Source organism: Hirundo rustica, chromosome 31 (assembly GCF_015227805.2).
Source record: "Hirundo rustica isolate bHirRus1 chromosome 31, bHirRus1.pri.v3, whole genome shotgun sequence".
Lineage (NCBI taxonomy): Eukaryota > Metazoa > Chordata > Aves > Passeriformes > Hirundinidae > Hirundo > Hirundo rustica.
The window spans coordinates 842,294-912,854 of record NC_053480.1 but is presented as its reverse complement, the minus strand read 5'-3'; the positions used below and the strand labels follow the sequence as shown (position 1 = coordinate 912,854).

The 70,561-nt window shown below is 49.2% G+C and overlaps 3 protein-coding genes across 3 annotated transcripts; 2 read left to right on the top strand and 1 right to left on the bottom strand.

The window, feature by feature from the left end:
* Positions 1 to 12,993: 12,993 nt before the first annotated feature.
* Positions 12,994 to 17,058, bottom strand: LOC120764538 (zinc finger protein 572-like). The gene is given in 5 exon segments (XM_040088523.2): positions 12,994 to 13,402; positions 13,405 to 13,526; positions 14,094 to 14,408; positions 16,607 to 16,704; positions 17,044 to 17,058. Coding segments are annotated over 5 exon segments (696 nt in total). The 3' UTR covers positions 12,994 to 13,256.
* Positions 17,059 to 17,853: 795 nt separating this feature from the next.
* LOC120764536 (zinc finger protein interacting with ribonucleoprotein K-like) lies at positions 17,854 to 35,389 on the top strand. The gene is made up of 3 exons (XM_040088522.2): positions 17,854 to 17,861; positions 19,773 to 20,004; positions 33,893 to 35,389. The coding sequence occupies exons 1-3, from the start codon at positions 17,854 to 17,856 to the stop codon at positions 34,442 to 34,444; spliced, it is 792 nt and encodes a 263-aa protein (XP_039944456.1). The 3' UTR covers positions 34,445 to 35,389.
* A 1,664-nt stretch (positions 35,390 to 37,053) lies between these two features.
* Positions 37,054 to 41,570, top strand: LOC120764548 (zinc finger protein 420-like). The gene has a single exon (XM_040088529.2). It carries the CDS (start codon positions 37,073 to 37,075, stop codon positions 38,558 to 38,560), a length of 1,488 nt encoding a protein of 495 aa, XP_039944463.1. The 5' UTR covers positions 37,054 to 37,072; the 3' UTR covers positions 38,561 to 41,570.
* The last annotated feature ends 28,991 nt before the right edge of the window (positions 41,571 to 70,561 follow it).

The following is a 70,561-nucleotide window of genomic DNA, read 5'->3' as shown; positions in this document are numbered from 1 at the left end:
TATGTGGATGATCTTCTACTATCTGGGAAAGACGAAGTTGAAGTTAGAGAAGCTACAATAAAACTTTTACATTTTCTTGGAGAAAAAGGATTAAGGGTATCAAAAGGGAAACTGCAATTTGTAGAACCAGAGGTGAAATATCTTGGACACTTGATAAGTAAGGGTAGTCGAAGGCTCAATCCAGAGAGAATTGCAGGAATTTTATCCCTTCCACCTCCCTCTTCAAAGAGGGAAATCAGAAAACTACTCGGATTGTTGGGATATTGTAGATTATGGATTGAGGTGTACACACAGGCAGTAAATTTTTTGTATGAGAAATTGACAGAGGGAGATAATATAAAATGGACGAAGGAAGATGATGATAAATTAGAAAAATTGAAGTTAAAATTAGCCTCAATACCAGCTTTACGCTTACCTTCACTAGAAAAACCCTTTCATCTGTATGTGAATGTAGAAAAGGGGGTAGCTCATGGAGTTCTAGTCCAGGAGTGGGGAGGAGTAAAGAGACCAGTAGATTATTTATCAAAGATGTTGGACCCAGTGAGCCACGGCTGGCCAGTGTGTATTCAAGCTATAGCCACTACTGCAATCCTGATAGAAGAAAGTCGTAAACTTACTTTTGGAGGTAAACTAATTGTGTGCACACCTCATGCAGTTTGAAATGTGTTAAATCAGAAAGCTGAAAAATGGTTGACAGACTCTAGAATGTTAAAATATGAAGCAATCTTGATAGATAGTGATGATCTGACATTAGAAGTAAACAGGAGTTTAAATCCAGCTCAATTCCTATATGGAGAACCAGCAGATAACCTAATACATAACTGTTTAGAAATTATCCAATACCAAACAAAAGTTCGGGGGGATCTTGAAGAACAAGCCCTTTCAGAAGGGGAAATAATCTATGTGGATGGTTCCTCCAGATGTCTACAAGGAAAAAGAATGTCAGGTTATGCAGTAGTTGATGGAAAAAACATGCAAACTATTGAAAAAGGAAAATTACCTTCAAACTGGTCAGCTCAAACTTGTGGATTATATGCTCTAAAAAAGGCACTAGAATATTCAGCACACAAGAAAGGAACTGTATACACGGATTCGAGGTATGCTTTTGGAGTAGTATACACTTTTGGAAAAATTTAGGAAAAAAAAGACTACTTAACTCAAGAGGAAAAGGATTAGTACATGAAGGACTCATTTTAGAGATTTCAGAGGCATTAAAACTACTTGAAGAAATAGCTATAGTACACATTAAGGGACACCAAAGAGGAGTGACCCCAGAAATAAGAGGAAATAATTTAGCAGATCAGGAAGCTAAGGATGCAGCAGAAAATGGAGCTGAAAGAGTCATGTTAATATTAACTTCAAATGAGGAAAAATTGGAAATCCCGAAGTTTAGTGAAGCAGAGAAAAAAGAATTAAATAAGATAGGAGGAGAACAGGCTGAATCAGGGAAATGGAAACTTCCTGATCGAAGACAATTACTTAATAAAATACTGCCTAGAAAAATATTAGAAGACATGCATCAGAAAACCCACTGGGGTACTCAGGCTTTGTGTGAACATTTTTTAAGGAACTATGGATGCATTGGGATTTTTGGAGTAGCAAAGCAAGTAACTGAAAAATGTATAACTTGCCAAAGGATAAACAAAAAGGTAATGAGAAAAACAACATTAGGAGGTCGTGAGTTAGCTCTTTGACCGTTTCAAAGTATCCAAGTAGATTTTACTGAACTTCCTCAAGTACAAAGATGGAAGTATTTCTTAGTAATAACAGACCATTTAACCCATTGGGTAGAAGCAGTTCCCACTACCAAGGCCTCAGCCAACATGGTAAGTAAGACCCTTTTAAAACAGATTATTCCCCGATATGGAATGGTTAATAGAATAGACTCAGACAGAGGAACACATTTTACATCAAAAGTGTTACAACAGATAATTCAATCTTTAGGGATAAAATGGGAGCTGCATACCCCATGGCATCCACAGAGTTCTGGTCGTGTAGGAAGGATGAACCAGACTTTAAAGAGAACTTTGACCAAATTAATGGTTGAAACCCAAATGTCATGGGTACAATGCCCACCTTTGGCCTTACTGAGGATCCGAACACAACCCCGGTCAGACCTGGGAGTGTCACCCTATGAAATGATGTTTGGGTTACCCTTTTTAACCACCCAACATGAAAATGCTACCTATGAGGTAGGGGAAATGAGCCTTAAAAGATACATTAACACCATTGCAAAAACTCTTGAAAACTTACGGTTGAAAGGAATAATCCCTCAAACCACACCTTTAGACTTTAAAATCCATAATGTTCATCCAGGAGAATAGGTGCTAGTAAAAACCTGGAAAGAACAATCTTTAGCTCCTCAATGGGAAGGTCCTTTTCAGGTATTGCTGACGACTGAGGCTGTGATCCGGACCAAGGAACGAGGGTGGATCCACGCCAGCAGAATCAAAGGACCTGTGGAAGAACCTAAGGCGTGGACGATTGCATCTGAACCAGGTGATACAAAACTGACTCTTAAACGGGGACTGGGTGGTAATGAACTGGGAAGACCCAAATGATCCAAGAAGCATACCCAGGATCACACCTAATTGGGAGATAAAGCCAAGCTTGTATCAGTGGTTTCAAGTACCGCCTGGACAAGCTTTGAGACGCCTCCGATACCCTCCTTGGGGAGGAATACTTCCACTCCAAACAGGAGGATCAGGACTGTTTTGGACAGAGAACTCTTGTATTCACGCCTTAGCCTGTGATTTATACAAGGAGGAAGAGGAGTTGCAACTTCCATCAGTGCCAGACCAAATACCCTGTTTGATCCACCCAAATACCAGACATGCTAGCTGGGTTAAATGTAAATGTTTAAATTGTGGGAAGAATTGGTATTGTAGTTCACACAAGTGACGCTCTCGTTGCAGGAAGTGTCAAGGACCAAATCGATCTCCTATCCAAATAGAATTCCAAGAAACTGAAATAATAACTTTGTTTTGTGGATGGGAATTATTAGTGCCTGTTGAATGGGAGATACCTGAAGAACAGTGGGAAATGACAGTTAAAGAGTGTCAAAAACGATTTGTCTGGAAATTAGCTAAGAGGAAGTGACAAGGAAATAGAGGGCAAGACCAGATTGGCCTCTGTATTCGCCACCAAGAAGATCAAATACACCTGCTGTGGGTTGCCACCCCATAGGCATGGGAGGTGGGAGTATAAGCCATACTGGACCTCTGTTACTCCTTTTTCTGTCACTCAATTTTTGTCTTCTCCCTTTTGGGATATTGACAAGGCCATGTTACAGATGTTACCAAAAGCTGTACATGGAAAGACACTGAGGTTCTTTTTTCATCTCTCACACTCATGTCAACAGCCACTGTTACAACCCATCCAAATTAGGCAATTGCATACATAAAGGGAAGAAGTACTGGATTGCAGAGAACTTAGGAACAAGTGGAAGCAAGATGGGAAGTCAATGCCCAAAAGAGGAGAGATGGATTTGTTTTACCTACATTACTGGGCAAAAAGCACTGGATTTAGTAAAAGAGCAGTTGATAAGCAAAAAGGCGAAGTCAGTACAACCACCTAAGCCTGTGCCAATTTCAATCAATGATTTGTATACCAAACTTGAACAGCAATTAGAAAAAGAAACAGATATCTCAAGGATGGGTAAAAATCTGTTTGTAGAATTAGGAGAAAGAATAAGTAAGGAACTTAACATAACCAATTGTTGGGTCTGTGGAGGGGCTTTGATGTCAGAAAAATAGCCATAGAAAGGCAGCAGCTTAGGCCCAGTTGAGCTTCTAAAATGGAACCAAGCAAGTACAAGTGGAGAAAACAGACCAGAAGGGTGGATTTTAAGCTCAACAGTGATAGGGGAAGAATGTCTCTGGCGCACTGGGAAAAGCTTCCTTTATAAAGTAAGAAAAACACCCTGTAAAAGATATAAGGTTAGTAATGGAACTTCTGTATGGTGGGTCCCAGAAGCACCAACCATGTATTAGACCCAAGAAAAAGCAAAACAAGTGAATTGTAAGTATGATAACAAAACAAAACTTTTTCAATGTAATGATACAAGTAAAAATCCTTACTATGGCATCCCAGAAATTTCCAAATTTTGGGAGAATATAGATCAACAAAAATTTAACTATTGGAAAGCTCCAGTCGGCTTATTTTGGATATGTGGAAAAAGAGCATACCCAAAACTCCCCTCCCAGTGGAAAGGGAGCTGCACTCTGGGAATTATACAGCCAGGATTTTTTCTTTTACCAGGACCTGATGGGGATCAATTAGGGATACCAGTTTATGAGGATCTAAAGAGAAACAAAAGAGAATTGATTGGAGGATTCCAAAAATGGGGAGATGAGGAATGGCCCCCTGAACGCATACTGGAAACATAAGGGCCAGCCACCTGGGCACAAGATGGGAGTTGGGGATATCAACCCCCAATTTATATGCTAAATCGTATTATAAGACTTCAGGCCGCTGTAGAGATAATAACGAACAAAACTGGTCAGGCAATGGAATTAATATCAAGGCAACAAACCCAAACAAGAGCAGCCATGTATCAGAATAGATTGGCTTTAGACTATCTATTAGCTGAAGAAGGGGGTGTTTGTGGAAAGTTCAATACATCAGATTGTTGTTTAAAAATAGATGACAATGGAGATGCCCTCCTGGACATAGTCAATGATATCAGAAAAATCGCCAGAGGCGGCACAAGGAGCGGGACCGGCACGGGGCCACCAGGGAGCTGCAGACGCTGCAGGAGCGGCACAGCCAGAGCGGGGCTCGGCACGGGGAGTCGGGGAGCCCCGTGTCTCCCCCTCAGGACTTTGGGAGTCCCCCCTAGCCTGTCCGTGCCCCTCCCCCGTTTCTGCCCCCTGTGATGGTGAGGGTGGGGGCCGAGTGCCGATGCCTGCAGCAGATCCAACGGTGAGGGGAGTTCAGGGGGTCCCTTGGCAATTGGGGTCCCCTAGGACTTGGGGTGACCCCCCGGCCCCTCAGGGTCTCCCTGAACTCGCTGACGCTGCCCGAGCGCAGTGAGAAGGTTCAGATGCGGCACGGGGTCCCCAGCTCTGTCACCGGCATTGCCCAGGTACCCCCAAAACCTCCCGGGAACCCCCAAACCCCCCCGGGACACCCCAACCTCCCCGGGATGGCAAAAACATCTCTGGGACCCTCCAAAAATTCCCCAAGACTGCAAAACCCCATACAGATTCCCCCAAAACCTGTCAGGACATCAAAGTTCCCACTGGACCTCCTAACAACACCCCAGGCCCCCTTGAGAAGGTTTATACTTGGCACGGGATCCCCATCTCTGTCACCGGCAGGTTCCCCAAAACAGCCTTGGGTTCCCCCTGGGATTGCCTAATACCCCCCTTCAGGCCCCCTGAAAACCCCCCTTGGGAACCCCCAAAATACCTCTGGCATCCACAAAACCTCCCCAGAAACCCCTCATAAATGTTTATACCCAGAACGGGATGCTCATCACCATCATCGGCATCACCCGGGACCCCCAAACCCTCCAGAGGCCCCCAAACCCCTCCTGGAACCCCCAACCTCCGCGGGGCTCCGCTGCCGGAATCAACGGGAGTGGTGTTGCCCTTTTAAGGGGAGTTATAGTGGGACGCCACAAACGAGCGGCTCTTAAAGTGGCAATGGTAGAGAGAACCCCAAAAATCTACCCCGGGGGGGGGGGAGGGGAAACATTCCCTACAGGGGTTTGAAGTGGGGGCCCCCCTAAAAACGTCAACTAAATCCATCATGATGCCACCCTAAAAGGACCTTGTGGAGCTGTGGCCCCACAAACACGCTAAAATAGGGATGAAAAAACACCCTTGTTGAGGTTGCATCCCCCCCCCCAAAAACCTTAAAAAGAGAAAAACTCTTCAAAGGGGCCAGAAGACCCTTAAAGGCCTTCGAAGAGGGACAAGACCCCCTCCTCTGCTGGGGCCTCTCCGAGCCGGGAACTCTCCCGTTCGCTGCACTCGGGGGAGCCCCGAACGACGACGGGTCCTGGGCTGAGCCCTGCACTCAGCCGGGGGTGCGGAGGGAACTGGGGGGGCTGGGACGGGGCTTGGGGGTCCTGGGGTGAACTGGGGGACCCTCACTGGATCCCAGATCTCCCTGTGCCCCCTCTTCCACCTTCGTTCCCACTGTTCCCCCCAAACCTCGGCTCCTCTCCAGCTCGATCTGGGGGTGACTCAGCCCTCTCCCATAGTGTCCCGGCCGGGAGGAGGAGGAGGAACAGAGAAGGAGGAAGAGGAAGAGCAGAAGAGGAGGAGCTGGAGCAGACAGAGGAGGCTCCACGTGCTTTCAGCGCTCTCTCTATCTGCAGCTCCTTCGGCCGAGACCATCGGCCCCCATCCCGCAGGTGCCCGGGGAGGGGGAGCTCGCCCCAAATATCCCGGTGGGGTCTCTGGGTTTGAGGATTTTGGGGGGGATGCTTGGAGCTTGCAGGGCTGCAAAGCCGAGCCACAGATGCCCCTCGGGGGGACATCGGGGCGTCCCCGGGATGTGTTTTTGGGGAGTCCCGGTGGCTGCAGAGCCCGGCTGGGGGCCGGGGGGATGCGGGTCCCCCCGCGGTGGGGGTTGGGCTACCCGGGCCGGGCCCTCCGAGCTCTGCCGGGGCCACATGGGAACTGCACGGGACCGGGGGGACAGGCGGGGGGACGCCGGGTTTGGGGGGCCCCAGGAGAAGACAGCCCCAGAACCCCAAAGCAGGGACCCCGAGAGGGGGACCCCTGGGATTGCTGGGACCTCAGTGGGGGTACTGGAGCTGGAGGGACGGGATGGCCGGGAAAGGGGTTCAGGGGTCCTGGTGCCAGAAGTGGTTGCTCCCAGTTGCCTCTCTGCCCTGTGGTTCCAGTTTCCTTGGCACTCCCAGTATGAGCCCAGTCACTCCCAGTATGATCCTGGTCACTTCCCCTCACTCCCTGTAGGATCCCTGTTGCTCCCAGTATGAACCCAGTCTCTCTCACTCATTCCCTGTAATGAAGCAGTTTGCCCTCAGCACGGTCCCAATTGCTCCCAGTTCCTCCCACTTTCATCCAGTGTTCCCATTTCTCCCAGTTGCCCCTTGCACAGCCCCAGTAACTCCCAGTATGAGTCCAGTATGATGGCAGACTCTCTGTCACGATCCGCTGGTACAAGCGGGGGTTGTGATGGTTTGTTTACTGATCTCAGAGTGCAAAACACAACACAGAGGGGATTTCAGTATTAATCTAAACAAATGCACTTTTTAGTGATCGACCATAGCAAACGCGATAGAGGGATTAAGAGTGAGAGAGAGATAGAGGAAAGGGGGGATATAGCTACCAAATGTGGAGATAAAGTCCCCGTGGTCCAGTCGATGGGTCCGCCTGTCACGTTGGGGAGAGTCTCTCTCAAAATCTCTGGTTAACTCAGGGGTTTTTATTATAGTCCTCAATCGCAGGGGGAACAGGTAGTAAGAATAAGTCTATTGAAGCCACCGAGGGGGAACAGGTAGTCCTGTAGGATGGATAGGGCCAAGGGTTTGGTGAGCAGTTGCTTCAAAAATCAACAATTGCATTACTTCTTCCTGAGAAGCAGTCCATTCCCATTTTACCCCTTTTCTCAGTAAGTTATAAAAAGGTCTGGCAATTATGGAAAAATCTGGGATGTGTTTTCTCCAAAACACGAATAATCCTAAAGCACGTTGAAGATCTTTCCTGGATTCAGGCATTTTAATTTGATCTAAGGAGGTTAGGGTATCAGGGGGGATACATGTCATACCTCCCTTCCACCAAATTCCCCAAAATTTCACTTCATGTGAAGGTTTTTGGATTTTTTCAGAGGGAATTTGCAAATCAAGACTTTCTAAGTGGGAGATTATTTTCTGTTGGACATCTCCCACTTCTTTTATTTCATCTCCCACAAGGATATTATCATTGTATTGATAGACATCTACCTCGTCGGCTATGGGTATTTTTTCTATCTCTTGGTCATCTTGAGCCCCAATACACCTAACAGCTTTTGTGTTTTCTGATTTTTCCTCCAGAGTTTTTACAGGTCCATTCTTTTTACTGTAATTTATGAGATCTATTGCAACCTGACTCCATGTCCAAACTTTATGATCACTGGCAGATGAATTATACTGAGAAGCTGGTGGCTGAGAGGGGGTTGAATATGGCGTGAAACCAGGATCAGTAGATCCAGTTTGGTCGCTTGGGTTTCCGAGGAATCTATCCAGCCTCTCTAAGGCTGCATTGGTTTGTTATAGAGCAATTGCTGTAGGTTTGAGTGATTCTGGAAGCCCCCGAATTAAAAGGCTCATTAGTTCAGTCTGCACAGGTAATTGCATGGGTGTGCTATTTCTTTATGAGACTAGACAACCACCGATGGCAAAAGGAAAAGTGTCTGTTCTCTGTCACTGGGTGGGATATAGCAGCTTTATTCTCGAGTCCTGCCCTGCTTGGCTGGAGCCCTTCCTGGTAGCTCACTGGTGCCAGAGAGACCTAGGCTCCTCCTGTGCTGGGGCTTTTTCCCTAGGGGGCAGGGCCCAGAGGCAGGGACAAGACACCACCCAATCAGGGATAAAGTGGGAGTGGAACAGAGTTAGGTTACATTTCAGTGTGGGGAATGGGCGCTGCTGGGCAAGGACAGATGGCTGTGATACAGAGAAAAGGCATTACAACACATGGGGTATTCATGTCCAGGAATTAATTTCCTTTCATGTATCATTTGCGGGCAGGTGGCTTTGTGGACACTTTCCAAAAGCTGGTCGGAGGTTCTAACTATAGCAAAAGGGTCTACCCTTTCCAAAGGATTAATTCCCCCCGCCCAGAAAGCTGTGTGCTGTGTCAGGGACCATGTGTCACATTTGTCTCCTGTTGTTAAGAAAACTCCCTGTCCCCAATATCCACTGGCCTTCTGTTCAGTCAATTTAATTTGGTCTCCAGTGAGAGACACTCGGAAGACATATTCTGCCTCCGATTGTTGTGGGAGCTGGCCGTATTCTTTATTTAACTTAGCCAATCTGGTAGCACTGTCTGGTATTTGTTTAGTTGTGATATGCGGTTCAAAATCTTCATCATTAATATAATTATATTCTGTTTTGACTAGGGGTCTCAAATGAAGGCAGCAGTTTTCTCCACATTTTTTTCCTAATTCCAATTCCTTCTGGGGGTATATTTGACTCATGTGGGGAATTTCTTTTTCCTCTGTCTCCTCTGGGCAGTTAGCATTCTTTGAATTCTTAGAATATTCATCTCTCAAGGCAGCCTGTGGCAAATGATTTTCATTTATTTTTTCACCTAATTGTTTCTGCAAAATTTTCACTAAGTTTTGAAGAGAATCTATGATTGTTTTCTCTTCATTACATCAGTTAGAGTGGTTTTCTCTAGTGGCAGTAAGGCATGCTCCTAAAACAGAACACATTATGATTTTATCTCAGCCAAATCTGAATTTTGTTTCATGTTGTAAAAACATACTCTATCAATCACACTCTCCAAATTAAACCAATTATTCTGAGCCCGTTCTTCTCCTCCAGGAGAGGGCTTGGCATTATGTTTTGCTAGCACAGCATAAAATGCAGCTTTGTCTTTTGCACTAGGGTTTTCAGTCATTTTGTGAAGGGATCAGAAACCACAACAGGGAGGTAAGACTTAGTTACACACACAGAGCTCTTGCTGTGTCTCCCTTCGCTTCCCTGGGTGGGTGAAGAGACAAAATCTGCTTGAGAGGTATTCTATCAGTTACTTATGGTTGTCTCTTCGCTATACCAAGCAGTCCAGATTCTCACACACACACAAAACAGTTTAAAATGCAGTTTAGTCTTCTGTAATAAGGTTTTCAGTCATTTTGTGAAGGGATCAGAACCACAACAGGGAGCCACAGGGGCACTGGAGGGATGTTTCCCTGCCTGTCACAGCCTCAGCTGGACAAGTACAGTTCGTATTGAAAACAGCCACTGGCAAAGATGATTTCTGAATCTTGTCTTCCTCCCAGGAACTGGTTTGGGAAGAAAAACCTCTTGACTTGCTGAGGCAAAGAAAAAGAAAGGCAGTGTTTAATAAAATAAAAGCAAGGCCTCTTGGAACAGTGGTTGTCTTTAAAAAGTCAGAGCTAACAATGTTCTGTTTGCTGGAGCAGACATTGGAAACAAAAAGCTGCCTTTTGATTTCCCTGTTTTCCATCTCTGTTGTCATCTGGAAAGTTGTGGTAGTTGGGTTTGTGGGTTTTTTTAAGCAGAGTTGCTGAAATACTTCTAGGAAAAGAAAATGAATAGGAAATTTCCTCCTTCCCCCAATCAAATCCTGTAGTTTGTCAACAGAAGGATGGAGACTGTATGTCCAGCAAGCCAGTGCCATTCCAAAGTGCTTTCCTTTGAAAGAACAGCTGTCTGTTCCTTTTTGGATAGGAACAAATCCAAGCTATCCTGGAAACAGAAACCGTCCCTCCTTTCTTCCCTTCTTCCAGGAATACAAACGCATTTCATTCTGATGAACGCTTTCCATGTTGAGGGCAGCCCATCTCCAGCCCAAATTCCTCTCTTGCAGGAAAGTCTCTCCCACAGACACAGAGCTTGAGAGAAATATAGGACCTCACAAGAGAAACAAAGTCTTCTAAAGGGAACAGAATCGTTCAGGCTGGAAAAGACCTCTGAGCTCATCGCGTCCAGCCGTCAACCCAGCTCTGCCAAGGCCACCGCAACCCTGTCCCCAGGTGCCACATCTACAGGTGCTTGAAATGCCTCCATGGATGGCGACTCACCCTTTGCCCTGCCAGCCTGTTCCAATGCTTGACCACCCTTTCAGGGAAGAAATTGTTCCTCTGTCCAATCTAAACGTTCTCTGGCAGGACTTTTGGCCATTTCCTCTCGTCCCATCGCTTGTTCTGTGGGAGAAGAGACCGATTCCCACCTTGTTCCCGGCTCCCTTTCAGGGAGTTGTGCCCTGCTGGCTCCTGCTCAGCTGCTCTCACCCAGCACCCCAGGGCCTTTCCCAATGTTCCCTTTCCAGCCTCTCCGCCTCAGGCATGGAGCTCTGCAGGGGCTGTTGTGAGCCCAGCACAGGATCCAACACTTGGCTCTGGGGAACCTCCTGCACTTGGCCTCGGCCCATCACTCCAGGCTGTTCAGATCCCTCTGCAGAGCCTTCCTGCCCTCCAGCAGAGCAATACCACGCACTGATGCCAAGACTCCAGTTGCACCATACATTGTTTTTTCCCATTGAATTTCTTGATTAGAGCAACAATCACCCACAAATCTCCCTGATTGCTCAGGGCCCAGATGTGCTGCCCTGACCCAACCTTCAGAGAAAGAAAGGATCTGGTTTCAGCCCTGTTTTCAGCACTGTTTTACTCCTGGAGTGGTGACAGCAAGAAGATTTTATTGCCTTTGCCTTGGGAATTGTAGATCTCAGCTGCTGCTACCCCTCTTCTGGCTCCTACCTGAATTTTATCAGTACAACTGCAATTGCCTCTTTCAATCAGTGCTACCCACAGTGCTTTTGTGATGGGGACCTCAGTATTTCTGTCACAGGCATCATGATTAGCAGATATTGAAATGTGCTCACAAGTGCTCACAAGTCCCTGAGCACTAAGTTGAGAGAATTAAAGCCACACAGGCCATAGTCACAGTGCTCAAACAGAGCCCTGGTGCTGGTGCTGTTGAAATAGAATCAGTTTACAGAGGCCACCACAGGAATTGCCTCTGGAGTGTCAAAAAAAAAAAAAAAAAGCACCAGGAGAAAGAAAAGCCAGAACTTCTCCACTCACTTCATTGCTTCTTATGGGCAGAAGAAGGAGATGACACCAAACTGGGTGGGTGTGTGGATCTGCTGGAGGGCAGGAGGGCTCTGCAGAGGGACCTGCACAGGCTGTATCTAAAGGATGAATCCAGTCATGTCGGGTTTAACAAGTCCAGGTGCTGTGTCCTGCACTTTGGCCACGACAACCCCTGCAGTGCCACAGGCTGGGGACAGAGTGGCTGGACAGTGGGCAGGCAGAAAGGGACCTGGGGGTGCTGACTGACAGCAGCTGGTCCTGAGCCAGCAGTGTGCCCAGGTGGCCAAGAAGGCCAAAGGCACCAGGCCTGGATCAGCAGGAGTGTGGCCAGCAGGAGCAGGGCAGTGATTCTTCCCGTGTGCTCGGCACTGGTGAGGCAGCACCTCGAGTGCTGTGTCCAGCTCTGGGCCCCCAATTTAGGAAGGATCTTGAGATGCTTGAGCATGTCCAGAGAAGGGCAGCAAGGCTGGTGAAGAGTCTGGAGCACAACTCCTGTGAGGAGCAGCTGAGGGAGCTGGCGCTGTATCCTGGAGAAGAGGAGGCTCAGAGGAGACCTCATCACTCTCTACAAGTCCCTGACAGGAGGATGCAGCCGGGTGGGGCTGGGCTCTGCTCCCAGGGAAAGAGTGATTGGGAATTGGCATGGGCTGCCCAGGGAGGTGCTGCAGGCACCATCCCTGGAGCTGTTGAAGAGTGCCAGGCTCAGGGTGACAGGGTGCTGTTGGGTCATAGGCTGGACTTGATCATCTCAGAGGTCTTTTCCAACCTGGTTAATTCTGTGATTCTGGCCTGTGTGTTTTGGGGAAAACCCCTCCAATTCCTACGAACATCCCCAAATCCTACCAAGCCCTAAATTTTCCCCCCGAATGACAGCAAAACCAAAGGATTTAGAGGTCTTTGTTCAATTTCTTTATTTTTATGACAATTTCAGATGTTTGTAATGGATGAAAATGCATCAAATAAAATCAAGGTCAAAATAAAAGGAGTCACTTATCAGCATCATGAGAAAATATGTGGGGTTGGGTTCAGTGCATGGAAGAAGAGGGGTTTGTTGGAGGGGTTTCCACCTCAAATATTGGTCTTTGCCCCAATCCATCACCATTTGGCCATGGAATACAGCCATGGGCTGTGGAGAAGCAAAATCATGGAACCACTGAGGTTGGAAAAGACCTCCAAGACCATCCAATGTTGCTTGATGCAAAGGATTGGACAGAAGAGCTGAGACTTTCAGGGCTGAAAGTCAACAAATCTACTCTTCCCAATGAATTCCTGATGTCATTCTGAGTCCTCATGGAGGCTCCTACTCCTGCCTTCATCCAGGTGCCTATGGGGACCAGGAGGACATGGAGATCACCAGACAGGTGTCTTCTCAACACAGATCACCCAGATCAGGGGTCACCAGGTCTCTGCCCAACTGGAGTCACTGGGGATCATCCAATGCAGATCCTCCCATTGGGGATGGAGCTGGAGACACCCACAAAGCTCTTCCTGCACTCAGGACATTTGCAGGACTTCCCTTACAGGTGGGTCCATTTGTGTGAAGTCAAGGCAGAGCTCTGAGGGAATCTCTTCCCACACTCAGGACACTCGTAGGGCCTCTCCCCCGTATGGGTGCGCCGGTGGATGGTGAGGGTGAAGCCCTTCCTGCAGTTGGGGCAGCTGAAGGCCTCTCCTCCATGTGTGTTTTCTGATGCACAAGGAGATTTGAGCTGGTCCGAAACCCCTTCCCACCCTCGGGACACTCATAGGGCCGTTCCTCACTCTGGGCTCTCTGGTGGCAGATCAGGCTGTGTTGGGAAGGATGAAGCCAGAAAGCCCTATAAATATGATTGCTTAGATTCTGAGAATGTGAAACCTGTAACTGAGATAGAATTGAAAGTAAGTTTTGATGTTTGAGATGTCCTAACTGCTGGATGCCTAGGAAAACAACCCCCAATGTATGATTGATCCCACACTTGTAACACCCCCCTGAAGTATCAAGTATCTGTAACCCCATTGGCACAACCCTGTTACAGCCCACCTCGAGACCCCTTATCAGGGGGCTGCGAGAGTGGGCCTCTCTCTTCTTCTTCTGCTGCTCCTTCTGCTTCTTCTGTCTCTTCTGTTTCTTCTCTCCTCTTATCTCTTTGTTTACCTCTTGCATCTTGCTCTTGGAATTTCCTTATCTCTCACTACCCCCACCTTCCAAGGCCATGCTTCAGCTGCGCCTGGCGGCTCTGAGCAAGGCCTCCCATCTTATACAATAAACCCCTTCTTCTAAAACCCAACTTCAGAGATCTCTCGTCTACATTCATCTACACCGTCCTGGAGTCCTCAGCAGCAGCAGCAAGAGGCATATTTCTACAAGGCTGGACCTGTGGCGGAAGCTCTTCCCACACATGAAGCACTTGCAGGGCCGTTCCCCTGTGGGGATCTCCTGGTGCTGGATCAGGGTGCAGCTCAGGCTGAAACTCTTCCCATATTTCCCACACTCGTAGGGCTGTTCCCCCGTGTGTACTTGCAGGTGGATGAAGAGGTGGGAGGTGTGGCTGAAGCTCTTCCCACATTCCCAGCACCTGTAGGGCTTCTCCCCAGTGTGAAGCTGCTCATGGACCACCAGGCTGGGTCTCTGGATGATGCAGAGGGGGGTTCTTTTCTCCTCAGAGCACCCTGGGCTGGGTTTGGAGCCCCTCCCAGTGGAGATTCCTTTGGCTTTTCCCCCCCATTGGATTCTTCCCCTTGGAGCCACTCAAAACGGCCTCTTCCACGAGGTTTTGCTGTGGGGATTTATCCTCCCTGGTCTCTGTCCACAGCTCAGTTCCTGGGGGAGGAAAGACAAGGGGAGGAAGGGAGAAGAAACGAACAAGCAGAGGAAGAAGGAGAGGAAAGGACAAGAAGAAAAAGAAACAAGAAGAAACAAGGAGAGAGAGGAAGGAAGAAGAAGGAAAGAAAGGAACAAGGAAATAGAATTAAAGTAATAAAACAGAACAAGGAGGGAAGGAGGGAGGGGAAGAGGGAGGGAGGGAGGGAGGGAGGGAGGGAGGGAGGGAGGGAGGGAAGGAAGGAAGGAAGGAAGGAAGGAAGGAAGGAAGGAAGGAAGGAAGGAAGGAAGGAAGGAAGGAAGGAAGGAAGGAAGGAAGGAAGGAAGGAAGGAAGGAAGGAAGGAAGGAAGGAAGGAAGGAAGGAAGGAAGGAAGGAAGGAAGGAAGGAAGGAAGGAAGGAAGGAAGGAAGGAAGGAAGGAAGGAAGGAAGGAAGGAAGGAAGGAAGGAAGGAAGGAAGGAAGGAAGGAAGGAAGGAAGGAAGGAAGGAAGGAAGGAAGGAAGGAAGGAAGGAAGGAAGGAAGGAAGGAAGGAGGGAAAGGGAAAAGGGGAAAAGGGGAAAAGGGGAAAAGGGGAAAAGGATAGGAAGGACAAGGAGAGGATGGGATTTGCTTCCATGCCAGAGGGAAGGGGAAGGAGATCCCCCCCAATCCATCTCTGGCAGGAGGGCAACGGCAGCAGGGGTGTCCTGCAGCCAGGGGAAATGCTGGGCTGGGGGATGGGGCAGAAGAGTGGGGGGAAAAGGGGCAGTGACTTCCTCCTCACCTGCCTGGGGCTCCCAGAGCATCTTCCTTACTGCCTCTTCCTCTTCCATTCATCCAAGGCTTGGGAATGAGAAGTCTTGTTCTGCAGGGAAAAACAAGTGGTGAGTGCCTAGGGTTGGGGGTTCCTCCTGCCCAAGTCCATCTCTAGAAGTCACCAGGTATCTTGTGTCCATGAAAACCTCCAAAAAATCAGGACTCAGAGGAAAAAAATCCCTCTCTGGGTTTCCCCCATCACTGGTGTCTCCACTATGGGGTTCTAGATGTTTCCCTTGTCCTGGGTGCTGTGGGTCCTGCAGATATTGGAGGTCCCTCCTCTGCAGGGTCTCTGCCTGCTCCAGGCTTCCAGGGAATCCCAGGGGTCCCCCCTCTTTGGTCTCCTCACTTTGGGATTCTGGGAGTCCCCCTTCTCTGGGCTGCTGAGGGTCCCATGGTCCCTCTGGGTTGCACTAAGGGATGTCGAAGGGTTTGGGGTCCCAGGGGTCCCCACTCTCTGGGGTCCCCACATTGGTGCCCCAGGGATTCCTCCTCTGCAGTCTCATCCCTTGTCTGATCTGCCCCTTCTTGATGTTTCCCTCACTCCCAGCTCTCAGGGTGCCCCCTCTCCAGGTGCCCATTCCAGGGTCCGGGATTCCTGGAGCTCCCATCTTTTCGCTTTCCCTCATCTCAAGGCTGCTACCCTCCCCACTGCAGGTACCAGGCAATCTCCACATGGCTCCGGGGAACCCCACCCACCGCTGGGACTCTGCTGGCAGCTGCCACCGTGACATCCCCAAAAAAACCCACCTCCTGGGGACCCCCAGTATACACCCAAAGGGGATTTCGGGTCAGCTTTGGAGTCCTGCAAGATCCAAACATCACTCCACCTACCTGTCCAGAAAAAAAAACAGGGATCCCCAAAGATACTTTGGGTGAGCTCCAAATATCCCTCCCTCCTCTAAAAAGAATCCTGCCAGGACGGCCCAAGATATTCAGGGCGAGGTCCCCCTTCCCGGTCACCTGCGGGATGCAGTGGGGCCAATGCTGGCGGCGCGAAGGGGCTGCAGATCCAGAGAGTGATGGATGCACGTGGTGCCTCCTCTCACTGCTCCTCCTCCTCTTTCTGCTGCTCCTCTACCCCTCCTCTCCCTCCCGCTCCTCCTCCTCCTTCTCCTCCTGCTGCATCCCTCGGCTGCGGGCGCGGAGCTCTCGGGTGAGCGGAGCAGGGCCGGGAGGTGACATCGCGCTGGCCCAGGGGGGTGACACCATGGAGGTTCAGGGTGCAATGGAGGTGCCAGGTGAATTTCCTCAGGGCTGCACACAGGGACCTTGGGGACACGGCCCGCAGCACGTCCTCGTCTGGCCCGGCCACGGTGGCTACCAGCTCACCCAGGGTGGCCACCACAGCCACCTGCGCCTCCAGCACCTGGGGAAGGGACAGGGGAGGTTGTGGGGAACTCATGGCACTTGTGGCTTCCAGGGATGGCCCCTGTGCCCTCCCAGGGTCCCCTTTGTACCCTCCCTGGAGGGCTCAGCTGTCCCCTCTGTCCGTTTGTCACCCCCTTGTCCCCGCTGTGCCACTGTCCTGGCACCCCCAATGTCCCACCCCTGCAGAGTGCCCTTGGTCCCTTCCATGCCTCTGTCACCTCCCCCCTTCCTGCCATGCCCTTCTGTCCCCTTTGTGACCCACTGTCCCCTCTGCCACCCCTCATGTCCCCCCTGTCCTCACCTGCACCCCAGCACCCCCACGCTGGGACTGTCACACCTCGTGGGGCTCCATGGCCACTGGGGACACGGTGGGGACACCCTGGGGACACTCAGGGGGCAAACAGGACCCAGTGACAGTTGTGGACATGCAGGAATGTGGAGAGGCCTGATGGAAAAAAATTAAGAGATTATGTCATCTTCCCGGCCCCTCCTGCGGGGCCACTGCGAGGTCCCCAATGTCCCCCTGAGTGTCCCCAACGTCCCCCAGGGGTGTCCCTGTGCTCTGGCGGTGACAGGGTCACCCTGATTTAGGGAGGCTTGGGGGATCCCTGGTGGGGTTTGGGGGGTCTCAGGTGAGGTTTTAGGGGGGGTGAAGGGTCCCAGATGAAGTTTTGGGGATCCTGATGAGACATTAAATTTGAAAAATTGGGGATTTTCAGGAAAGTTAAGAGTATAGTTGCTGAATTAGCTGAAGTAGATAGGTAAGCTTTGTTCGCAGTTAACAGAAGCCCGACCTTAGATAATCTACTCCGGGGTTAGTTACCCATTGCTTGTCAGCTTTATGTTAGTGTAGCTGTGCTTGTAACAAAAAAACAAAATGTAGCAAATAGGACATAAGATAGCTGCAGATTTCCTGCTTAAAGAAACATTGAACACAGGAAACTAGAAGTTCTACCAAGGATTCATTTGTCACGAATGCATTGAAAAGGTAGAAAGGTCAGGACGAAGAAGACTCATCTTACTTCCTCATTTTTGGTGACCCCTCCCCAGAAGAGACCCCTGACTCATTTTAGGAAACAAACTACGCATGCTTAATAGCCTTTTTGCCAATTAGCATACGAAGTGAGGAACGGGATGTGACGGCGGTATGAATATGTATTTGTATTTTAGATATTCAACACTTTTGTAGATAAAAGGCTTTGTAATTACCTGTGAATTTCGCAGTGTGTATTAGGGATCTATCCCGCATTCTGCCCAGCCATACTAAACAGATACTTTCTAACTTTAAACTGTTAGAGAGTTTTTGACTGTCACTGTTGGGTATTGATATTGGATCAATACCCATATTTCTTTAATAAGTCACTGAGAGGGCTTGGGGGGGGGGGGTGCTGGGAGTGTTTGGGGGGGGCTGGGAGTGTTTCAGGGGGGTCCTGGAAAGGTTTGGGGGGGTCTCATGTGAGGATTGATTTTAGGTGAGATTTTGGTAGACTTTGGGGGGTCCTAAGGAGATTTTGGGGTGTCCCAGGTGAGATTTGGGGGGGTCCCAGGTGAGAATTCCCAAGGATTTTTGGGTTCCCAGCTGCCCAGGTGAGGGTTTGGGGTTTCCCAGGTGTCCCAGGTGAGGCCCCAGGGGACTTTCAGATTCCCAGGTACCCAGGTGAGATTTTGGGGGCATCCACCTGCATCCCCACAGGAATGTGGGGGCTCACACCCCCCCTTTTCCCCCTCCCAGCCCCTCTGAACTCCACAGATTCCAGAGCTTTCCACATCCCTTTTCCCTCCTGGCCACACCCACAGCTCTGGGGGTTCCCCCCCGCCCCAAACCCCCCCAAAAATCCCCCCCCCAAACTCCCCAAATCCCCTCAGGTACCCACAAGGGAGTGATCCAGGAGGTTTTGGGGTTCCCACCTTGGGCTCCGTCCCCATCCTGGAGCTCTGAGGGCCTAGGGCAGCTGAGGGCAGCCCAGGGAAGCTGAGGGCAGCAAAGGGAGAAGGGGGGGCCCTACACCCTGATACTCCCCCAAAGGGCAGAATTCACCCTGCCAGTACCTCAGTGACCCTTATGGGGCCAGGATTCACTCCTCAGGGCCTGGATTGATCCCCCAGGACAACACTTCCCCTGCCAGGACCCCACTAACCCCTCAGGGCTCTGATTTCCCCTGCCTGGACCCTGATTTACCCCCATTCATCCTTTCAGTACTCCACTTAAGCCTTCAGGGCCCTCATTTATCCTTTCAGGACCCATTTACCCCCTCAGGACCGCATTTAACCCCTCAGGATCCCATTTCCCCTGCCATTATATCACTAACCCACTCAGGGCCCATTCACCCCACCCAGAGCGCTAATTTACCCTGCCAGGGTCCTGATTTGGAATTGGATTTTTGGGATTGTTTGAGGATCCTGGATTGGAGATCTTTGAGGATTGGACTTGGGGTATCCATAGCGTTTGGGACCCAGGGATTTTGGGGTTCAGGAACCGTGGATTTGAGAGCATTTGGGATAATTTCTTGGGATCCAGCAGCATTTGGGATAATTTTGGATCCAGGATTGGGGTAATTTGGGCATTGCTTGGGATGCAGGATTGGAGGTCATTTGGGATCATTCCTCAGGATGCAGCAGGATTTGGGATCTGGATTTTAAGATTGCTTGGGATCCAGAATTTGGGACTATTCCTTGGATCCAGAAGGACTTGGGAACCATTTGGGACCCCCAAGGTCCCCAGACCCCTCTGATGTCCCCAAAGGATCGCTTTGTCTCCACTTTCAAAGCTCCCACTGCTGGCCCCGCCCCTTTCTGCACCCCATTCACTGCAGTCCATGCCCCGCCCACTCCAGTTTCCTTTCAGGCCCCGCCCCTTTTGAGCCCCACCCCTTTCATTGCCAGCCAAGCCCACTTTAGTTGTCATTCAGGCCCCGCCCCTTTCCCACGCCCCCAGTCACTCCCCACCCTTTCCTGAGCACCCACTCCTGCTTCTCCCAGGCCACGCCTCCTCCTCTTCCCATCGGTCGCCGATGCCGGTAGCCCCGCCCCCTTTCCCCCTCCCCCCCAATCCCCGCCCTCTTGCAGCTCCGCCGCTCCCCACTGGCCGTTACACGAGGCCCCGCCCCTCACTGGGCGTGGCTACAAGACTGATCGGCGTTTATTGAAAGGCTCCACGCAGCGGCGCCCCCGGAGGTGGGGTCCGAGAGGGGAGGGGCTGGGAGCGCTCCGGGGAATTCCATCAGTGTTGGGGGGGCCTGGGGGATTCCGAGGGGGGTTCCTGGTGAGTGGAGGGGTCTCATGGATTGAGGAGGTCCTGGTGAGTGGGGGGAGCGCGGTGGGGGGGGGGGGGGCCCATGGGTGGGGGAGGGGCAATAACAGGGAGGTCCTGGCGCACAGTGGGGGCCTCATGGATCGAAGGGTTCCCAGCGCTTTTGGGTGGTCGGTGAAGGGGAGGGGGGGCAGTGAATGGGAGGGTCCGGTTGCGTGGGGGGAGTCTTGGTGATAACGGGGAGTCCCGGCTCATAAAGGGAGGGGTAAGAACCGAGCCCCAAGGGATTCCCCCGTGGCTGGGGACCCCCCTGTACCCCCCAGTCCCGGCGTTGTTCCCTGGGGCTGAAACGGGAGGGGCCGAACAAGCGGGATTGGGTGAGGGGCCCCACATCACTTGGGTTTGGTTTGTTCTTCCCAACTCTGGGAAAAACGACTTTGGGAGTTTTCTGCCAGAAATCTCTCCTCTCCTGCACTCAGCCGAAGGGCGTTGGGGGTTTTCCCTTTCTGGGGGCATTCAAAGCCATGCATTACTGCTCCTAATTCGGGGTAGGAGAACTGATGGCTTTCCTCTGAGCCGGTGGCAGCGAACACGCAGGGCTGGGAAAGGCGGGCCGGGAGCTGCGGAGAACTTGGTTTGTGTTTTCAGATCAATGCCGCCTCGGGCCCGGGCCCGTCCCAGGGCCGTTCCTCATCTCCGCCTTTCCCCCAGGTCCGTTCCTCATCTCCGCCTTTCCCCTCACACAGCCCGGAGGGCCCGGAGAGCGCGGGCCGAGGCTGGGCCGTGTGCACAGCCCGCCCCTGGCTGCGATTGGGCGATTGTGCCGTCACTCTGGTTCTGGCGCGCTGATTGGGCAGAGCGCGGCCAAGCACGGCCCCGGGGCCGCCCCCTCCCCGGGCGCCGCTGGCACCGCAGAGCCGCCCTTGGCGGAGCGTCTGTGCGGGCCCGGGAGCGGCGGCAGCGGCCGGAGCCCGGTGAGGCGGCGGCGGAGCTCGGAGGCGGCCCCAGCGCAGGTGGGAGCCGCGCTGGTTTCTGCCGGGGCTCGGGGCTGGCTGCGGGCCGAGGGGGCGTCCGGGGGCTCTGGCGGGTTCCTTGTGCCGTGTCCTCCCCGTGTTGCCCGTGGCCTGAGGGCGCTGCGGGAGCGGCTGCCCGCGGTCTCCTTGCCGCTGGGGCCTCGGCAGGAGCCGGTGCCGGAGCAGCGCTGCCTCGTCCCGCTTCCTGTGGGTAGCACGGAGGTGGCTGCCCTGTTCCCGGGACTGTGCGGGAAAATTCGCGTCGCCAGAGGAGAAGCCATGCTGCATTTGCCATGGGGTCTCTCTAATTGTTGTAGAATGCAGCTTCCTTTTTATCCAGATTTTCCCGGCCGCGTCTCTGTCTTCCTTTCCCTATTAGCTGAGGTACTTGGAAAGTTCAGTCTTCCCGATCTGCCTACTGCATTTCCTCGTTTATATGCACCCGTCCCGTCCCCCACCCCCCCGCCCCCGCTTTGTATAACATCCGATATTCGTGGCTCTGTTCAGTCTGTGTTCTTCATGTTCAGAATCTTGACTGAGCAGCAGTCCGTGTCAATGAGCAACATTTTCTGGAATTGGTGGTTTCTCCCGTTACCTCCTTATCTCCAAGACCCTGGCCCTATCTCCAGGCTGATTCACTCATTGACTCTGTTTTTTCTCCCTGGGTCCTGTTTGGATTTGGGATTATTCTCAGTGACCTCCTTCCCTGTCCTTTTGGAGCCCTTTGTGGCTCAGGAGGCCTGGCTGCCACCTGCATCCCCTTGCTCCCGTGCTGAATGAGCTGCACTCAGCAAGGTGTCTGTGCATGGTCAAAAGATGAGAGTTGCTGTAGCACAGAAGAGGAGAAAGAGCATTCGTTTAACCCATGGTGTGCCAGGGAACCACAAAACCGTGTCCCATTCCCATCCTTTCCAAGTTTGGACTGGAACATGAGCTACTTTCTTATTTCCTTTGTCTGTTTCACCGCTTTTCAGTCCTCATCTACTTGCAAACAGGATCTTGAGTCATTTAATTATCCATACTGTGCTCCTCCTTCTGCTGATATATAATCTGATCCCATCCCATGGTGAAATGTCTCATTCCTCATCTGAGTGGGTTGAAAGGCCAGACTCAAGAGCTGGATCTGTCTGGTTGGTTATTATTTCGAGATACCTTATGTCCTGGTTTAGGGCAAATTTAGGAGAAAACCCCTGAATGGAGTCCCTCTGGGAAGGAAACCCATATGGCCCCTCCCCCTAATTGGTCATAAAAGAACTTCCTCAGAGAGAAAAAAGTAGCAAAACCTATTTTAATTAACAAGCAAAGTGCTTACAAGTACAATGAATTAATAATATAAACCAATGAAAGCTCTCATTCTGGAATCAGATGGCAAATTGAGAAAGTTCTTTCCATAGGTCTGGCTTGGGTCTCTCTCAGTCTTTTATCAGTCCCAGTCCCTCTGGTGGTGATGGAAAATGCTGAGGTCCTGGCCCTGGTGGGCCATAGGTGCAAGCCCCTGGTGCTCCCCTGGGTTTTCCAGCTCAGAGCAGGTTTAAACAGTCACAAAAAAAAAAAAAAAAAAAAAAAGAAAAAAAAAAGAAACCAGTCCATGGAACTTCTTTGCCCTAGCTAGCAGAAACTAAGTAAAAGCAAAAAAGATCTCTGCCCTGCAGTCTCTCTCCGCCGAATACCCCGTCCAGAGAAGAATGTAGAGGAGTCAGGCAGTTTTCTCAAAATAAACTCTGTGCTTCTTCTTGCTCCCCCATAGCTCTTAGAACCAGTCTTAATGGCACAGAATTCAATATACAGGACAAATATAACAGATGATTAGGTACAAGCATCATAAAGTCACCCTAGGACATCTTGTAATCTAATTATGGCATTGAAATGATAAATGGGTTCTCTGGCCCCTGATATGAATTTGTTAGGGCTACCAGGGGCTGCTCCATGGTGTTGTAGGATTTGTTCTGGTGGCCGTTCATCTTTTTCCCATTTTTGATTGCTCCCTCCAGGCAGCGCTGCATCAATTAATCTCTTTTCTCTAATTAAATCATCACATACTTGGATTCCCAGCAGATTTCTCTGAACTTGTGGTAGCAAGAACACCCCAGTGGTCTCATGCTCCCTGTGTGACATAGACAGCACATGTTGGAGTGGGGAGAGGGATGATTTCCCCCCCAGTTCTTTTAGTGAAGTTTTCATAGCATTCTCCATTTGCTGTTTTCCTTTGCAGCTGCACCAGTTTCTGTTGCAGAGTCAGATATGCTGAGTGTGGGCTCTGCCTTTGGCTGTGCAAATTCCATCTGTGCAAGCAGGCAGAGCTTGGGGTGAGGGGCAGAGGGAATCAGCCCAATTCCTGCCCCAGGCATGAAGACCCTGGTGCATTGTCCACACTTTTCTCCAGCAGTGTTAATTTGCATTTCTAAAGCTCCTCTCCTGGCTGCCTGGAGCTAAGCTTCTCTTCCAGAGCAGCCACTGAATGACTCACACATGGTCCCCCCACAATCTGCCTTTGGTTGGTTGGTTGGTTGGTTTTTTTTTTTTTGTTTTGGTTTTGGTTTTTGGTTTTTGTTTTTGTTTTTCTTTAACAATATTTATTAACTGTTTAGGCATAAACGGGTTACCTTTAAAGCTCTTGTAGTTTTGCAAAATGCAACCTAAATGTGAACATCGAAAAACCCATAGCAAAATATTGCTATCACTAAGAGCCACACACAAAACATACACAAAAACATTCCAAAGCAATCAAGTTTTTTCTACTTCTTCTCTGAGGACTGAAAATTGTTTCTCACATCCCTGGCCCGAATCTAACTGACAATATAAAAGTAGGATTATCACAAAAAATTATTCTAATGATGTAATCTTTTCACTTAAACTGCAGAAAAACCCTAAACCTCTCCAACAATATCTTTAGTGTTAGAGAGTCAAGGCATTGCTTGATTCTGGCCAGGATGTGCTACAGGAATAATTTCATCCACACATAGCCCAGGTGTGCAGAGAAAATCATTCCATGTCATGTGAGTTTTACTAGATTTTTCCTAGTTTTCTTGACAGTCTGAACCCATAGAAATCCATTGGTTTCATGTTGATTGCTTCCAAGTTGTGAAATTCTTAGTATTTGGTTTCCTGTTGGAGCCAATTTCTTTGCCTGTGATGTTAATTAGGTCTGCACTCCTGGATTTCCTTATCAGCCTTTTCCAGACCAGGTGTCTCCATCTATTCCGGGGGGGGGGGGGGGGGGGGGGGGCAGTGTCTGGGGTAGATGTTGGTTCATATTTGCTGATAGGCTTTGATGTTTTGTTGATGGTCGTTATCTTTGTGGGTATCTTTTGGGGTCTTCTGCAGTCTGTTGAGATGTTAAACTCATCTCTGTTGAGTGGTGTAACATCCCTTAAAAGAAAACTTTTAAAATTCCTTTCCCCAGGGCAAAGGCAAATCAAGCCTGACCAGAGAAATAAAAAAAAAAAAAAAAAAATAAAGTTGGTATATTTTCCAACAATCAAATCCCAGCGAAGCCCAGTGTGTGAGTCTGATTGAGACCCAGAGTTGTCTTCCCCAGCAGCTGTGGCGAGTGCAGGCACAGAAAGCACTGAAGCTCCAGCAGTGGCAGCAAGGATTGGCCCGCAGTGGCTGGAGATGCCAAAGGAGGGTGCCCAGGCAGACTATTCCAGCAGAGGATGTGTGGGCAGGCACAGGGGCTTCCCTTGCTGTGGAGCCCTGGCTGCTGCTCCTTTGCCTTCAGTACAGGGTCAGTCACAGCCTGTTTAACATTCACATACAATTCCAATATTTTTTCTGAGTCTGGATGAGCCATGGCTAGAGCAACAATCATTTTGTTTCTTTCATTTTCTCAAGTTTTGTTGTCTTTCTCATGTCCATACCATAACATTGAGGCTGTCTGGGGTTAAAAAAGTCATACAATGTTCTGGCTAGAACAGAGAATCCTCAGTCCAGGTCCTGCAATTCCCTGTTAATCCTCAGAATTGTTGCAGCTCCTTTTTAGTCCTGGGAAACGTTACTTCTGAGATTCCCTGGATCCTCTCTGGGTCAATACACCACAAACCTTCAGTCAAAATATGTCCCAAGTATTTTTTTCCAGCATTTGCACTATTTTTCCAAATACACAAAATTCCTTTTTAGTCTGAAAATTGAGGCATTTCACAGTGGCTTCTTCTACCATTTCTTCTTGTCCTCCTTAACGAGCAAGTCATCCATATCCTGCATTAACCCAATCCCTGGGGGTGAGGTGAATTCTTTGGATATTTTCTGCAAGGCTGGCCTGAATAGGGCTGGTGCTTCTGTGCATCCCTGCAGAAGAACCATCCATGTCTTTCCCATTTTCCCTTCTAACCCTTTTTCCCACTCAAAGGCCAACTCCTGTTCAGCATCCTGTGTAAGTGGGCATCCCCAGAAAGCATCTTTTCCATCAAGTGCTGAAAGGTAACAGTGTGAGGAGGGAACCTGGTTCCCAATTGTGAAGAACAAGGTTCATGTTCTTAGAGAAATTTATACGTTCAATAATTAAAAAAAAAAAAAAAAAAAAAAAAAAAAAAAAAAAAAAAAATAGACAGGAGAGATTAAAGCAAAATACAGCTTCTCAGCTGAGCATGCTTGGCACCTTGCCAGCCAGCATTCCTGCTAGCAAAAGGTTTTCTGCTCAGCCTGTTGCATATTTATAGATTCACCGGCATGTTTCAAACATTCCTTTTGACTGTGAATTTCTTTGTTCAGTTTCAAGGCCCCTCCCCCAATAATTTTATCTGGTAGATCTATCTGTGGGTGCCTCCCTTTCTCTGATAGCACAGGTCTCATAAATTCTTCTTCATTTGGATAGCAGAAGTTCAAATACCTTTTTGGTCAGCAATCTTCCCTGGATTGAAGGATGACTCCCCCTACCTTCTGGTTTGTTTAGATGTTACAACCCCCCCCTCCCCCCCCTCAAGTCTTTTAATGTGATGTTGCAGTCATAAAAAATATACATTCATCACATTTCTAAACTATTTCTATAAATGAAAGCACGGTACAATCTTCCCACATTATGTATTTATAACAATATCCCCCCTACTTTTTTTATAATTAATTTGGCTTGAACCATATTCCTTGTTTTCTCACCATCGTTATTCGCTCATTTTTTTTCACAGGTCAATTTTGCTTCTTCAAAGGGGTCTTCTATATTATTCTGTTTCTTTAATACCGTGATCTTTTGTGCAGTTCTGGATGTAGCAAATTTTTGGGTCTATAGGCATTGTTACCACTTGCCTGCCTTGAACTACGCTTGTGATCAGCCGAATAAAACAAGGTATTAAACGAGAAAAAAATACCAGGCCAGCAGTAGCACATAAGAGAAAAAATCCTAGCTTTTTCCACCATTCTATTCCCAATAGGTTATCCCACCAGCTAGCTTTTAGCATTGATTCCCTCCTTTGAACCAGTACATGAGCTGTTTTTCTGATATCATTAACTATATCCAGAATGGCATCCCCATTGTCATCTGTTTTCAAACAACAATCGGTTGTATTAAATTTGCCACAGATGCCCCCTTCTTCAGCTAGTAAATAATCTAAAGCTAACCTATTTTGATATACTGCAGCCCTTGTTTGGCGTTGTTGACTTGATATTAATTCCAATGCCTGACCAGTTTTGTTTGTTATTATTTCTACAACAGCCTGAAGTCTTATGATGCAGATCAGCATATAAATTGGGGTTCGATATCCCCAACTCCCATCTTGTGCCCAGGTGGCCGGCCCATATGTTTCCAGTATGTGTTCAGGGGGCCATTCTTCATCCCCCCATTTTTTGAATCCTCCAATCAAATCCCTCCTATTTCTTTTTAAGTCCTCATAAACTGGTATCCCTAATTGATCCCCATTTGGTCCTGGCAACAGAAAGAAACCTGGCTGTATAATTCCCAAAGTGCAACTCCCTTTCCACCTAGAGGAGAGTCTTGGGTATGCTCTCTTTTCCACATATCCAAAATATGCCATCTGGTGCTTTCCAATAATCATTTTCCTGTCAATTTATATTTTCCCAGAATTTGGATATTTCTGGGATCCCAAAATAAGTTTTTTTTTCCTGTATCATTACATTAAAGAAGTCCAACTTCATTATTATATCTACAATTTCCATCTTCCATTTTCTTTTGAGTCCAATACCAAGTTGGTTCCTCTGGGATCCATCATGTAAAAGTTCCACTGCTTACCTTATATCTTTTACACGGAGTTTTCCCCACTTCATTAAGAAAATTTTTCCCAGTGCGCCAGTGACGTTCTTCCCCTATCACTGTTGAGCTTAAAATCCACCCTTCTGGTTGGTTTTCCCCTTTTATATTTGTCTGGTTCCATTAAAGGAGTTCAACCAGGCCTAAACTACTGCCTTTCCATGGCCATACTTCTGACATGAAAGCCTCTCTACAGACTCAACAGTTAGTTAAGTTCCTTACTTATTCCTTCCCTCAATTCCACAAACAGATTTTTACCCTCTCTTGAGATATCTTTGTTTTTCTAATTGCTGGTCCAGTTTTGTGTACAAATCTTGAAGTGAAATTTGCACAGAGTTAGATTGCTGTGCTGGCTTTGTCTTTTTGCTCTTTTACTAAACCTTGGACTTTACTCCGAACAGCATATGTGAAAGAAATCTGTCTTTCCCCTTTTGGACATTTACTTCCCAACCTGTCACCACTTGTTCCCAAATTTTCCGTAATCCAGTATTTTTTCCCATTGTGAATTTGGATGGGTTATAACAGTGACTGTTGACATGGGTATGCGTAATAAAAAGGAACTTTGATGTCTTTCCATATACAGCTTTTGATAGCATCTCTGACATGACTTTGCCGATATCCCATAGGGGAAAAGACAAAAAATGAGTGACAGAAAAAGTAATAACAGAGGTCTGGTATGGCTTATACCCTCTCCTCCCATGCCTATGGGGTTGCAACCCATAACAGGTGTGTGTGATCTTCTTGGTGGCAAGTACAGCGGCCAACCCAGTCTTGCCCTCTATTTCCTTGTCACTTCCTTTCTGTTAATTCCCAGGCAAATCATCTTTGAGACTTCTTAGCTGTAGTTTCCCACTGTTCCTCAGATACTTCCCACTCAACAGGTACCAGTAATTGCCATCCACAAAGCAAAGTTACTATTTCAGCTGTTCTTAATTCTACCGGGGTGGGGAATAGATTTATCACTCGACACTTCATACAACGAGAGCGTCACTTTTGTGAACAGCAATACCAATTTTTTCCACAATTTAAACATTTACATTTAACCCAGCTAGCATGTCCAGTATTGGGATGAATCGGACAGGGTATATGGATGACTCTGAGGGAGGTCTCCTCTTCTTCTTTGTATAAGTCCTCTTCTTCTTTGTATAAGTCACAGGCTAAGGCCAGAATATGAGAACTTGCTGACCAAAACAGTCCTGATCCTCCTGTTTGAAGTGGAAGTATTCCTCCCCAAGGAGGGTATTGGAGGCATCTCAGAACTCTTCCAGGCTGAACTTGAAACCACTGATATAAGCTTGGCCTTATTCCCCAATTAGGTATGATTCTTTCTGTATTTCTTGCATCATTTGGGTTCTCCCAGTTCATTACCACCCAGTGCCCATTTAAGAGTCAGTTTAGTATCACCCGGTTTAGATGTTACAGTCCATTCCTTTTGGTTTTTCCACGGGTCCTTTGATTCTGCTGGCGTGGATCCACCCTCCTTCCCTGGTCCGGATCGCAGCCTCAGTTGTCAGCAATACCTGAAAAGGACCTTCCCATTGTGGAGTTAAGGATTGTTCTTTCCATGTTTTCACTAGTACCCACTCCCCTGGACGGATATTATGGATTTCAAAGTCTAAAGGTGTGGTTTGAGAGGTTATTCCTTTTAACTGCAGATTTTCAAGGGATTTTGCAATTGTGTTGACATATTTCTTACCATTTATTTCCCCTACATCCTAAGTGGCTGTTTCGTGTTGGGTGGTCAGAAAGGGTAACCCAAACATCATCTCATAAGGTGGCACTCCCAGGTCTGACCTGGGTTGTGTTGGAACCCTCAGTAAAGCCAAAGATAGGCATTTCACCCACGACATTTGGGTTTCAATTATTAATTTTGTTAAGATTCTTTTAAAAGTCTGGTTCATCCTCTCTACCCGACCTGAACTTTGTGGATGCCATGGGGTGTGTAATTCCCACTTTTTCCCCAAGGCTTGAGTTATTTGCTGTAGGACTTTTGACGTGAAATGTGTTCCTCTGTCCGAGTCTATCCTCTAACCTGGGAATAATCTGTTCCAAAAGGGTTTTGCATATCACATTGGCTGTGGCTCTGACAGTGGGAATAGCCTCCAACCAATGCGTGAGGTGGTCTGTTATCACTAATAAAAACTTCCATCTTTGTACTTGGGGAAGTTCAGTAAAATCCACTTGGATACTTTGAAATGGTTGGAGAGCTAACTCCCGACCTCCTAATGTTGTTTTTCTCATTACCTTTTTATTTACCTTTTGGTAAATTTTACATCTTTTAGTTACTTGTTTTCCCAATCCAAAAATCCCAATACACCCATAGTTATGTAGGAAATGATCGCACAAAGCTTGGGTACCCCAATGAGGTTTTTGATGCATGTTTTCTAATATTCTCCTAGTGAGTGGCTTATTAAGTAACTGATTCCCATTAGGAAGTTTCCATCTCTCTGATTCATCTGGCTTTCCCCCTATCTTAATTCTTCTTCTTCTGCTTCACTGAATTTTGGAGTTTCCAAGTCTTCCTTATTTGTGGTCAGAATTAACATAAGCTTTTGGATCCCATTCTCTGCTGCATCCTTAGCTTCTTGGTCTGCCAGATTATTTTCCCTTATTTCCAAGGTCATTCCCATTTGATGTCCTTTGACATGTACTACAGCTATTTCTTCAGGGAATTTTAATGCCTGTAAGACCTCCAAAATAAGACCCTCATGTATTAATCCCTTTCCTTTTGAATTGAGTAACACCCTTCCTTCCCAAATTTTTACAAAAGTGTGTACTACCCCAAAGGCATATTTTGAGTCAATATATAATAGTTCCTTTCTTATATGCCAAATATTCCAGTGCTCTTTTTGCAGCATATAATTCACAAGTTTGAGCCAACCAGTTTGAAGGTAATTTTCCTTTTCTTTTTCAATGGTTTTCATATTTTCCCCATCAACCAAACATACCCTCACATTCTTTATCCTTGTAGACACCTAGAAGAACCATCCACATATATTGTCTCCCCTTCTGAGAGGGTTTGCTCTTTGAGATCTTCCCGTACTTTGGTTTGAATAATTTCTAAACAATTATGTGTTAGGTCACTTTTTGGTTCTCCATATAAAAATTGAGCTGGATTTAAACTCTTGTTTACTTCTAATGTCAAGTCATCACTGTCTATAAGATTGCTTCATATTTTAGCATCCTAGAATCTGTTAACCATTTTTCAGCCTTTTGGTTTAACACATTTTGGACTGCATGAGGTGTACACACAATTAGTTTACTTCCAAATGTAAGCTTACAGCTCTCTTCTACCAGAATTGCAGTGGCTGCTATAGCTTGAATACATACTGGCCAGCCATGGTTCACTGGGTCTAACATTTTTGATAAATAAGCTATTGGTCTCTTTACTCCTCCCCACTCCTGAATAAGAACTCCATGAGCTACTCCAGTTTCCACATTCACATACAGATGAAAAGGTTTTTCTAATGAGGGTTAGCTCAAAGCTGGCACTGAGGGTAGTTTTGACTTCAGTTCTTCTAATTTATCATCATCTTCCTTGGTCCACTTTATATTATTTCCCTCTGTCAGTTTTCCATATAAAAATTTTACTGCCTGTATATACCCTTAGCTCCTTCCTTCAAAGAAAGAGGGATCCAATCCCTTTTCCCTGGGACCCCGTCTCAGCCATCTGGGGGTCTCTTTTACTCCTTTTTTCCTTCTGCTTCACCATGTTCCTGACTGTTTTTCTTGCAAAAGAATGGAAATGCAGTACTAAGGCTCCACATTCACCTCACCAGTCTGGGGGTAATACCCAGCCAGTGTCTCATTCACACACCTCACAACCCCCTTTAAACCCACTCCCCTGAAAAGATATTCACAATCCTTTTTCTTCTCAGGTCTTGGTGCACGTTGTTTTTACGGAGCAAAAAACACATAGTGTTGTTTTTTTTTTTCTTTTACCTTCTCCTTTCTTGTCTTTTGGGGTATTTTACCTGCAATCCCCCAGTTGCGACAAGAAGCAAGGCTTGGGCCACCTAGAAAAGATTTGCAAGGCACCCCCCTCACCTTGGCATCTCTGGGGTTTCAAGGACGAGGTATATATCCCAGCACGAGTCCCCAGATTGTGAAAAACAAGGTTCACTTTCTTAGAAAAATGTATAAGTTTAATAAAAATTAAAAAGTAGACAGTTATGAGAGACAAAAGCAAAATATAGTTTCTCGGCTGAGGATGCTTGGCACCTAGCTAGCCAGCATACCTGCTAACAAAAAGTTTGCTCCTTAAAAGTACCTGTGGCATATTTATAAATTCACATGCATAATTCAAACATTCCTTTTGACTGTGAATTTTTTGTTCAGCTTCAAGCCCCTCCCAATCATTTTATCTGGTAGATCCGTCTGTGGGCGGCTCCATTCTGTGTGATAACACAGGTCCCATAAATTCTTCTCTCAGGGTTTTGGTCATCTTCATTTGGATAACAGAAGTTCAAATAGAATCTTCATGCAGGAATGAAGGACGACTCCCACTACCTTCTGCTTTAGGCAGTTTAGATGTTACAAAAAAACTCACCCCAGTCTTTTACTTTTAACACTATGTTACAATCATAAAAAATATATTAATCACATTTCTAAACTCTATTAATAAAAAAAAGTACAGTACAGTATTCATTTTAATATTTGCGAAAAGTCAACTATATAATATGCATTTATAACACGATGCTGTAAGGATCTGAGTCCGTGGGGTGCCTCAGTTTAATAATCTCATTTCTTATTCTTAGGTCCTGCACCATTCTATAGATTCCATCTGGGTTCTTGATTGGCAGCATTGGAGCATTCCAGTGAGAGATCCCTGGTTCCAAAAGCCCTGCCTTTAACAGGGGCTCAATCACAGGCTGTGAGCCCTTCCTTCCCTCCCTTGGAATAGGCTATTGCTTTTAGACACCACTTGTCCTGGTTGCTTGAGAGTAATTTGGAGAGGCTGGGTGTCTGATTTTCCCTATTTGCCTGGGGCTACCCACACTTCTGGGTTCACTTCAGCATAGGCCTGGCCAGACATTTGACACAAGGGTACAAGAAAACTAGCCTCTGTATCACCTTTTGCAATATTAATTTGCATCCTGGGTGGTCTCTGGGCTTCTTTTTTCTTTTTTTCCCTCCTTTTTACTGCAAATAAGGGTTAGACTCCTTGGATGAAGAGGATTGTGTGGTAGTTGTTTCTCCATTTCCTAAAAATGGATTTGAAAGATGTTAGAACTGTGAATTTTTTGGATGCTCTGGGAACGGTTTGTCTCAGAAGGAGGATTCTTCTGGAGATGACTTTTATCCCTTTGTGAAAATTCAAGTGGTTCTCAGAAGCCAGGAAATGGGGAAAGAAAGAGGGAAATTGGAGAAACAGCCATTGCAGCTGTCCCCAGTTTTACCCGAAGCCTGTGTTCACCAAACTCTTTATCCTGGTCCCTCTCCCCTACCCCAGGTGGATTGGAGAAAGCAGCTTGCAGAGATATAAAAGCACAGGACAGCTACGGTCTTCCTGGCTTTCTACAATCCTCTCGGGACCTTAGCTCTGCCAGCATGGTGGCAGCTGAGAGAGACCCTTCCCTGAACCCTGATTCCAACCCCTTTTTCCCAGCTGAAAATCCTCAGGTCGTCTCTTTGTTGTTCCCAAACCCACAAAATGGCCCCCAGGGGACACATGGTGGAGGACACATGGCATGATCTCAACCATGTGCTTCTTCTTCCCACAATTCCTTTCTCCCTGTCTCCTTCCCTCCTCCCAAACTCCTTCTGTCACCTCACCCCTCCCTGCCCCCAGGTACCACCCCTTCCTTTGCATCAGCCCCTTTGGCTCCTCCCCTATGCCAGTCAACCTGACTCCTCCCCATGGCTCCACCCATTGTTCTACCCTGATGATATAACTGGGGATCTCTGCCCCCTTTGGTAACTCCGCCCAGGTTTCCACCTCTTGTTTGTGTAGCCCAGCCCACCCTCTTCTGACTTACGCTTCCCATGGTCCCACATCCATTTCCCATGGTCCAGAACCTGGAAGTGGCTGGCCTTGGGGCCAGAACCCAGAACTAAAGGTTTTGCTGCTCCTGTTTCCTATAATTGCAGGGGTACCCATCCTAAATGGGAGCCCTTTTCTTATCAAAATAAAAAGGAGCTTTGCAGAGCTCAGAAAGAATTTGGTAGGAAAGGTGAATTTTTGAAGGCTTATTAAAGGATTGAGAGGTCTCTGTGTCTATGAGGAAAGGCCTCCTCTCAATCCCGACTCACCCTGAATGTTCTCAAGGGCTCCAGTCCCTGTTGTAAAGGGAGCTCTGACACACCTGGAGCAGTGTGTCCTCACTTGCGGCAGCCAAGGAACTACAAGGTTCCACCCCTCCCTGTATCTGCAGCCAACCCCCAGTGCCAGGAGCGCTGCCCCCCCTCCATGCAGCAGATGACCAGGGAGGAGGGATCCATGATTTTCACAGGGATGAATCTTGGTGTTTCTGAGCTTTATTTAGTAAACGTTGAGGCTTTGGTTTTTTGCAAGGGGCTGAATCTTTATATTTTAGAAAAGGTTTTGGCTGAGTCTTGATGTTAGGGAGTTTTTGATCTGTGTCTTGATGTTTGGAGGACTTTTGGGCTGAATCTTGGTGTTCTGGAGGTTCTTAAAGACACAAGGTGCCCAATGACTTCCTGAGATGAGCTTGGGCAAGGAGGAACCCCCAGTTTAAGGTGCTCTCCTTCTGTTTTCTCCCCAAAGCCGTATTTTCCATTCCTAAGGAATGGCCAGATAGGGGAGGAGGAAAAGCCCCAGAGGTCCCGCACAAGGAGGGGCTGCAAACCCAGCGCAGGGAGCTGCGAGGAGCAAAGACCCGCCCTGTGCCAGGAGGGCAGCCAGAGATCCAGCCAGAGCTCAGAGCTGGTGGAGAAGCCTCATGGAGGGGAGAAGCCCCACAAGTGCTTGGAATGTGGGAAGGGTTTCAGCCAGAGCTCCCACCTGATCCGGCACCAGGTGATCCACACTGGGGAACAGCCCTATGAGTGTGGGGAATGTGGGAAGAGCTTCAGCCACAGCTCCAGTCTGATCCAGCACAAGAGGATTCACACTGGGGAACAGCCCTTTGTCTGTGAAGAATGTGGGATGAGCTTCAGCTACAGCTCCAGCCTGAGGAAACACCAGGTGATCCACACTGGGGAAAAGCTCTACAAGTGTGGGGAATGTGGGAACAGCTTTGGATCAAGCTTGGCCCTGATCCAGCACCAGGTGATCCACACTGGGGAACAGCCCTACACCTGCTTGGAACATGGGTAGAGCTTTGGATGGACTTCCAGCCTGAGAAAGCACCAGTGCATCCACACTGGGGAGAGGCCCTGTGAGTGTCCTGAGTGTGGGAAGAGGTTTCAGACCAGCTCCAGTCTCCTCAAACATCAGCGGATTCACAGAGAGGAGAGGCCCTTCTCCTGCCCTGACTGCAGGAGGGGCTTCAAGGACAACTCTGCCCTCACTGTCCACTGGCATATCCACACTGGGGAGATGTAGTCCAGGGCACATTTAAAATCCCTCGAGCTGCCCTGGGGGGTCCGAGACCCTGGCTGGGACTCCAGGAAAGCACTGCCTTTGACCTTAGTACATGGGAAAAACTTCCATCACTTAAAGATGAATTAAAAGCAATGAAGATTTGAAATAAATAGTGGTTTAGTTTGTCACAGGGTGAAAATTTGTAGTTTTGGGTTTTTAGTATGGGGATAGATGAGGGCAAGATGGAGGATTTTGGGTGGTGCCTCATCATCTTCTTCTACTCCATTTTTTGCTGTGAGGGTGGCCCAGAGACATTGGTAGAATGAGTTTGATGCAGAAGTTGCATGTTTAGAAAAGGTAGTGTAAATATAAATAATATAAATATAATATAAATAAAAACTGTAAATATAGTATGTTTTAAGAGTTAATTGGACTAGAAACCATTCAAAGACCTTGGAATTCTCTGTCTGGCATTCTTGCCGGCTGTGTTTTCTAGCATGTTAAGCCAGGTGCTGGTGGCCTGCGAACCTTGAGATAAGAAACTCAATAAACATCTCTAAAGACCAAAGCTGCAAGTTCCGTTAATCTTTTAGACCTGGTACAGGACTTTGTGAGAGAAAAAAACCCCCACCCTAATCAGGGGGTCCTGAAAAGGAAATTCGCACAGGGAGAGGCCCTACGAGTGTCCTCAGTGTGGGAAGAGCTTCTCACAGAGCTCTCACTTGACGAAACACCAGTGGAGGCACCGCAGACGGCCTTTCCTCTTCCCCTTCCTTCTTCAGGACAGGATTGAGCCCCTGTGGCCGCCCAGCTCCTTTTGCTGATCCTGCCCAGGACGAACCGGCAGTGCTGCTGACAGGGCCGCAGCGCAGCTGCCCCATGCCTCAGGGCCGGCCCGAGGAGTGACCGCACGGCTGGGGAGGGACCCGCAATGGACAGGGCAGGGACTGACCCCACGGACAGATCCCACGTTGGAGCAGGGCAAAGGTTCCTGTCCCTAAAGGAGGAAGCAGCAAAAACTGACCGTAATTCCCAATCTCTTCTCCCTGCACCACTGGGCAGAGGAGGGATGGAACCGGGAATTGTGTTGAATTTTCACATTCATCATTACAAGGCAGTGTTGCAAGTGGAGCTCTTCTTTCAGCTTCAAACAGGGGAATCCATCGTGGGCTCTGGGACTTCTGTAACCTCAAGGCGTTACTTGATACTGGACACTTTAGTTTTGGCAATATGAAGCCCTTCAGCAGCAATATCTCTCCCACCCACTGGTTTCTGGCTCAGATCCAGCTTGGAACTGGGACAAGAAACCTAAAGGAGAAGTAGCTCTGCCATTATTTTATTTTTTTCATTGTTATTTTTAATTTTATTTTAGATAATATATATATTTTACTTTTTACTTTCCTTTTTCTATAATCCCGTGTTTATTTTCTATTTCCCCACCAGCCCTTGTCCTCCTTCCAGAGGTTTGTGAGGATGTTCTGTCCCACAGCCCTTCCTGCCCAGGATGGGGCACGTGAATGGCACCCAGAGCAGGCGCAGAGCCCAGCGCCGCCCCAGCCTGTCCTGCCACGGCTCCATCCTGGCTCCTCCCACCGGATGCCATGGAGTTGGGAAAAGGGGGACAAAGGGTGGCCACTGGGCTCAGGGTGGGGGGAGCAGGAAAAGGGATGGAGGAGAAGGGATGAGGAAAGAGCAGAAGAGCCAGGGATAAGAGAAGGAGGCGGGACTAGGAAGGAGGAGGAGTGAGAGGAGCGATTGAGGAGGAGTCGGGGGAGGAGCAGGATGAAGAAGAGGGAGAGAGGAAGAGGAGGAGCAGGAAACTGAACAGGAAGAGGAGGAAACTCGGTTGCAGGGCCTGCTGTGTCCGCAGCACCTTCAGCCCTGAGAGCATCTCCCCGCCTCCACCCGCGTGCCGCAGGTGAGCGGGGAGGTGAAGCCCTCCCTAGATATACTGGGGGGTTCCTGGCAGTTTTTCTGGGGGTTGTGGATATTTCAACCTTGGAGGACGGCAGAGCTGGACCACAAATGCCCTTTGTGGATAGTGGGGGTCCGTGATGGCTCGGGCTTTTCTCTTGGGCAGTGGGGAGGGGTGCAGGTGGTTGCTGCCGGCAGAACACGGGCGGATGTGGGATGGCCGGATCATCCCTAAGCGAGATCCTAGAGAAGGGGGACAGCAGGAACCACAGGACCCCCATCGGCCCAGGGAAGGGAGACCCGTGAAACACCAAGGTGTGGAGATCAGAGAGGGGGAACTCCTGGGAGGTTTTTTTGGGCTGAATCTTGGTAGTTTGAAGAGTTTGATGGACACAGGATGCTCTGTGAATTCTGAGATGGACTTGGACAGTAAAAACCCCCATCCTAAGCCACTCACCCCTTGTTTTCTCCCCAAACCAGGATTTGTCATTCCCAAGCCATAGCCAGATGGAGGAGGAAAAGCCCAGAAGATCCCGCACAAGGAGGGGCTGCAAACCCAGCGCAGGGAGCAGCAGGGAGGAAAGACTCCCCCTGTGCCAGGAAGGTAGCCGGAGCTCAGAGCTGGTGAAGCCTCATGGTGAGGAGAAGCCCTACAAGTGCTTGGAATGTGGGAAGAGCTTCAGCCAGAGCTTCAACCTGATTCGGCACCAAGTGATCCACACTGGGGAACGGCCCTATGACTGTGGGGAATGTGGGAAGAGCTTCAGCCAGAGCTCCCACCTCTCTCAGCACCAGAGGATCCACACTGGGGAAAAGCCCTATGAGTGCCTGGAATGTGGGAAGAGCTTTAGACGGAAGTCTAACCTCAACAGCCACTGCAAGATCCACACTGGAGAACGGCCCTACGAGTGTGAAGAATGTGGGAAAAGCTTCCACCGGAGCTCCAGCCTCATACGGCACCAGACAATCCACACTGGGGAACGGCCCTACAAGTGTGGGGATTGTGGGAAGCGTTTTAATCGCAACTCTCACCTCGTCAGACACCGGCGGATGCACACTGGGGAACGGCCCTACAAGTGCTTGGAGTGTGGGAAGAGCTTTAGACGGAGCTCCAGCCTCAATGTTCACCAGCACAGCCACACCAGGGAGAGGCCCTACAAGTGTCCTGAGTGTGGGAAGCAGTTTCCAACCACCACAAAACTCCTCCAACATCAGTTCACACACACAGAGAGGCCCTTCTGCTGCCCCGACTGCGGGAAGAGCTTCACCCGCAAGTCCCACCTCGTCAGTCATCGACGCATCCACACCGGGGAGAGGCCGTACAAGTGCTTGGAGTGTGGGAAGAGCTTCAGCGCGAGCTCCGACCTGATCCAGCACCAGAACATTCACACTGGGGAACGGCCCTATAAGTGTGGGGAATGTGGGAAGAGCTTCAACCGGAACTCCAACCTCAACAAACACCTCAAGATCCACACTGGGGAACGGCCCTACAAGTGTGGGGAATGTGGGAGCAGCTTCAGACAGAGGTCCCACCTCATCAGCCACCAGAAGATCCACAACAGCAAACGGGAACAGCCCTACAGATGTGGGGAATGTGGGAAGAGATTCAGACAGAGGTCCCACCTCATCAACCACCAGATGATCCACAAAGGCAAACAGGAATGGCCCTATGAGTGCTTGGAATGTGGGAAAAGATTCAGACAAAGGTCTGACCTCATTAAGCACCAGAGGATCCACACTGGGGAGCGACCCTATGAATGTGGGGAATGTGGGAAGAGCTTTGGGCGGAGCTCCAACCTCATCCGCCACCAAACAACCCACACCAGGGAACGGCCCTACAGGTGCTTGGAATGTGGAAAGGGCTTTAACCGCAACTCCCACCTCATCAGGCACCAGCACATCCACACCAGGGAGAGGCCCTATGAGTGTCCTGAGTGTGGGAAGAGCTTCTCTGGGAACTCTCACTTGACCCAACACCGACAGAGGCACCGCTAAGGGAAGCCCTGTGAGTGCCCTGAGTGCCAGAAGAGCTTTGTGCGCTGGTCCAGCTCCATCCTGCGTGGGAGGATCAGCCTTGGATGACTCCCATTGGGCAGAGCCCCAGTGATTCGTGGTCCTGGTGATTCTTGCTGGCTGTGGGGAAGGTGTTGGAGAGATTTCTTTCCCTTTTCCTTGTCCTGCTGTAATTAGGTTTGTAATAAACTCCCTCCTTATGCCCAGGCTGGGTCTGTTGTGCCCATGCCAGTGTTTGGTGAGGGATGTCTCCCAGTCTTATCCCAACCCAAGAACACTTGGTTAAATTGTCTCTCCTCTGTGCAGCTGGATGGGGCAGGGACAGAGTGGCTTTGGTGGGTGCCTGGCATTGGTCCAGTGTTACCCATGCCATGAGCACCCCTGAGATCCCAGTGTGATGCTGCATTCCTCCCTTCTCCTTTCCAGGCCGCAGTGTGAGCTGAGAAATGCTTTTTAGGTCTTGTCCTTGGAAACTGCAAGTGGGCTCAGATTTTTCCAAGCTTATCAGAAATACTGTGTGCTCCCAGGAATTGCTAAAAGGCTCCTGTTTTCCTTATGACCAGCCTTGGAAAATATTCCTCTTGCCTGAATGGTCAACATTCCGGATCTCACACTTCTAGAGAAAGGGCTGACCCAAACTGTGGCCGGGATGAAACATTGTTATGACTGAAGCAGACTCTCTTGTGACCCTATCAATAGCAGTCCAAAAGGAAACCCTTTGAGCTCTCCTGGGCCACTGTGGGCTGTGACCAGCAATCTCCCTCTGAGGGGGCCTCTCAGAGGCCTGGAGGATTGCCGAAACACGACGTGTCCTGGGCTGATACCCTCACTCCTCAAGGTCTGATCCTTCACCCAGCAGGAGATGCAAAAATATCTGAAGTGAGGATTTCACTGACCTCTGAGGGAAATTTTTCACAGGTACCTTGCTTGCACTGACTGTTTCTGACTGTGTGTGTGCCCCTGCGCATATGCTATAGCAAATCTGGGGAAAGACTGCTTTCTTAGATGTGGAAGTACCTTGGATATCTAAGTTAGGCCTGTAAGCAAGGTTCAGTTATAGTTATTGTTGGGGGTTAGGTTTGGTTTGTTTCTTTTTTTCCCTATAGAATTGTTCCCCCATAAGTTGCTAAGAGACTAAATACTGGTGCTTAGAGGGTGCTTGACCCACACAAAAGAAGTGGCTGAGGGAGGAGGAGGATGGCATAAGTTTGGGGGTGTCCTGGTTTGGGACAAATTTGGGAGAAAACCCCTGTATAGGATCCCTCTAAGGAAGCAAACCCACGTGGCTCCTCCCTCCAACCGGTCCGTGAATGGTCCAGCTATTCAGCACACAGTGATAATTACACGCGGTTCTCACCCAACAATCAAATCTCCCTGGGGTACACATCGTGTGGTTCCATCTTTCTGCAGTACCCACCATGTGCAGCCTGGTCCCTGAGCAAAGACAATCCCACGGATGGGATCCTCTGTACTTGAAGCAGAATTGATCCAAACTGTCTTCCCTAACAAACCTCTTACATGTACTACTGGGACTTTCTCTCCATCTACTGTATGTAGGGACTCAGATTGGGCAGGGCCTGCTCTGTTGGTGGAACCTTGGGTGTTAACTAACCAGGTGGCCTTTGCTAGATGCTGCTCCCAGTTTTTGAATGATCCCCCACCCAGTGCTTTCAGAGTGGTTTTTAGCAGTCCATTGTATCTTTCTATTTTCCCTGAAGCTGGTGCATGATAGGGGATATGGTACACCCACTCAATGCCATGTTCCCTAGCCCAGTTGTTGATGAGGCTGTTCTTGAAATGAGTTCCATTGTCTGACTCAATCCTCTCAGGGGTACCATGCCTCCAAAGAACTTGTTTTTCAAGGCCTAGAATGGTGTTACGGGCTGTAGCGTGGGGCACAGGGTAGGTCTCCAGCCATCCTGTGGTGGCCTCTACCATTGTGAGCACGTAGCGCTTGCCTTGGCGGGTTTGGGGAAGGGTGATGTAGTCAATCTGCCAGGCTTCCCCGTACTTATACTTGGACCATCGCCCGCCATACCACAGGGGCTTCACCCACTTGGCCTGCTTGATGGCAGCACACGTTTCACAGTCATGGATAACCTGAGAAATACTGTCCATGGTTAGATCCACCCCTCGGTCTCGGGCTTACTTATAGGTGGCATCTCTGCCCTGATGGCCTGAGGCATCATGGGCCCATCGAGCTAGGAACAATTCTCCCTTGTGTTGTCAGTCTAAGTCTATCTTTGACACCTCTATCTTTGCAGCTTGATCTGCCTGCTCATTGTTTCGGTGCTCCTCATTAGCCCGACTCTTGGGGACATGGGCATCTACATGACGGACTTTGACAGGTAGCTTCTCTACCCGAGTGGCAATGTCCTTCCACTCATCTGCAGCCCAGATTGGTTTTCCCCTACGCTGCCAATTGGCCTTTTTCTACTTCTCCAGCCAACTCCACAGAGCATTGGCCACCATCCACGAATCAGTGTAGAGGTAGAGCTTTGGCCACTTCTCTCTTGCAGCAATGTCCAGGGCCAGTTGAACAGCTTTGAGTTCAGCGAGTTGGCTTGACCCACCTTCTCCTTCAGTGGCTTGTGCAACCTGTCCTGTGGGGCTCCATACAGCTGCTTTCCACTTTCGTTTCATCCCAATGATGCGGCAGGAACCGTCAGTGAAAAGAGCATAGCGTGTTTCTTCTGCTGGCAGTTGGTTGTATGGTGGAGCTTCTTCAGCACGTGTCACTTGTTCCTGCTTCTCTTCATCCATGAGACCAAAGTTTTCACCTTCTGGCCAGTTTGTAATTATTTCCAAAATCCCAGGGCGATTTGGGTTTCCAATGCGGGCACGCTGAGTGATGAGGGCAATCCATTTGCTCCATGTGGCATTGGTGGCATGATGGGTGGAGGGAACTTCTGCTTTGAACATCCATCCCAGCACTGGTAGTCGAGGTGCCAGCAGGAGTTGTGTTTCCATCCCTACTACTTCTGAGGCGGCTTGAACTCCTTCATAGGCAGCCAAGATTTCCTTCTCTGTTGGAGTGTAGTTGGTTTCAGACCCTCGGTAGCTTTGACTCCAGAATCCCAGTGGTCGGCCCCGAGTCTCCCCAGGCCCCTTCTGCCAAAGGCTCCAGGACAGGCCATTGTTCCCGGCTGCTGAATAGAGCAAGTTCTTCACATCTGGTCCCGTCCTCACTGGGCCAAGGGCTACTGCATGAGCGATCTCCTGCTTGATCTGGGCAAAGGCTTGTTGCTGTTCAGGGCCCCAGTAGAAATCATTCTTCTTGCGGGTGACCAGGTAGAGAGGGCTCACAATCTGGCTGTACTCAGGAATGTGCATCCTCCAGAAACCTATGGCGCCTAGGAAAGCTTGTGTTTCCTTTTTGTTAGTTGGTGGACACATTGCTGTGATCTTGTTGATGACTTCAGTGGGAATCTGACGCCTTCCATTGTGCCACTTTACTCCCAGAAACTGGATCTCTTGAGCAGGTCCCTTAACTTTGCTCTTCTTGATAGCAAAGCCAGCCTTCAGGAGAATTTGGATGATCTTCTCTCCTTTCTCAAACACTTCCATTGCTGTGTTTCCCCACACAATGATGTCATCGATGTACTGTAGATGTTCCGGAGCCTCACCCTTTTCCAGTGCAGCCTGGATCAGTCCATGGCAGATGGTGGGGCTGTGTTTCCACCCATGGGGCAGTCGGTTCCAGGTGTACTGCACGCCCCTCCATGTGAAGGCGAACTGAGGCCTGCATTCTGCAGCCAGAGGAATGGAGAAAAATGCATTAGCAATGTCAATTGTGGCGTACCACTTTGCTGCCTTGGACTCTAGCTCGTACTGGAGTTCCAGCATGTCCGGCACAGCAGCACTCAATGGTGGAGTCACTTCGTTCAAGGCACGGTAGTCCATAGTCAATCTCCATTCTCCGTCAGATTTACGCACAGGCCAGATGGGGCTGTTGAAGGGTGAGTGGGCTTTGCTGACCACACCTTGAGTCTCCAGCTCACGGATCATCTTATGGATGGGAATCACAGCATCTCGAGTTGTTCTATACTGTCGGCGATGCACTATTGAAGTGGCAATTGGCACTTGTTGCTCTTCCACCTTCAGAAGACCTACAGCAGATGGGTTCTCTGATAGTCCAGGCAAGGTATTCAACTGCTTAACACCCTCTGTCTCTACAGCTGCTATCCCGAATGCCCACCTAAATCCCTTTGGGTCTTTGAAATACCCATTTCGGAGGAAGTCTATGCCCAAAATGCATGGAGCTTCTGGGCCAGTCACAATAGGGTGTCTCTTCCACTCATTTCCAGTCAGGCTCACATCAGCCTCCACCAAAGTAAAATCTTGTGAACCCCCTGTCACCCCAGCAATGGAAACAGATTCTTCCCCCACATGTCTTGATGGGAGTAATGTGCACTGTGCACCAGTGTCAACTAAGGCCTCATATTTTTGTGGTTCTGATGTGCCAGGCCAACGAATCCACACAGTCCAAATCCTTATTTCCCTGGGTAACCGGAGCTGCTTCCTTCTTGCTGGAACTTCCTCTCATAGTTTTGCCATCCAACAATTCATGCAGCCGTTGTGTCATAGCATCAGTAGATTCTCCATCCCATCTTTTCATGTTTTCTCCACATTCATGCAGGAGGACCCACAGCTTAGCCCGTGGGATGCCTTTTCCCTCTCTATCTAGGGAACGTTTGCGTGTGGTGCCAGAGCCCCTAACTTGTACTGCAGAGATCTGGAGAATGTCCTGCTTGAGTTCTTTGTGATTCTCCTCCATCTTGTCTGCTAATCCCCGCACCTGTGTTTCCAGAGCTGCAATTCTTGCATGTGTTGGACCATGCACAGCATCTGCATATGTTCGGAGCTTCTTCGCCATATCAAGCACGGTCTCCTCTGTCTCATCCCACTTCATTATTGCTAAAGCAGAGGAGTATTTTTGTGGCCCAAGTCGTACAAGTTTTCGCCACATCACAGGTGTACATGGTACCAAGTCAGGGTTCCTAGTGTTTATGTCATCTGAGAAGACAATCTCCGCCACTGCCATTTCCCTCAAGCGCTGGATCCCTTGTTCAATGGTTTTCCACTGGGTTTGCTGCAGATAGAGATCGTCGGCACACAGATATCTTTGTGCCACACTTCCCAGGACCCGTTCCCAGAGACTGCAAGGACTAGCCTCCCTCATAATTTCTTGGTCAATAACTGGATCATGTGATAGGGATCCCAGATGTCTCGCTTCAGTGCCATCCAGCATTGTAGCCTCGCCTGCAGCATCCCAAAGACGGACTAACCAACTAATTATAGATTCATCAGGTCGTCGAGTATAATCCTTTCTTAGGCCACGAAGGTCCTTCAGGGAAAAGGACTCAATAGTATCTCCTGCTCTTGCAGCAGTTGGTCGGGCTCCTGATCTTGTAGCAGTTGGTCGGCCTTCTGATCGTGTGCTAGTTGGTTGGACTCCCGATCTTGTGCCAGTTGATTTGGCTTCCGATTTTGTATCAGTTGGTTCGGTTTCTGACTGTGTATCATCAGTTGCTTCAGCTTCTGATTGTGTGTCAGTTGGTTTGACTCTTGACTGGGTGTCAGGAGGCATTGAGGATCCTTCACCTGAATCATTGTCTACTGGTTGATCGGTTTTGTATGTGTGCTTCTTTCCCTTCTTTATTGCAGCAACTGCCGGTGTCTTAGCCTCACTGTCTGGTTTAGCTGCAGCCTGAATAGCTGTGGGGTTGGCTGCAGCCTGAGTGACTGATTTATCTCCCTGCTCCCTTGCCTCTTATCTGCTGCCCTACAGTGTTTAGCAGTGTGTGACTCATTCTAGAAAAGCTATAAACCATATAGAGGAAAGTCACCAGGTGAAATACCAGGGAGGTGGGGTCTTTAACATTCAGGAGACCCTGAACATTCTCCAAAAGTGATGTAACTGACTCAAAAGAGAAGAAGGAAAGAAGAGGCTGAAGGGCCTCATCCCCTACTCCTCCTCTAACTAACTGGGTGCAATTGTTGATAAATCCCCAAAACATGCTGCTGGAACTAGGACGCAGGGTAGGACGAAAAAACCATAAACCGAACATACCCAGAACAAACTCCAGTATCTTTATAAGCTTCTTGTAAACCATAACCACCGAGCCCAGCAAAATAGCTATTCTAATTTGTGCATCCCTAATGTAAAAGCTGTATGTTAGGGACAATATTGGAGCTATTTCTGGGTAAGAAAACAAACCTAGGGACCAGAAAGGTATTAAGACCTCAAAAAAGCCTAGGGAACAGAAATGCAGAAAAGACTCCATTCTAAGAGACATTAGGAATTCAAGAAGCAACATGGCCACTGACTGTTTAATCCCCACCCAAAGGACGACCAAAAAATGCAGTTAATAATAATCAATACAAGTTTTTTCCACTCTCTCGAGCCCCGCAGTGGGCGCCAGTTAGAAGTATGTCCTGGTTTGGGACAAATTTGGGAGAAAACCCCTGTATAGGATCCCTCTAAGGGAGCAAACCCAAGTGGCCCCTCCCTCCAACCGGTCTGGTAAAAAAAAAAAACAACCCTTTGGAGAAAAGTGGAAAAAACTATTTTACTAAACAAATGAAGTGCATACAAGTATAAAGAATGAATAATATGAAACAATAAAACCTCTTCTTCTGAAGTGAGATGGCAAATTGAGAAAGTCCTTGCCGTGGGTGTAGCTTGGCTCTCTCTCTCAGTCTCTCCTCAGTCCCAGTCCCTCTGGCACTGCTGGAAAATGCCGAGGTCCAGGCCCCGGTGGGCCGCAGGTGCAGCCCCCAGTGCTCCCTTGGGTTTTCAGTCCAGAGCAGGTTTAAACAGTTCCAAGAAAAAAGGAAAAAAAAAAAAAGTCCAGGGAACTTCTCTGCCCTAGCTAGCTGAAACTAACTAAAAGCAAAAAAAATATCTCTGTCCTGCAGTCTCTCCAAGCCTCCGCTGAACACCCCGTCCGCAGAAGAATGTGGAGGAGTCGGGCAGTTTTCTCAAAACAAACTCTGCGCTTCTCCTTGCTCTTAGAACCAGTCTTAAAGGCACAGGACTCAATATACAGCACAAACAGAACAGACGATTGGGGATACAAGCATCATAAAGTTACCCTAGGGCAGGGGGAGAAAAAAGGACAGTGCTGGAGGAGCTGAGCCTTCTCTTCCTGGCATCGGAGAGGACAGTCAGGCTGCTGCTTGCTGCGAGAAGAGTCCACTGTCAACAGAAAGTCTGGTCCTGGGAATTCTACCATCATCCATCATCTGCTGGAGTGCCCAGGAATTCGGAGGCCCCTTCGCCTGCCCTGCTGGAGCTGGGCCAGCCCCATCCAGCTGTCACGGCTTCTTCAGCACTGCTCACTTTGCCGGGACATCCCCTGCCTGCCGGGACATCCTGCCATTCCAGTCACCAGCCCCAGAGTTTCCACCATTCCAGCTTGGTGCTCTCGGGGCCCCCGGAGATCAGACTGCCCCGGGCTTTGTGAAACAAAGCCCCTCAAGGTTCCTGGTTCTGTTTATTATTAATACTGTAGTTGTTGTTTGTTTGCCTTGTTATACTTACTAGTAAAGAACTGTTATTCCTTTCCCCACAGCTCTGCCTGAAAAGCCTCTTCAATCTTCTGAATTATAATAACTTGGAGGGAAGGGATTAGAATTCCCCACTCCTAGAGAGGCCCCGCCCCTCTCTAGCAGATACCTGTCTTTCAAACCAAGACAGTTATGAACATACTGAAATGCAGCTAAGTGCTGTTCTTTTGCTTAGTTGTTAAATGGAAGTTATAAGCTAAATTTAGTGTTGCTAAATGTTGTTTTTCTGTTAAGTTGCTAAGTAGAGATTGGAAGGTATAGCTGTAAGTTAGGTTAAATGCTGTTTAATGTTATTCCTCTGTTGAATTGTTAAGGTTAAGTTATAAGTTAACTTAGGTATCTAAGTTCAGTGTTGTTCCTCTGTTGAATTGCTGGGCGTAAGGTATAAGTTAAGTTATAAATTAAGGTAGAAGTTGAAATGATGATCAGCATTGTTGAGCTTCTGGGCAATGTTTCTTTTAATCCTGGGCCCCAAACACAACACACACACACACACACCCCCCTAGAGAGTTCTTCGTTCATTGCTGGTTTGGTTGCCTGGATTTTCTTTGCTTTGGTTGTTGCTGGTTTTCCCTTGTTGTGCCTTAGCTGTCCTGTAGGCAGTAGAGTGAATCGTGCCAACCAAGTTGTTGTGCTTTGTGGCTAAATCTTAAACCTGACTTTTGCTCATGCCCCTGCCACTGATTTTGAAGCAATCTCAAAGACTGTCACTCATGACAGCAGCACCATGGCCTGCATCACCGAGGGCCCTGACACCGCCCGTGTCACCAAGGGCCACGGCCGGCACCCAACAAGAGAGGGACAGGCTGGAAGCAGCACGGAGCAGCCCCGCACTTGTGGCCTTGTAGCCCCTGCCGTGCCAAGAGCCCTGGGAGCCTTTGGCCACGGTGCCAGCCGACAAGCCCCAGCCCCGGCCTGCAGAGCCCTGGGGCTGCAGCCCGGGCTGTTCGGGGCACGGGGAATTGGCCGGCCGGCCGTGCCAGGGCCTTGTGGGCAGCGGCTCCGTGTCCCGCGGGAGGCCGGGGACGAGGGGTGTCCCTCAGGGCTCTGCCTGGGCCCCGGGGCTGGGCACTGCCTGCCTCAGTGACACCCAGGGGCACCCAGCGCAGCCTGGGCGCCTTTGCAGGGCACGGGGAGCTGAGCGGGGCAGGGGCACCACGGAAACACCGAGGGCCTGCCCGGGGCACAGCCGGGGGAAAGCCGCGCTGGAAAGCCGCCAGAGGCTGCTCAGAGCTGGCCTGGGCACTTGGGCACCTGCCAGACAGAGCCCGGCTCTGAGCTGACACCGAGCCAAACACCTGAGAAATGACAGCACGTTTTTCTAGACACACACCATTATTCTGGAGTTTCTCAAGGTGGCTTTTAGTGAGGGAAGATTTTCAATGTTCATTTAACTTTATTTTTTACCCGTTAGAAAGAATTCCATTGTATTTTGTTATGTGTGAGGAGGGATGGGCTGGGAAGGTTATGGGTAATGGAGTTTTTAATTCATTATATTTTCAAAACTAAGATGTGACAAGTCCACATTGACTCCAACAGCAGTGCCTGATTCCAGACTGCTCTGCTTTTCACAGTGAGATCTCAGTTCTTTCAAATCCAGCAGTCAAAGCCCTTGAAACACAGAAAAGCTGGGAATCAGGTTAAAGCCCTTGGAGGGTTTGCTCTCTCCATACATTCCACATCTCCCCTGGTGTCCGTTCAGCCTCTCCACTTCTCTCCTACGTGCACATTGCTGTATTCAGAGTTCAGTACGTGCTTTTATAGATAGATACATGTGATTATTATTATCATCACTCCAGAGTTTCCTCTTTTAAATCATCTCTCAAACTGAGACAGCCTAGAAGTGCTTGGAATGTGGAATGAGCTCCAGCCTGAGCTCCCACCTGATCCAGCACCAGGAGATCCAAACTAAGGGACATTGCTGCTGGTGCTTGGAATGCGGGAAGAGCTTCAGCGAGAACTCGCACCGCATCAAGGACCACAGGATCCACAGCGGGGAGAGGCCCTGCGAGTGTGGGCAGTGTGGGAAGGGCTTCTCCCAGAGCTCTCACTCGACCCGACACCAGCGGAGGCACCGCTAAGGGAAGCGCTGCGAGTGCCCCGAGCACATTCCAAGCAGGTGTAGAGCCCTTCCCCAGTGTGGATCCCCTGGTGCTGGATCAGACTGCATCTCCAGCTGAAACCCTTCCCACATTCCAAGCATTTGTGGGGCTTCTCCCCTCCATGAGGCTTCTCCACCAGCTCTGAGCTCTGGCTGGATCTCCGGCCGCCCTCCTGGCACAGGGTGGGGTCTTTGGTCCTCGCAGCTCCCTGCGCTGGGTTTGCAGCCCCTCCTCGTGCGGCATCTCCGGGGCTTTTCCTCCTCCTCCATCCGGCCACTCCTTGGGAATGAAAATCCTGGTTTGGGGAGAAAACAAGAGGAGAGCACCTTAGGCTGGAGGTTCTTCCTTGCACAAGTTCATCTTAGGAACTCATTAGCAATGTAAGAATTGCCACATTGGTCTGTAAGAACCTCCAAAGGAAGATTCATCCCAAAATTCCTCCAAACATCAAGACAAAGATGAAAAACTCCCCAAATATCAAGACTCAGCCAAAATCTCTTCTAAAATATTCAGCCCCTTGTAAAAACCCAAAGCATCAACATTTAGCTCAATCAAGCTCAGAAACACCAAGATTCCCTCCCACGAAAATACTGAGCAGTGGAACGTTTTTCAGGAGGGTCTTATCCTCTCAATTTGCCAGCTGACCCAGATCCTTTGTATCCCCGGTTTCCAGGACAGGGAAACAAGGAGGTCAGGATTTCAGGGGGTTTCTCTGTGCTGGGGAGCAGCCAGAGCAGGCGCAGAGGTGCGGGACCGGGAGCACAGGCTGGGGGCCTGTGGGGAGCTGCGGGGCCGGGCCGGGGCTGTGGGGCAGCCGGGGCTCAGCGCCGGGCGCTGCCTGACCTCACCACCCCCCGGGCAGGGCCGGCAGTGGCCCCCGGCCCCCAGGAGGCTGCGGGACGCCCCGGCCGCTGCCCGGCCCCGTGGAGCTGCCGGCCCTGCCTGCCGGGGGAGCCGCCTTGGCACACTGCGGCAGGACAGGCACCGCCTCTGGGATACGGGCTGGGGAGGGCAGGGCGAGCACAAGGACCAGGAGCAGGAAGGAACAGCTGGGAAATGTGGGTTATTCATGCAAGGATCAAGATCATCTTTGAAGGATTTTGTTTGGGTCACTGGAGAAAGGAATGCCCTTGCAGAGAGCTCAGCAGCTGTCAGAGGATGAGCACCCACAGGCAGTCGGGGGGCTGCAGCAGTGGCACAAGAAGCCCCTGGAGCAGTTGGTCACAAAGGCACAGCAGGTGAATGCAAGAAGGGATGAGGAAAGGGCCAAGTTGAAGGCAAAGGCCATGGCAGAGTTTCTACAGCCCCTGAGGGACGAACCCCAGGGCCCAGGGGACGAGCTCGGCCACAAGGACCTGGCAGAGGCATTGCCATTGCTAGTTCTGGGGTACCTTTGTGTCAAATGTCTGACAAGGCCGATGCTGAAGTGAACCCAGAAGTGTGAGCAGCCCCAGGGAAATAGGGAAAATCAGACACCCAGCCTCTCCAAATTAGTCTCAAGCAACCAGGACAAGTGGTGTCTAAAAGCAATACCCTATTCCAAGGGAGAGAAGGAAGGGCTCACAGCCTGTCATTGAGCCCCTCTTAAAGGCAGGGCTTTTGGAGCCTGGCATCTCTCCCTGTAATGCTCCAATGCTGCCAGTCAAGAAACCAGATGGAATCTATAGAATGCTGCAGGACCTAAGAATAAGAAGTGACATTATTAAACCGAGGCACCCCACAGTCTCAGATCCTTACACCATCTGCAACCAGGTTCCCTCCTCACACTGCTACCATTCAGCACTTGATGGAAAAGATGCTTTCTGGGGATGCCCACTTACACAGGATGCTGAACAGGAGCTGGCCTTTGACTGGGAACAAGAGGTAGAAGGGAAAATGGGAAAGACATGGACGGTCCTTTTGTAGGCATGAATGGAAGCACCAGCCTTATTCAGGCCAGCCTTGCAGAAAATATGAAAAGAATTTACCTCACCCCCAGGGATTGGGTTAAGGCAGGATGTGGATTATTTGCTTCCGTCAGGAGGACAATTAGAGGAGGTAGAAGCAGCCTCTGTGAAATGGCTCAATTTTCAGGCTAAAAAGCATCTTGGAATATTTTAAAAATAGAGAGAAAATGGTGGAGAAAAAGGTTAAACACATGGGACATATTTTGACTGAAGGTTTGTGGTGTATTGACCCAGAAAGGGTCAGGGGAATCTCAGAAGTAACATCACTCAGGACTAAAAAGGAGCTGAGACAATTCTGAGGATCAATAGGGAATTGCAGGACATGGATTGAGGATTCTCTGTTCTAGCCAGAATGCTCTATGACTTTCTAACCCCAGACAGCCTCAGTGTTATGGTATGGACATGAGAGAGGGAACTGAACTTGAGAAAATTAAAAAACCAAAATGATTGATGCCCCAGCCATGGATCTTCCAGACTCAGAAAAGGAATTGGAATTGTATGTGAATGTTAAACCGGGCCATACCAAAGGAATCCTTGTGCTACAATATTTAACCCACTGGCCAGAGTGGCCCCCTCATTGTCTGCACAATTGTGCAGCCACAGCTCTAAGGGGACCTGAGGCCTGAACACTGACAGCACAAGGAGCTCCTGTTGTTCAAGTCTGGCATCAAGTTCAAGCTTTGATAACCAAAAGAGCCGTGCTCGGTTATTACAGTATGAAACTTGTTCAGTGGCACAAGAGGATGCAGAATTGAGGACAGGGGAAGGGTTGAACCCAGCCTCCTGTTTCAACAGCCTGGACAGGGGCTGGCAAGAAACCCAGGACTGCATCCAAGTGACAGAGCTCCAGACCCAGCCTAGGAGAGATTTATGAGACATTCCCTGGCCTGAGGGAGAAAATCTGGTTATGGATGTGTCTTCAAGGGCAGGAGAAGGGAAAAGAGTTACAAGACAGGCTGTTATTTAGGAAAGGGAATTAGACAAAGCTCAGGTTACCGCCCACATGGTCAGCTCAACCGGCAGAGCTGTGTGTGCTTGTGAGAGCCTGGGACTGAAATGCCCTGAGCAGGAAGGCTCAAATATCTTCTGCTATCACCATGTCACCTAACAGGGTGCCAAAAGCAATTCTGACTTCTTCAACCACTGCATCACTTAGCAAGTCATTTCTGAAATTAGTCCAAGAGAAGGGATTGTGGAAGCAATAGACTCAGATAGGGGAACTCATTTTCCAGGAAAGATCCTTCAGGGGCTTATGGCAGCTTTAGGAACACAATGGGACCTCCACAACCCCTTGCACCCCCAGAGCTCAGGTCAGGTAGAAAGAATGAATGGGGAAATAAAGAAACACCTTTGGAAACCGGTGACAGAAACCAAAATGCCATGGGTATGGCTTTTGCCATTGGTTTTTGCAAGAATAAGAGCCAGATGTAGGGTAGATATACAATTATCCCCCCAGTAACTGAGTTTTGGAATTCCTTACCTTGCTAATTCTCCGCCAAGTGGGGTAGTGGACATAAGGGATGTGTATTTAAAGCAGTCTGTGGCCAGAATCCTGTCTCTGGTGAAATCTCTCCAAAAGGAAGCTCAGCTGGCACAGACCCTGCCTTGGGACTTTGCTGTTCACAACATCCAACCAGGACATCGGGTCCTGCCTAAGGACTGGGAAGAAGCAGCACTGGTGGCCAAGTGGCGTGGCCCATTCCAAGTGTCCCTGAGCACAGAAACAGCCCCAGCACAGCTGAACACGGGGGGACCCCTCACCCTCAGCTCAAGGTCTCTGAAGCCCCGGAGATTTGGACATCCCAGCTGCAGGAGGAGGATGGGAGGCCACGACTGACCCTGCACTGAAGGCAAGGCAGCAGCAGCCAGGGCTCCACAGCAGGGGAAGCCCCTGTGCCTGCCCACACATCCTCTGCTGGAATAGTCTGCCTGGGCACCCTCCTTTGGCATCTCCAGCCACTGCAGGCCAATCCTTGCTGCCGCTGCTGGAGCTTCAGTGCTTTCTGTGCCTGCGCTCGCCACAGCTGCTGGGGAAGACAACGTGACAATTCCACTCTGGGGCTCAAGCACACTCACACACTGGGCTGGCTGCCATTAAACTGCTGAAAAATATTCCAACTTTAAAATTATTTTTTATTTTATTTCTCTACTCAGGCTTGATTTGCCTTTGCCCTGGGAAAAGGAATTTTAAAGGTTTTCTTTTAAGGGATGTTACACCGCTCTACAGAGATGAGTTTGACATCTCAACAGACTGGGAAGGGCACAAAAGATACCCACAAAGATAACGACCATCAACAAAACATCAAAGCCCATCATCAAACAGCAAAGAACATCTGCCCCAGACCCTGCCCCTGGAATAGTTGGAGGCACCTGGTCTGGAAAAGGCTGATAAGGAAATCCAGGAGTGCAGACCTAATTAACATCACAGGCAAAGAAATCCGGCTACAACAGGAAGCCAAATACTAGGTACTTCACAACTAGGAAGCAAGAAACCATGAAACCAATGGATTTCTATGGGTTCAGACTACATAAAGTTTAGGAAAAATCTAGTAAAACTCACGTGTCGTGGAATGATTTTCTCTGCACACCCAGGCTATGTGTGGATGAAATGATTTCTGTTGCACATCCTGGCCAGAATCAAGTAATGCCTTGACTCTTAAACACGAAAGACATTTTTGGAGTTTTTGGGGTTTTCCCACAGTTTCAGTGAAAAGATTACACCATTAAAATAAATTCTCGTAATAACCCTACTTTTATATTGTCAGTTAGGTTTGGGCCAGGGGTGTAAGAATCAATTTTCAGTCCTCGGAGAAGAAGTAGAAAAAACTTGATTGCTTTGGAATATTTTTGTGTATGTTTGTGTGTGGCTCTTAGTGATGGCAAAAATTTGGTATGGATCTTTTGATGTTCACCTTTAGCTTGCATTCTGCAAAACTAGAAGAGCTTTAAAGGTGACTCATTAAGGCATAAACAGGTAATATAATGTCGCTAAAAAAAATAAAAATAAAAAAAAAGCTTGTGGGGGAAAGACATGTGAATGTCATTCAATGGCTGCTCTGGAAGAGAAGCTTGGCTCCAGGAAGCCAGGAGAGGAGCTTTAGAAATGCAAATTAACACTGCTGGAGAAAAGTGTGGACAATGCACCAGGGTCTTCTTGCCTGGGGCAGGAATTGGGCTGATTCCCTCTGCCCCTCACCCCAAGCTCTGCCTGCTTGCACAGATGGAATTTGCACAGCCAAAGGCAGAGCCCACACTCAGCATATCTGACTCTGCAACAGAAACTGGTGCAGCTGCAAAGGAAAACAGCAAATGGAGAACGCTGTGAAAACTTCCCTAAAAGAACTGGGGGGGAATCATCCCTCTCCCCACTTCAACATGTGCTGTCACTGTCTATGTCACACAGGGAGCATGAGAGCACTGGGGTGTTCTTGCTACCACAAGTTCAGAGAAATGAGTTGGAAATCCAAGTATGTGATGATTTAATTAGAGAAAAGAGATCGCTTTTTGATGTATGTCCTAAAGTTAATTCGTGTTAAAAGATGTAAGATGTAATTCAGCCCCTGTAAGTTTTGTTTTCTAATCCAGCATACTAAGAGTTAACTCAGACGAAAGCGGCCCAGAGAACTGTACAGGAATTTCTTTTGCCAGAAAAGACATAGGAGGGACACCAGGAAACTATGATCGGAATTACCCGAAAAAGGGACACAAGGATGCCTCTGCCGGGAATCATTAAGGGGAGAACAAAGACAACGGAAAAAGGAGATGGGAGCCCGGAGAACCAGATGTTTACATCAGATCGATATCTCATCCGTCTCCTCCTGAAATTAACATCTTCACGCCACACCTGGATCTGACAATTAAAGGCATTGTCCTCTTGAGCAACTCTATTCAGAATCCCAGAACTGGAACATGAATATCTGATGAGGCTGTCTCAGAAGGAGGAACCTCGAAGTCCCAAGTTTCTCTTAGCGATCCAGTGTATAAAAAGAGACTGCTCCAAGCCAGAAATGTGAACTTGGGGGGTAACATACTAGCTAAGTGTGTTGCCACATTCACCCAGCGCCAATCCCGGGCTCGAAGCTGTCCTTTTAATTGTGGCTGTCCGAGACTGTCATTTTGTCTCTCAATAAAATTCCAAAATTTTGATTTATCTAATTTGGTGAATCGTTTTTATTACAACTTGATGCAGCCCTGGTGGGAGGGAGCAACCAAAAATGCGGAAAAGATGAACGGCCACCAGAACAAATCCTACACCACCATGGAGCAGCCCCTGGGAACCTGAATGAATTTATATCAGGGGCCAGAGAACCCATTTATCATTTCAATGCCATAATTAGATTCCAAGATGTCCTCGAAATAATAACCAACCAGACAGATCCAGCTCCTGAGTCTGGCCGATCAAATGAACAATGCGACATTTCACCATGGGATGGGATCAGATTATCTATTAGCAGAAGGAGGAGCACAGTGTGGAAAATTAAATGACTCAAGATCCTGTTGGCAACTAGACAACAACCAAAAAGTGGTGAAACAAGTAACAAAGGAAATAAAAAAGCAGCTCATTTTCCAGTCCAAACATGGAAAGGATGGGAATGGGACACGGGTTCGTGGTCCCCTGGCACACCATGGGTTAAACGAATGCTCTTTCTCCTCTTCTGTGCTACAGCAACTCTCATCTTTTGACCATGCACAGACACCTTGCTGAGTGCAGCTCATTCAGCAGGGGAGCAAGGGGATGCAGGTGGCAGCCAGGTTGTGGAGGTCCCATTGTATTCCTAAAGCGGCCATAAGCCCCTGAAGGATCTTTCCTGGAAAATGAGTTCCCCTATCTGAGTCTATTGCTTCCACAATCCCTTCTCTTGGACTAATTTCAGAAATGACTTGCTAAGTGATGCAGTGGTTGAAGAAGTCAGAATTGCTTTTGGCACCCTGTTAGGTGACATGGTGATAGCAGAAGATATTTGAGCCTTCCTGCTCAGGGCATTTCAGTCCCAGGCTCTCACAAGCACACACAGCTCTGCCGGTTGAGCTGACCATGTGGGCGGTAACCTGAGCTTTGTCTAATTCCCTTTCCTAAATAACAGCCTGTCTTGTAACTCTTTTCCCTTCTCCTGCCCTTGAAGACGCATCCATAACCAGATTTTCTCCCTCAGGCCAGGGAATGTCTCATAAATCTCTCCTAGGCTGGGTCTGGAGCTCTGTCACTTGGATGCAGTCCTGGGTTTCTTGCCAGCCCCCTGTCCAGGCTGTTGAAACTGGAGGCTGGGTTAAACCCTTCCCCTGTCTTCAATTCTGCATCCTCCTGTGCCACTGAACAAGTTTCATACTGTAATAACCGAGCACAGCTCTTTTGGTTATCAAAGCTTGAACTTGATGCCAGACTTGAACAACAGGAGCTCCTTGTGCTGTCAGTGTTCAGGCCTCAGGTCCCCTTAGAGCTGTGGCTGCACAATTGTGCAGACAATGAGGGGGCCACTCTGGCCAGTGGGTTAAATATTGTAGCACAAGGATTCCTTTGGTATGGCCCGGTTTAACATTCACATACAATTCCAATTCCTTTTCTGAGTCTGGAAGATCCATGGCTGGGGCATCAATCATTTTGGTTTTTTAATTTTCTCAAGTTCAGTTCCCTTTCTCATGTCCATACCATAACATTGAGGCTGTCTGGGGTTAGAAAGTCATAGAGCATTCTGGCTAGAACAGAGAATCCTCAATCCATGTCCTGCAATTCCCTATTGATCCTCAGAATTGTCTCAGCTCCTTTTTAGTCCTGAGTGATGTTACTTCTGAGATTCCCCTGACCCTTTCTGGGTCAATACACCACAAACCTTCAGTCAAAATATGTCCCATGTGTTTAACCTTTTTCTCCACCATTTTCTCTCTATTTTTAAAATATTCCAAGATGCTTTTTAGCCTGAAAATTGAGCCATTTCACAGAGGCTGCTTCTACCTCCTCTAATTGTCCTCCTGACGGAAGCAAATAATCCACATCCTGCCTTAACCCAATCCCTGGGGGTGAGGTATATTCTTTTCATATTTTCTGCAAGGCTGGCCTGAATAAGGCTGGTGCTTCCATTCATGCCTACAAAAGGACCGTCCATGTCTTTCCCATTTTCCCTTCTACTTCTTGTTCCCAGTCAAAGGCCAGCTCCTGTTCAGCATCCTGTGTAAGTGGGCATCCCCAGAAAGCATCTTTTCCATCAAGTGCTGAATGGTAGCAGTGTGAGGAGGGAACCTGGTTGCAGATGGTGTAAGGATCTGAGACTGTGGGGTGCCTTGGTTTAATAATCTCATTTCTTATTCTTAGGTCCTGCAGCATTCTATAGATTCCATCTGGTTTCTTGACTGGCAGCATTGGAGCATTACAGGGAGAGATGCCAGGCTCCAAAAGCCCTGCCTTTAAGAGGGGCTCAATGACAGGCTGTGAGCCCTTCCTTCTCTCCCTTGGAATAGGGTATTGCTTTTAGATACCACTTGTCCTGGTTGCTTGAGACTAATTTGGAGAGGCTGGGTGTCTGATTTTCCCTATTTCCCTGGGGCTGCTCACACTTCTGGGTTCACTTCAGCATCGGCCTTGTCAGACATTTGACACAAAGGTACCCCAGAACTAGCAATGGCACTGCCTCTGCCAGGTCCTTGTGGCTGAGCCCGTCCCCTGGGCCCTGGGGTTCATCCCTCAGGGGCTGTAGAAACTCTGCCATCACCTTTGCCTTCACCTTGGCCTTTTCCTCATCCCTTCTTGCATTCACCTGCTGTGCCTTTGTGACCAACTGCTCCAGGGGCTTCTTGTGCCACTGCTGCAGCCCCCCTGACTGCCTGTGGATGCTCATCCTCTGACAGCTGCTGAGCTCTCTGCAAGGGCATTCCTTTCTGCAGTGACCCAAACAAAATCCTTCAAAGATGATCTTGATCCTTGTATGAATAACCCACATTTCCCAGCTGTTCCTTCCTGCTCCTGGTCCTTGTGCTCGCCCTGCCCTCCCCAGCCCATATCCCAGAGGCGGTGCCTGTCCTGCCGCAGTGTGCCAAGGCGGCTCCCCCGGCGGGCAGGGCCGGCAGCTCCACGGGGCCGGGCAGCGGCCGGGGCGTCCCGCAGCCTCCTGGGGGCCGGGGGCCACTGCCGGCCCTGCCCGGGGGGTGGTGGGGTCAGGCAGCGCCCGGCGCTGAGCCCCGGCTGCCCCACAGCCCCGGCCCGGCCCCGCAGCTCCCCACAGGCCCCCAGCCCGTGCTCCCGGTGCCGCACCTCTGCGCCCGCTCCTGCTGCTCCCTAGCACAGAGAAACCCCCTGAAGTCCTGACCTCCTTGTTTCCCTGTCCTGGAAACCGGGGATACAAAGGATCTGGGTCAGCTGGCAAATGTAGAGGATAAGACCCTGATGAAAAACGTCCCACTGCTCAGTATTTTCGTGGGAGGGAATCTTGGTGTTTCTGAGCTTGATTGAGCTAAATGTTGATGCTTTGGGTTTTTACAAGGGGCTGAATATTTTAGAAGAGATTTTGGCTGAGTCTTGATATTTGGGGAGTTTTTCATCTTTGTCTTGATGTTTGGAGGAATTTTGGGATGAATCTTCCTTTGGAGGTTCTTACAGACCAATGTGGCAATTCTTACATTGCTAATGAGTTCCTAAGATGAACTTGTGCAAGGAAGAACCTCCAGCCTAAGGTGCTCTCCTCTTGTTTTCTCCCCAAACCAGGATTTTTCATTCCCAAGGAGTGGCCGGATGGAGGAGGAGGAAAAGCCCCGGAGATGCCGCACGAGGAGGGGCTGCAAACCCAGCGCAGGGAGCTGCGAGGACCAAAGACCCCACCCTGTGCCAGGAGGGCGGCCGGAGATCCAGCCAGAGCTCAGAGCTGGTGGAGAAGCCTCATGGAGGGGAGAAGCCCCACAAATGCTTGGAATGTGGGAAGGGTTTCAGCTGGAGATGCAGTCTGATCCAGCACCAGGGGATCCACACTGGGGAAGGGCTCTACACCTGCTTGGAATGTGCTCAGGGCACTCGCAGCGCTTCCCTTAGCAGTGCCTCCGCTGGTGTCGGGTCGAGTGAGAGCTCTGGGAGAAGCCCTTCCCACACTGCCCACACTCGCAGGGCCTCTCCCCGCTGTGGATCCTGTGGTCCTTGATGCGGTGCGAGTTCTCGCTGAAGCTCTTCCCGCATTCCAAGCACCAGCAGCGATGTCCCTTAGTTTGGATCTCCTGGTGCTGGATCAGGTGGGAGCTCAGGCTGGAGCTCATTCCACATTCCAAGCACTTCTAGGCTGTCTCAGTTTGAGAGATGATTTAAAAGAGGAAACTCTGGAGTGATGATAATAATAATCACATGTATCTATCTATAAAAGCACGTACTGAACTCTGAATACAGCAATGTGCACGTAGGAGAGAAGTGGAGGGGCTGAACGGACACCAGGGGAGATGTGGAATGTATGGAGAGAGCAAACCCTCCAAGGGCTTTAACCTGATTCCCAGCTTTTCTGTGTTTCAAGGGCTTTGACTGCTGGATTTGAAAGAACTGAGATCTCACTGTGAAAAGCAGAGCAGTCTGGAATCAGGCACTGCTGTTGGAGTCAATGTGGACTTGTCACATCTTAGTTTTGAAAATATAATGAATTAAAAACTCCATTACCCATAACCTTTCCCAGCCCATCCCTCCTCACACATAACAAAATACAATGGAATTCTTTCTAACGGGTAAAAAATAAAGTTAAATGAACATTGAAAATCTTCCCTCACTAAAAGCCACCTTGAGAAACTCCAGAATAATGGTGTGTGTCTAGAGAAACGTGCTGTCATTTCTCCTCTATTTGGCTCGGTGTCAGCTCAGAGCCGGGCTCTGTCTGGCAGGTGCCCAAGTGCCCGGGCCAGCTCTGAGCAGCCTCTGGCGGCTTTCCAGCGCGGCTTTCCCCCGGCTGTGCCCCGGGCAGGCCCTCGGTGTTTCCGTGGTGCCCCTGCCCCGCTCAGCTCCCCGTGCCCTGCAAAGGCGCCCAGGCTGCGCTGGGTGCCCCTGGGTGTCACTGAGGCAGGCAGTGCCCAGCCCCGGGGCCCAGGCAGAGCCCTGAGGGACACCCCTCGTCCCCGGCCTCCCGCGGGACACGGAGCCGCTGCCCACAAGGCCCTGGCACGGCCGGCCGGCCAATTCCCCGTGCCCCGAACAGCCCGGGCTGCAGCCCCAGGGCTCTGCAGGCCGGGGCTGGGGCTGTCGGCTGGCACCGTGGCCAAAGGCTCCCAGGGCTCTGGGCACGGCAGGGGCTACAAGGCCACAAGTGCGGGGCTGCTCCGTGCTGCTTCCAGCCTGTCCCTCTCTTGTTGGGTGCCGGCCGTGGCCCTTGGTGACACGGGCGGTGTCAGGGCCCTCGGTGATGCAGGCCATGGTGCTGCTGTCATGAGTGACAGTCTTTGAGATTGCTTCAAAATCAGTGGCAGGGGCATGAGCAAAAGTCAGATTTAAGATTTAGCCACAAAGCACAACAACTTGGTTGGCACAATTCACTCTACTGCCTACAGGACAGCTAAGGCACAACAAGGGAAAACCAGCAACAACCAAAGCAAACAAAATCCAGGCAACCAAACCAGCGATGAACTAAGAACTCTCTAGGGGGGGGTGGGTGGGTGTGTGTTGTGTTTGGGTGCATGGGACAAAAGACAGAGCGGGCCGGGATTAAAAGGAACACGGCCCAAAAGCTTGGCAACACTGAGCATCATTTTAACTTTGTTATGAATAAGGTGTGGTGATTGGCTCATGCAGTTGAGGAAGGGTTGTTGAGTGTGGTGGGGAGAAGTTGTGTTGGGGTTTACAGTTCTTTTGATGTGTATTTCTGTTGTGCCAGTATGGTTTTGATGCCCCTTGTAAGAGGCAGCAGGGGGTGGGGGGCACTTGTTGCTGGGGGACCTGGCAGAGGAACATCACAGCAGCCATCAAGAGATGAGAAGGACTCCAGCAATGAGGAGGACAGATAAGGACTGCTTGTGAATATTAATGAGGCTGATGCAATCTCAGGCTAGAAAAGGCAGAGATACCACTTTGTGAGTGGAGCCTCTGGTGGGCAGGAGTCCCATCGAGCTCCCAGTGCTGTTCCCCCCTTCGCTTTGTAACTTCTCATGCCTTCAGATTAAATTTTATTTACTCATTCCTGCCCTGATTTTGAGTTGTTTATAACAATTTTCATGTGCTAGGCTCCCATGAGTGGCATGCTCAAGAGATGATCTTTCAGCTTAGCGGAAATGCAGGCTGTGGCAACTCAGCTGTTGCACAACAAAAAAATCCCTCATTATATCTGAAAAGGGACCAAAACCTGACCTTGATTTCAAGGGAAGGATTTTGTCTACACTTAGATCTGTGTTGTCTTATGTGTTACATTTTTTGTATTGCTCCACTAAGTCAGGAGTGCTAAGTCAGATTTCCTGAGTGTAGCATCAACTCTCTCTACTGCAGCTGAGGGGACCAGTGCTGTAAAGGATTCCCACTGAGGTCATTAAATGAGCATAAGTGTCTCACTCATCAGCCAGCCCAGCACAGGAGGAGGGAATGTGTGACTCAGCTGAACACAGAGCACCAAATCCAGAAAACTAGGAAAGACTTCAAGAGAGCAATGGCCTTCAGCTGCTTTCAACCATTGCTTCAGCTGGCCTGTCTTCCCAGAGACAGAAGTGCCTCAGAGTTGTGCTGCTGAGTAGGCTACAGAGAAAAGTCATGGGAGTCCCACTGGTATCTCAACTGGGTCCTGCAATTGCCGTATTTTGCTAACAGTAGTTTCTACTTTGATTGTGCTTTTTTGTACCATTATGTAAAATCAGAAATCCCATGTAGTATCAACCACCTTCAAATGAGTCAAGTTGATATTAGTGCTGGCACCTCCCATGTGTGGAATGCTTCATAGAATGTGCTGAGAGAGCATTGGATTCTGACATCTGTTTAGCTAAATGCTCTTCCAATGTTTCTGCACTGCCTTCCTATCCACGCTCTCACTGGGTATGGCTTTCAAAAATGAAACATCTTCCAAAGGACCATTTATTGTGGGAGTTTTTCAGCATCAGAGAGTCTGAGCCTTGAAACCTGTCATGTCTTTGGTTAAGTTTCCTTCCCCAACCTCCAAGAAATGTAACAGTGAGGCTGAGTTAATTGTTTACATATCTTCCTAGTTTAATGCCATGGTGATTCCAGATGGAATTTTCTGTAGGTTGAAATTGTTTCTAAACTTGGTGTCCAACTAATCCGGATGGGGTTCTTACAGAGGTGGCCCAAAGCCAGGAAATCTCCTCTTTGGTGCTAAGCCACTGCCGAGGAAAGAGAAGCCCACACCATCAAACCAACCAACAAACCAACAAAGAAGCCAAGAAAAAGACCCAACATAAATCAAGACCAAGAAGGTAATGGTATGCATTAATGAAATAAACCATCTCAGTGCTTTTAAAATACTGGGTTGGTGGTGTTCATGTTTCCATTCTCGTCGGATTTTTGTGTGAAGTAATAATAATAAAAAAATCACATTTGAGTAGGAGGGAGATTGGAACTGCCTTTGCCAGGTAAGGGAGAGGGAAGAAACACATCTCTAGATGAAGATTAAGTATTGTCAATTACTCTAAGGGTTGGAAAACAATGTCAATAAAGAATTGAAGTAAGTGTTTAATAATTCATTCAGAATGTTCAAACCAGTTCTTTCTTCTGTTGAGATATGTGGTGATGTGAAGTGGTAGTCTTGGCTTGTTATCCTGTCCCTACAAATTTACCAGAAAAATCCTTTCCCTTGCTCTACATCGGAATTGCATTGACCACTGAGGAGGCTTGATTGAGAAAAGGAAAGGGAGCAGTAGCGAGGCTTCCTCCTGGAGGCAATGGACAGTGACAGTACAAACACTCTTGTCTGTGTCATCTGAGCAAATACCCAGGTTCTTGTACATTGGTGTGAAGAAAGTTCCTGCAGACTGCAGAACATTCAGAAAACATGCATTTATTGATCTGTTTCTGCTATGGGGGACATTTTTGAAGCTGAGTGGGGGTGAAGAAGTGAGTTTGACCTATGTCAGAATACGGTTTTGCACTAGAGAGATTTGTAGGCAGGGTAGACAAACCTGCCATAGCAGTACCATATTGACAAATGATCCCTAAATAATCAATGAGCTGTAAGTAACTAACTCCTAGGGGTGCATTACACATGTGAATACAGATATAGACATGGATATAGATAGAAGAATATATGTGTAGGTATTTATAAATATATACATATGTATTTGTGTCTATATAAATAGAGGTGTCTATATAAATGGATCTATAGGTACATGTATAGGTGGATAGATAGATTGGTTTTTATCCATTCAAACCCTACAAAATAAGAAGACACAAAAAAGAGGGGAAAGCCCCTCCTGTCATCCTCTGCTGTTTCCAGCAGAGGTGGGTCATGGACTGTGGGGCTGTGTGGGGCATGTGCCAGGCTCTCTGTCTCTGCCTGCTCCTGCCTCCTGCATGCTTCCTTCCTGCTTCTGCACTTCTTTTGGCTGTTCCAATGGTTCCTGGACCATCAGCACAGCCCTCTTAAGCCCCTCAGTCTGGAGGAAGTCCCTGTGGTCCAGGAATAGCGGAGCGTCAGCAGTTTGACTGTGCACAGTATGTCCTGGGCTCTCTGTCCCTTCTGCTGAGGCTGCCATGGACTGGGCTGTGTCCAGGAGAACCAGGCCATCGGCTCTGGGGCTGTGTGGGACATAGGCAGGGCTCTCTGCCTCTGCTGCTCTGACTTTTGCTCCCATCTCTTCATCTCCACTTTGTTTCTGCTTGCAGGGATCTTCTGGCTCCTCCAAGGGTCTCTGGGCCACAAGCACGGCCTCCTTAACCACCTCAGTGTGCATGTGCTCAGCTGCATTCCAGAAGAGCGGCTCATCAGCTGAGGGGCTGAGGCTCTTGTGTGCACCACTCTCTGCCCCTGCTGAAGTGGGTGTCACTGCTGGTGACACATCCCCACTGTGTTCCACGTCCTGCTGTTCCACAAGGTGCTGGACGGGTCCCTGGATTGAAATAGGGGAGTAGAAATTGGAAGGCATTGATTAGAAATAGGCCTGTGAAGGAAAAGTCAGGATGTGCACACGAAAACAGCATGAAGGAATGCAAGGAGAGCTGATCAGGAGAAGGATGTTCAGTGGAACAGGATGCAGGTTTGCTAAACTCCCAAGGACACTGAGATAACGAGGCTCCTTGGGCGCCTGGAAGTAGATGAGAGTGGCCTTATGGCTTGGACTGTGCCCAAAGGATCAGCAGACATGCACAAGAGAGCAGGGTGAGAAGTTCAACTCTGAGGAAGAGTGCCCAGCACAGGGGGACGGTCACTGCCCTGCTCCTGCTGCCCCACTCTTGCTGACCCAGGCCAGGATGCCCTTGGCCTTCTTGGCCACCTGGGCACACGCTGGCTCCTGTTCAGCTGCTCTTGACCTGCACCCCTGGCTCCTTTTGTCCCAGGCAGCTCCCCAGGCACAGAGGTGCACATTGCACTTCAAATACAGCATCCAGCATTTCAAGATGTCCTTGCTGTTCTCAGCAACACAAGACAGCAGTCAAGGACTTGCAGCTTCACTCCACTCCAGGCTCCAATGCAGTTTTCAAAGCTGCAGACTTCACCCAAAATGGACCAACAGAAACCTGCTGCTTCTGGGTTTTGCCTCAGAAGAAGGGTTCAGAACTACACGGTTGGTTTCTTTTGCCACGCGGGACAAGAATGAACCCCCCAGAGCTTCATGGACAACACAATCAGCTCCTTGCAGCTTCTGGAAAACCAAAAGACAGGTGGGGCAAAAGACTCTGGAGAAGTGAAGAATTCCTCTGGAAAACTGCAGAACAGTTCCACAAGCCAACCACAGGTTTCCCAAAAGGGAAAACAAAGCAACAAAGCCTTGTGAGCTCCAGAAGGACCCCGTGTGCCCTTGGCCATAGTGCTGCAGAAGCCAAGAGATGGAGCTTCAGTGAGCCAAGCAGCCAGATGCTCCTGCCCAGGCACCAGCTCTTGGGGCCTCAACATTACAGATCCAAGCCCATTTTCCAGCTGTCACTGGCTGGGGCAATTGCTAGTGCTGGCAGGACTCCAGCACTCAGCATCCTCAGCCCCCAGCAGCAAGTGCTGCCTGGCCACAAACTTGCAGCTCTGCCTTGCACTCAAGACAGCAGCCACCAGAAGTGGCACTTACTGGCTTGGAATATTCCAGCTGTGCTGTGACCACAGCTGGAATGAGGCAGTAATTTCCCTCCTTTGGCTCCTCTTTGGCCTCTTCTCCAGGAGCAGAGGGAGCCAGGGCAGAGAGTGCTGTTGGTTCTGTGCTCTGTGGAAAGAGAGAAGCATGAGGGACAGCCCTCGACTTATCCTTTAGAACCTTCTTTCCTTTCCCATCTACAACCAGCTCAACTAAGGAGAAATAGGAAGCTCTGATAGCCATGGGATTCTAAGTCACTCCAACTAAATTCAAATGGGCTGATTCAACAGAACTGCCCATGGCTCTGAATTCAGTATTCCTCCCTGGCTACAATCAGCAAGCAATGTTCTCTCTGCAAAACTGAGCTTTTTAGTTCTTTAAAGCTCCCAAATGGAAAAGTAGGAAATAACCAGCAATGCCTTTGCTCCTGCTGCTGCAGACATGGAAATGGATTTTCTTTCAGCCCATCCAACTTGCCCTCCACACTCTACTGCCCCTGGCCAAGCTCACAGCTTGCTCCACAATTGTGAAACACTGGGAACATCAAAGGTTCATTTCCCACTCACCTCAGGATCAGCACCTCTGAATACATGGCTCAGGTGACCTGCAGTGGGTAAGGAAAATGAAGCAAATTCTTGAAGAAAACTGCCTGGGCTGGTGAATCCCTCAGAATAAGTCAACACAAACAGAGAGTATTTTCCATTTCACCACATCCCTCCAGGAGACACAGTTCTTTCCCACAGCCAGCAAGACAACAGGACAATATTCATCCTAATTGTCTTTCTGTTTCAAAATCCACCCAGTCACTAAGAAAACACAGGAACATACAAAAGCCATATTAGATTCTGCCCAGAGAAAACCTCTACTTACGAGCCAGGTGAGTCAGGTAATAGCCAGAATAAGCAATGCCATAGACAGAGCAAACTGCAGCAGCGAGTTGCCCAATCATTGTGGCACTGCTGTGCAAGTTTGCAGAGTGTGCTGGAACACAGGAACAAACAAGGCTCCTGTCAGTGTGCAGCTGCCCACTGACAAACGCCTCAAGCAGGAGGATGCTCCTGCACTGAGCAAGCCCAAGAGCTGCTCTGACACCCCTGAGGCCTTCCGTGCACCAAGGCAACCTTGTGATGTCAGCACAACCACATGGCAACCAAGCCCTGACATCACAAAGCCAATGCTCTGTGTTGGTCTGTGAAGTGATGCAAAGCAACCCAACCTTGCCTACAGCAAACACAAAATAGCCTGGGAAGTTCTCCTGTGTCACAAGGAAGCACAAAGCCCCTGGTGGGCCAAACTCTGCTTTTCAAGGGATCCAAGAGGAACTCCTGGAGTGCCCAGAGCACCTCCAGCCTGGAGCCCAGCTGAGCACTCAGATGGGACCAAAGCAAAGGAAAGCAGAGCAAGAACATGGCCCAAAGCATTGCCCAGAAGCAGCAGAGAAAGCACTCTTGGCATAAGAGCTGACAAAATTCCTAACAAACCTCCCCACGTATCTGCACATTTCTTGGGTGTGACCAGGGCTCCTGTGTATGGACACCTGTGCCTTGATTGCCCTTTGGAAGCAGTTGAACTGGGAGGATCTGCCCAGCAGCTACTCCAAGCTGGGAAGGCGCCTGGCAGTGCTGATTTCCAGAGGCTTCAGTGTGCCAGGTGAAGCCAAGGCAGGAGCGGGTTGAAAGGTGCTGGCGCTGCTGCTGCTCTGTGCCAGAGAGCCCTGGCTGGGCAGGGCACGGCGCCCACTGCACTGCGGGCTCCTTCTGCTGCCACAGCTGGGCACTGTTACTGTGATTCGTAAAGCAGTCACATGGAGAGAGATTTTCTAGGGCAGAGGTTCCTCCGTCCAGCTCAAAGCTGAGACAAGGTGGAGAGAGACCCTCTTTGTTTCATTTCTTACTTTTTATACATTTCTGGGTCTAGCACAAGATTGGCTTCTGGGGTTTTTCACCTTTCAGGCAAGTGGCTAGCCCAACTGTCAGTTACAATTGTTTTCAGGTTAGAAATATGCAAACAAAGGACAGAGAATGAAAAACAAAGGATTTGTTTATGTTACATGTGTGGGAAAAAGGTAGAAAACTTCTCCTAATATTGTACAGTAGCTAAAGATCTGACTCCGTTTTATGAAAATTCAAAAGGCTTTAAAAAACTCAGAAAAACCAGGGTAACAGGGCACAGCTGCCAACAAATCATGACGACTTGGGCTAAAAACCAAGGGGTTTGTGGAGGCTGCATTGCTCTGCACACACCTGGGCCACCTGCAGCACAGAGCTTTGGTCCCCAAAAAGGGAAACCCGAGGGAAAGAGCTGGAACAGGTTTCATTTTCCCCTTTCAATAGAAGTGACTAAAATGAAAGTTACCAAGCAGAGCCCCAGCCCCGGTGCCAGCCCAGTGTGACAAAGGAGGCATGACATTATTTCAGTGCTGGGTGTGTGGGGAATCACTTTTCTAACACTTTTCTGCTCACTCAGAAATCTCACCTCCTACTTTGTAACCATGGAAATAAGACCTACTCATGACTTTGCTGAAACTCACAGGCTGAACATTCCCTCAAATATTTGACCTATTTAAATCACTTCTCCGAAGTCACTGATGGGAGAGTAGGGGACTCTTGAGGGTCTCTGGTCGTCACTTGGGCAACATCCCATTCTTCACATTTTCCTTTGATGGTCAAGAGCCTCCTACAACCCCTTTTTTCCCCTTGAACCCATCCCAGCTACCCTCTTAGAAGGACTACTCTATTCTCAAGGCTCAGGTAGCCACTTGCACACATCAGTCACTGCACTGGGGGAAAAGAGGGCTCAACACTGTCTGTAAATGGCAACGGAATTCATGATTTGTTAAACACTTTCTCAGCATCTTCCTTCTCCTGGAATTTCTCACAAAGCATTTTGTCAATGCACCTGGAAAATGGTTTTGCTGACTGAAGCCACATTGTGTCTTTTCTTCAGAAATTAAGAAAGAAAACACAAACTGCCTACTGAAACCCTTCTGCTGCCTTTCAGATCAGTTCACTGCTCAAGCCTCCCAAGCCACAGGCTCATCCCTGATTCCTTCAGTGAGCTAGGAGGGAATATTTTGCTGCAGCCAAAAGATTACTTGAAAAAAGAATGAAAGTTGTTGCTTCTAGATGTTGTTATTCAGGGTTTGGATTTGTTCTAGTTAATTTGTTGGGTGTTGCTGTGAGCTGGGAGAGGGGCCAGGTTGAAGACCAGAGCAAAAGGGAAGTAGGATAAGAGGGGAGGGGACGGACAAGTAGGCGGTGGGGAGAGAATGTAAGTTCCCTAGAACCCAGCCAAAGGGAAAGGGGACACGGTTCACCCTGGGCTGGGAAAGGCAATAAATATCAGCATTCTCTTGGAGTGTATGTGTGTGTGTGTGTGTGTGTGTGTGTTTGGCTCTTGGGAGAGCGAGATACACACCCAGCTCTGGTGAATCCTTGCTAAGAAACAGTTCTCTTTAGCTTTGATGACTTTGTCCCCATTTAATTTCATCAAAGAGTTGGCTCCTTTCTAACACCTCTCTCCCAGCAGCTCAGGGCTGTATTGCACAGTGCTTGCTGTGTGCCAGACAGCGCAACACAGGCTGGCCTGGTGCCCCTGGATATTTCTGCAAAACACTCTGCATTTCACACCTTTGCTGTGGCTCAGTGCAGAAGTCCAGGATTGCAGGCGCTTCCTCCCAGAGCTGTGTGAGGCTCTGGCTCCTGCAGATCTGACCTGACAAGCTGTCCCTGCCTCACGCTGGCCTCGGTTCCCCTGGCAGAAGCGCCGTGCCTGAAGGACGCTGCGCTGTGCTGGAGCCTGCGGAGCAGCCCGGCTCCCTGCCCTGTGCCCAGAGTGCTGCACACACTGCTCGCCTTTCCCAGCAGTTACAGGGCAGCTAGCACAAGAGTAGGAATCCTCAGGCAGGGCTGCAGCCCTCGGCTGTCGTTTGCCTCTCTCTCCTCTGTGCACACTGCAGACGGCCAATGCCCCCAGTCTGTGCTGTGCCCAGCACGGCTGCGCTTCCCCTCGGGAGCAGCCAGCTGCCACCTGGGCTCTGAGAGCCGAGGATTCTCCCGGTGCCACCAAGAGGCACCCAGGGCCGGGCTGCTGCCTCTTGCAGCTCCAAGGGCCTCATTGCAGCCGGCCTCTGCCCAGGCTCAGGCTGCTCCGGGCTCTGCCAGGGCTCTGCTGGGGCTCCAGCCTGGGCAAGGCGCGGCCGAGTCTCACCTCCAGCTGGCTGACAGCTCTGCACCAGCTCTGCACCTTTGCCAGCAGCCTCCCTGATCCTGCTGCTTCCTCACTTGAGCAAAACTCTCCTCCAGCCAAAGAGATTGCACTTAGGGATACAGATCCAAGTGGCAGGAGCACAAATGCTCTCGAGTCAGAGCTCAAGGCCTGCATCTGCACAGGGTATTTGGGCTGCCCCACTCCTCCTTTGGTTCTGCCTCTGCCACTGCCCTTTCTGCCTCTGCAAAGGAAAATTTTGGTGGTCTGTGATCAGGATACGCAAAGCAATCACACGGAGATGAGAGATTTCGCAGGGCAGAGATGTTCCTCCGAGAGAGCCCAAGGCTGAGCCAAGGCCGAGGGCCCCTCTGCCTGTTTATTTCTTACTTTTTATACATTTGTGGGTCTGGCTGTGGATTGGCTTCTGGAGTTATCACCTCCCAGCCAAATGGCCAGACCAACTGTCAGTTACAATTGTTTTCAGGTTAGAAATATGCAAACAAAGGACAGAGAATGAAAAACAAAGGATTTGTTTATGTTACATGTGTGAGAAAAAGCAGAAACTGCTCCTAATATTGTACAGTAGCTAAAAAGTCTGACTCCATTTTATGAACAATCAAAAGGCTTTAAAAAACTCAGAAAAACCAGGGTGACATCTCACCCTTTTAACTTTACAAAAAAAGAAAAAACAGAAAAAGAAAAATAAACTAATTTACAAAGGGAATATATACAAATTCAATCACTGTCTGTGGAGGAATCATCAGAGTGATCACTCGAGGATTCATCCACTTGGTGACTTTCAAGTTGATCACGGCTTCCACCTTGCCTGTCGACCGAATTCTGCCTCTGTGGTCACAGGTCAGGACCGACACACTTTGAAGGTAGCCAGCGTGTCCCAGTGTGTCCCAGTGTCCGTGGACACACACGCATACCCTCGCCCCATAGCGATTAGGTCATAGGGTCCCTCCCATTTCTTGGTGACTAAATTTCGGACCCGTACCTTCGCTCAAGGCTGTTGCTCACTGTCCGAAGCCTGCAACGAGAGATGATGGTTCAAAATGACAGGATTATTTGAGTTCTGCGGCACCGTAAGGTGATTGACGGTGTACAAAGCCTTTGCCAACCGACTGTGCAGGGTTTCACCCTGCATTCCCCGTTTCTGCTTTTGAAGAACACACTTGAGTGTACCGTGATTGCGTTCTACAATCGCCTGTCCCGTCGGAGAACGAGGGATGCCAAAGTTATGTGACACACCCCATGACTGTAGGAACTGCTGCAAGGCATAAGCAGGACCATTGTCGGTTTTCACAGCAGAAGGTATGCCAAGAACAGCAAAGGGCTGCCTCCAGTGGGCAATGACATCATGGGCTTTCTCTCCAGTGTGAGCAGAAGCCCACATCACAGAGGAGAACGTGTCCACCGTGACATGCACATACTTGAGCCGGCCAAACTCGGCGACCTGGGTAACATCAGTCTGCCAAAGCTCCAAGGCTTTAAGGCCTCTGGGGTTAACCCCTGCCGGCAATGGCGCACCAAGGGCGTGACAGTCGTCACACGACTCGACAATTTCACGAGCCTCCGTGGCCGTCAGTTGGAACTGCTTCTGCAGCGTATGCGCATTTTGGTGGAAAAACCCATGCGATGCCTTGGCCTGTGCGAGCACGTCAGGCTGAGGGGCTACCCACGCTGGGTTAGCCAACTTGTCAGCCCTTGCGTTACCTTCCGCTACAAATCCTGGCAAATTAGTGTGACTCCATACATGCAGAATGTAATATGGATGAACTCTGGCCTGAACTGTACTCCACAGGGCCTTCAGTAATTTAAACAAGGCAGGGTTACTGACCTCCTTCAAAACTGAACAACCCAATCGCTGTGCGATGTCGGCAACATAGGCGGAGTCCGTGATCAAATTGAAAGGTTCCTGGGAAAATTTCTCCAATGCCATGACAGCAGCCCTTAGTTCAACCAGTTGGGCTGACCCATCCTCATGG

Coding starts and splice junctions, on each gene's coding strand:
- LOC120764536 (XM_040088522.2), top strand. Junction 20,005..33,892: donor CATGGATTGAGGAGGTCCTG/GTGAGTGGGGGG, acceptor TTCTCCCCAAAG/CCGTATTTTCCATTCCTAAG.
- LOC120764548 (XM_040088529.2), top strand. CDS start 37,073: ATGGAGGAGGAAAAGCCCAGAAGATCCCGCACAAGGAGGGGCTGCAAA.